General features: G+C 25.3%; 8 protein-coding genes and 2 non-coding genes across 11 annotated transcripts; 3 read left to right on the top strand and 7 right to left on the bottom strand.

The window, feature by feature from the left end:
- Positions 1-1,436: 1,436 nt before the first annotated feature.
- On the bottom strand, positions 1,437-7,656 carry Bm8897 (Uncharacterized protein; the record flags this gene model as incomplete). Its single annotated transcript, XM_043074999.1, has 16 exons — positions 1,437-1,619; positions 1,958-2,074; positions 2,306-2,449; positions 2,794-2,883; positions 3,231-3,432; positions 3,602-3,774; positions 3,992-4,087; positions 4,419-4,526; positions 4,973-5,120; positions 5,661-5,776; positions 5,928-6,056; positions 6,211-6,352; positions 6,590-6,693; positions 7,083-7,173; positions 7,340-7,452; positions 7,564-7,656. 16 exons carry the CDS (start codon positions 7,654-7,656, stop codon positions 1,437-1,439), a joined length of 2,049 nt encoding a protein of 682 aa, XP_042930933.1.
- A 1,172-nt stretch (positions 7,657-8,828) lies between these two features.
- On the bottom strand, positions 8,829-9,641 carry Bm1178 (Uncharacterized protein; the record flags this gene model as incomplete). Its single annotated transcript, XM_043074998.1, has 3 exons — positions 8,829-8,894; positions 9,193-9,268; positions 9,622-9,641. 3 exons carry the CDS (start codon positions 9,639-9,641, stop codon positions 8,829-8,831), a joined length of 162 nt encoding a protein of 53 aa, XP_042930932.1.
- A 2,555-nt stretch (positions 9,642-12,196) lies between these two features.
- On the bottom strand, positions 12,197-12,814 carry Bm1180 (Uncharacterized protein; the record flags this gene model as incomplete). Its single annotated transcript, XM_043074997.1, has 2 exons — positions 12,197-12,274; positions 12,704-12,814. The coding sequence occupies 2 exons, from the start codon at positions 12,812-12,814 to the stop codon at positions 12,197-12,199; spliced, it is 189 nt and encodes a 62-aa protein (XP_042930931.1).
- A 5,129-nt stretch (positions 12,815-17,943) lies between these two features.
- On the top strand, positions 17,944-19,638 carry Bma-tipn-1 (zgc:91928, putative; the record flags this gene model as incomplete). The annotated part of the gene is made up of 5 exons (XM_043074996.1): positions 17,944-18,019; positions 18,174-18,349; positions 18,715-18,837; positions 19,035-19,250; positions 19,360-19,638. 5 exons carry the CDS (start codon positions 17,944-17,946, stop codon positions 19,636-19,638), a joined length of 870 nt encoding a protein of 289 aa, XP_042930930.1.
- Positions 19,639-20,031: 393 nt separating this feature from the next.
- Positions 20,032-20,113, bottom strand: Bm14560. Its single transcript has one exon. It is a non-coding gene; the product is annotated as a tRNA-Ser (tRNA).
- A 163-nt stretch (positions 20,114-20,276) lies between these two features.
- On the bottom strand, positions 20,277-20,358 carry Bm14559. The gene has a single exon. It is a non-coding gene; the product is annotated as a tRNA-Ser (tRNA).
- A 2,975-nt stretch (positions 20,359-23,333) lies between these two features.
- Positions 23,334-26,766, bottom strand: Bma-hmgr-1 (Hydroxymethylglutaryl-coenzyme A reductase family protein; the record flags this gene model as incomplete). 2 transcript variants are annotated; one of them, XM_001902231.2, is made up of 12 exons in its annotated part: positions 23,334-23,508; positions 23,719-23,870; positions 24,005-24,157; positions 24,285-24,489; positions 24,601-24,708; positions 24,858-24,962; positions 25,135-25,206; positions 25,425-25,510; positions 25,603-25,761; positions 25,838-26,003; positions 26,205-26,355; positions 26,565-26,766. In XM_001902231.2, the coding sequence occupies 12 exons, from the start codon at positions 26,764-26,766 to the stop codon at positions 23,334-23,336; spliced, it is 1,734 nt and encodes a 577-aa protein (XP_001902266.2). The 2 variants fall into 2 exon arrangements, with proteins under 2 accessions (XP_001902266.2, XP_042930929.1); XM_043074995.1 differs by lacking the exons at positions 25,603-25,761; positions 25,838-26,003; positions 26,205-26,355; positions 26,565-26,766 and having other exon boundaries at positions 25,425-25,486.
- A 2,247-nt stretch (positions 26,767-29,013) lies between these two features.
- Positions 29,014-31,701, top strand: Bm8898 (Uncharacterized protein; the record flags this gene model as incomplete). The annotated part of the gene is made up of 5 exons (XM_043074994.1): positions 29,014-29,204; positions 29,603-29,730; positions 30,538-30,699; positions 31,259-31,367; positions 31,506-31,701. The coding sequence occupies 5 exons, from the start codon at positions 29,014-29,016 to the stop codon at positions 31,699-31,701; spliced, it is 786 nt and encodes a 261-aa protein (XP_042930928.1).
- An 8,493-nt stretch (positions 31,702-40,194) lies between these two features.
- Bm18018 (Uncharacterized protein) lies at positions 40,195-40,701 on the top strand (the record flags this gene model as incomplete). Its single annotated transcript, XM_043074993.1, has 2 exons — positions 40,195-40,321; positions 40,565-40,701. 2 exons carry the CDS (start codon positions 40,195-40,197, stop codon positions 40,699-40,701), a joined length of 264 nt encoding a protein of 87 aa, XP_042930927.1.
- Positions 40,702-41,587: 886 nt separating this feature from the next.
- Bm2608 (Uncharacterized protein) lies at positions 41,588-51,431 on the bottom strand (the record flags this gene model as incomplete). The annotated part of the gene is made up of 14 exons (XM_043074992.1): positions 41,588-41,944; positions 42,387-42,578; positions 42,817-43,011; positions 44,076-44,220; positions 44,692-44,839; positions 45,073-45,214; positions 45,951-46,133; positions 46,479-46,709; positions 47,045-47,197; positions 48,398-48,514; positions 48,735-48,902; positions 49,172-49,309; positions 50,386-50,795; positions 51,248-51,431. The coding sequence occupies 14 exons, from the start codon at positions 51,429-51,431 to the stop codon at positions 41,588-41,590; spliced, it is 2,763 nt and encodes a 920-aa protein (XP_042930926.1).
- Between the last annotated feature and the right edge of the window lie 4,200 nt (positions 51,432-55,631).

Below are 55,631 nucleotides of genomic sequence, written 5' to 3'. Positions count from 1 at the left end.
TGAAAAAAAGAAGCAAACATAAGAAATACTGAATTGTTGATACGTGATAAATGATACTTATAAATTATGATAATTCAATTAAATGAATTTATTATTCCATTACGATTATTATCATCAGATCATCTTTTTCAGTGAGGTTTTTTTCTCTTTTTTCTGTTGATAGCTTGATATTGAGAAATGAAATATTATATGTAATAATGCATTGATAAGAATATTCTTGAAATATTATATGCATAATAGTATATCAATAATTATGAACTCTGATACTTCCGGATTTGGCGTCCCTTTATCTCAGTAGTTTCCTCCGGTTGAAGAATAAACTTCTGATTTTGCTTTCATCGTAAGTCCGTGTACCACCTATTTGTACCTGGGCCAAAGGTACAAAACAACTTACGCAACTTAGAAAAAAAACTTCTTGTCCTAGTGTCACCAAATGTGGTGCCTCATAACTACCGATTTACTCATGTCAAATCTGGAAAATTAAATCAACGTACAAAAGTGGTGATAAAAATTTGAATAACAATGGGACAAAATTTTTTGAAGGATATTTTTTAATTTCTTAGTAATAAAAAAATTTTTTTTGTGATAAAAAAGAAAAATTAAATGCTATTTTTTTAGCGACAGCATTTAATTTTTTAGAGGTGGTATTACTAAAAGCATCTGCATAATTTATTTTTTTTTAAAATCATAATTTGTATTACACAACCTTTTTAGCTCATGTTTCTTTGCAAATTCATTTGAAGAAAAACTTTGTTTATACATTAATTGGAAAACAAATCTATTTGATAATAATAAAAAAAAAAAAATTAACATGAAAATTAAGTTTTTGAATTTGATTTTATGCATTCATTCCACCCTTCATAGATTTTCAATCGCGTAACAAAAAGAAATGTGCAGTTGAAATGCTCGAATTATCATATTTAACTGGCGTTTTTATATTTAATAAATCTTGCATCCATTTCACTTCTGAAATAAACAAAATTTGCATGTTTTTACCTGAAAAACATAAATTTTCGCCTTATAACAGTTCTAATGTCTACTTATTATATTATATAAAAAGTAAGTAATTGTTAGTTAAAAATTTTTTCGTCAATATTATCTTTACCACACAAAGTTTTATCACACATTTATCAATATTATCGGTTGTACTAGCATCAAAAATCCTTTCAGCTACCAAAGCCTGAGATCAGTGAAAAATTAGAGAATTAACAGTTTACTAATTAAAAATGATTGCAATAACTCAACAATTCATGTATTATTTGCTTACCAAATTCGAGAACTAACAATTAATATCATAAAAATATAAAACAGTTACCTAATTAAAGAAAAATGCTTCGAGCAAACAATTTATCAAAGACTAACACTTGTTGCTTATTAAATTCTTCAGTCTAATTTAATTTGATAATAATTTAATTATTGATTTTTCCATTTTTTTTTTAAATAAATAATTTTTTAAGCATACGATGAGGATTTTCAGGATCAAAGCCTATGACATTTGATGGACAATAACCGGAATCTTCCTTGTTTTGTGCAACAAAAAGAGCTAATGCAAAAAGCATTAGCAGTAAAATAACAAATATCAAAGTTCCTATTGCCAAAATTTTCATTTTGTTGCCTTTCTGAAATAATTTGTGTTAAATAAAATTAGCTTTGTAAATGCTAATTTTCAGTATACAAATAATGCAATAAAACTTTGCAATTAATCTGATATATTAGGAAGTCTATCTGATATTAAAATAATCCTTGTAATCACTTAATCATTTATGAAGTTAATTTAAAATTTTAATGATGGTATTTAATTATTTTTCCATAAGATTTGTTTTTTTAATATGATAAACTTTTTCAAAGTTTATTGCTTACTTATATAAAAATCTCTTTGGTATTAACTTTAATTTTTGCTAATTTCTTTTTTCTTTTAAATTTCAGAATTTAAAAAAAAAAGTGCAACTTTACCTACCAGATGATAACGATGAAAGGATTCGATGACATATGGTATCGAAATATGATCTGCGCGATCAACCAAGGCTAAATTTGAAAAATCTGAATCCAATGGCCATGCATCACGATTAGTTATCTGAAAACTCAAAATACATTTATCCCTGCAAACTTTTCTTTTTTTTTCTTTTTAAGGCAGTCACAAAATCAATTATTATCTCTGTTTAGAGTTTCGAGAAATATTTTTGCAAAATAAATTTAAATAGGAAAAATACTACAATAATCTAAAACCATTAAAACTAATTAAAATTAATCCAACACCTTATACTCATGTTATAATTATATATATGCATATATAAAATTATAGTACCAATAACTTTAAAATTTGCAAAGCATTTGATGGAATTCGATTCGAATGAATAATCTGTCGCCAGCTATCATTGATATATAAATTTGTTGTTGTTGAATGACCACTTTGTAACATACCAAATGATAATGTTTTTTCATTGTCATCCTAGAGTGATATGTTGTGTAAAGTATTTTCAACTTTCAGTTTTCATTTTTAAAAATGCACCATTTACAAATCATTTTTCATAAAAATTTCATGAAATCTATGGAAATTTTATGAAATATTATCAAAATTTCGACTATTTGATTATACATTCAAATAACTGATTTATTATTCAATCACTTCATTTCATTTGATAAATTTATTTTTCCTACCCAAACAATATTATATTATTTGCCAAAAAAAGTAAAGTCTAACTTTAAACATTAATCAATTTTGCTATTAACTGTGAACAAAATAAACCATAATAAATTAATGGTAAATGGTGAAAAAACGAAAATTATTCCAACTTGAGATTTATCAGTTGATTGTGTTAGCTGTTGATAACTGTCATATTTTGATAATGTTTGTTCATAACGTTGTTTGGCATAATATAGAACCTTAATATTGTAATTTATTTTGTTTCATAATATTGGAATAATTATAAAAGAAATAACTAAAAATAATTAACATTTTCGTATTATCAAAACATGTTTAATTAGCCAGCAATTTAATCTGCTAAACATTTTTGAAGAAGGAATAATAAAAATTTATATTAAAAAAAGCAATGAAATGATAGAAATTTAATTCTATGAGTTTTTCTCATTTAATTCCATGCTATAATGTTAGATGTATTTTTTTAAAGAAATTTTTTAATTTCTACTAGTTTTTGATTTTTCTTTTTTTAAAAAATTTTTATATCAAACAGAATTTTTTAGAAATAAAAAATCTTCAGCAATGTAAATACTTTCAAATCTTTCTTTTCATCATCAGTTGGATTATCTTTTGTCAATATGGAATTGATATATGATTCAGCTTTCTTAAGCCATGTCATATCACCATGTCTATCAAGAATATCCGGAAAAAAGTTATTAGTGTTACATGCTGCTATTGTGCGTGGATCCATTTTATGATTTAGCATTGTTTTTGATAACACCGTTTCGATATCACTAAAAATTAACAATTTGATAGCATTACATCGTTTTTCTTGCAAATTGTTTTGAAAATAAAAGAAATAATTCATAACAATTTCTAAAATTGCAAATATTTTTTTTTTTTCTTAATATGACTAAGAGTCCTTTTATTTCTGAATTATAAAAAATTATGCCTAAAAATTACGCAAGTGCGAAATCAATTCGTTTATTGAGTTCTTTATTGAATCGAATAGCAAATTGTTCATCACCACGAACACGTGTATCTCGTACGTCTGGTATCGTCGCTTCAGTTAAACGATGATCGTATTCATCATGACGTGGTTGCATCTTCCAATCATTTTGCCATGAATTTGGTGACTTAAAATAAAATTTACCAATTAATATTAATTAATAATCATACTGTATTTCATACTGGAATGTTTTTGTTTTTCCTTTTTTTTTTTAACTCATTAATGATTATTGACTAAATATGAGACATACATAAGAATTTAATAATTTGATATTAAATCATGCAAATGAATATTGCATTAAACTAAGTTGCATAATTAATAAAAGTAATTAATTAAATACACACTGTAGTGGCAGTTGACATTTTTGTAACTGTAGAATATCCCGAAACTGATTCAATGCTAGGAGGATAGTCACTAAGTGGCCAATGGTCAAGTGGAATCTGAACGAAAAGGTGGAAAATTACTCTCAAATTAGTATCTATAGCTAAGTAATAGAATAAATAAATGAAAGAGTTAAATATATCATAAGTTAATAATAAATTAAACAAAAGAATTATTCAGTAAGTTAATAAAATAATATAATTAATAAAGATTCAATAAATGAACAAAGAAATTGCTGGAAAATAGTGGGAAAAAAGAAATGAATCAAAGAATGGATAAATATAAATGCACAAATGAATAAAATTAATTGTGCCTTTTAATTCCAAGTTCATATGTTTATCAATTAAAAAATTAATAATTTTTATTCCAGCATAAAAAATTAACTCGTACCTGTCCTTTGCTATATACCTTTGTTTCCCCAAAAATTGTTGTCGCTTGTGGTTTATACATATATTTGGAAGGCATAATGCGTAAATGTCTCAATTTGTCACCTTCTTGCTAAAAAAAAAAAAATGAAAAAATTGCTTTTTGAAAAACTTTTTGTAATTTTGGTTTTTTTTTTTTTTCATTTTGAAAATAATTAGCAATTTTTTAAAGCCAAATTTAGATTACAATAATTTTTACAAATAAAATAGGATGATTTATTCAAAAATAATTGCTCATTTTAATGATTTTAACTGAAAATAATTCGAAATTTAGATTTCATAAGTCAAATAATAATGCAAGTTTGAATTATTAATATTATATAAAATAACCGAAGCTACAAATGGAATATGTATTATGTTATTACGCTAAGGCTGAGAAAAATTATTGCAACGTTTAAATTAAATAATCATTTAAATTGGTTATTAGGCCTCTTTTTTAAAGAAATATCAGAAGGATTATTGAATTGCAAAATAATCGTTAAAAAAAATAGTTGGAAATGAAATAATGAAAGAACTCACAACAGCATAATTGATATCATCGTAAATAATATGTAAGCCATTTTTGTTAAGTACTCGCATAGAATAGTAATGAAAACCAACCCAAATTGGATAATCAATTAGTTCGTTGCATAAATCCGATACTGTTACATTTTTGAAAGCTATTAACCTATTTCAAAATTTTTTTTAGAATTATTAAATATTGTTATCAGTGATAAAATTTTTTTGAATAAAAAGTTTTTGATAATATACTGAAAATTCGAATAATATACTTAAAATCTAACTTTAGCGAAGGAACTTCAATCATTTAATATCACAAAATATTATTAGTATCAATTTTAGCAATGATAAATTTTGATTATTTCATAATTTTTAAATAATAAAATAATATAAACAATAACGAAATTCCGATAGAGTAAACTTTTTTTTTTTCCTTTTTCATAAATAATAGAACATTTTTTATTTAAATTAGCATAATTAGGTACATATTGTTGAATAAATGCAATATATTCTCTGAAATCACTATGCTATCTGATAACATTTTTCTTAAAGGCTTTACATTTTCATTTTTTCCTATTTTTTCTCTTTTTTATTCGTTTTTTTGCTCTTTTCCAGAACCTTATATTTTTGGGATTACTAAGCTACTTAAAAAATTTTTGAAGAAACGATCAAATTGAATTTTTTTTTAGCAGAGAAACAAATTAAAAACCTTGTAGCAGAGCATCGTTTAAACGGAACTGTTTTCCGTACCTTGCGCTGCAGTGCAGTATAATTACTCATCTGTTTCCGACCGTGAACCCAGCGCTTATGATTTGATATAAAAGTCTAAAAATGACCAATGACAAAAGTTTTTTGACATAGTACGTTTAATTATTCATACAAAACAATAATTATAATCTTCTTTTTTTTTTCATGAAAGTGCTAAAGAATTATGCAAATTAGTAAGAGTTTAATGAAAATATCATAAAATGTATGCCTTAATTTGTTTAGCAATATTATTCTGCTCCAAAATTTTCTCAATATTTTGAAGTCGTTTCTTCTGATAAGCTCGTATAGCAGCAATATGACGATCGATTAAGATTTTTATCATAGATGGCCCATTTTTCTAAAACTATTATTAAATTTTAAATTAATTTTTTTTGAATTTAATAATCAATCATATCTGTTATGGTAAAAAATTTTTTGACTTATTTCCGATTTGAGATCATAATTTTTTTAATTTTAACAAAAAAAAAAAGAAGGATATAATATCAATTAACTTGTTCTCTTGCGTGCGATGCCAAAAATGTTGGTAACACTTTGCGACCTTTCATTGTTCGTAAATTTGGTCGAAATCCACCACCTGTAATGTGTTGTAGTTCCAATTTACGATTATATTCACCATGCAGTACTGAAACTGTCCTAAAAAAAAAAAAGTTATTATTATTACTTTTATATTTTTTCAAATTTACCAAAATTTTAAATAACTAGTTAAAAAAAACAAACATGAAAGATAAAAATTTAGATTTTCCAACTTTTATTTTTAATAGAATGCATAAAATTTTATTTGATAAAATATTGTTACAATGCAATTAACTCTAAATTTTAATATAACTTTTAATATAAATTTTAATATAAAAATGAAGATAATTTACATACGAAATGAAATCATTAATTTCATAAAAATCACCACGATTCATAATATCATTTGGAATAACACCCATATAATATACTTTTGCATTGAAGTTATCAATTGCAAAGAGCTAAAAAAGAGAAAATATTATATTATCAATTTTTGACACTTTTTTCAAAAATTTTTCATTAATATTAATGCAATGAATATTTTGTAGTAATTTGCTTTATTCTTCCATCGTTTGCATACGAACTTTTAGATAATTAAATAAAATTAACAATTTTATTTCATACTGATAATTTTAGGTTATTAAATAATTTATCACAAAATTTTAAACAATTGTATTTCCTTTATTAATGTACGGCCGTTGAAATTATTGCAAAATTAATGCACGTTTGACTTAAGTTAATTGACTTTCTTTCTTTTCATATTTCCAACCAACAAAACTAATAAACAGGATTAAATTCTTAATTTCTTTCGTTATTCATCAGTGCTTGTCAAATGTTACACGAAACTTACATCACTGATACGTTGGTAACTTTTATAAACATACCACTGATTAGATACTTTATGAAAATAGACGCGATATGGTTCATTTTCCGGATAATAACTGTAATTTTGGCATAATTATTTTATATTTTATTAAAAATTTAAATTTACACATATTTAATTTTAATTCCTCACCGTATATTTTCAATCAAATGTAACTTTTGATTTTTGAAACAAAATGCAATACATACTTAGAAATATTTTTTATTAGCATAAATAGCACTAACTATTCAGCATAGCTATATTGTTCAGGAAGAAGTTTTAATCGAAAAAATTTAATTTTGGTAATATCTTCCGTTTTCATTTCTGTTTCAGCCTGTGATGCAATCCATTTAGAATACTAAAATTACAATTGTGAGCAATTTGGAAATAAAAATCATGCACAAAATTGAAATTGTATAAAATTAAATTTAATATCATTTTAACCTTTGAACTAATAAATAAAAGATACTTCATGCTCTTTAAGCAGGTTAATCGGCTTGTTTCGTAAGATAAGTTCTGCTTGATGATTACCAAGTTTCAGTTTTCCTTCTAATTTTGACATATTTCTGAACTACATCAAATCTATGATTTGGATATTTTATTTGTATCACATTTACCAGTTAATAATCATTTATTAAAGCACATTCATTATTTATGGATAATTGAGCATAATCATACCTTCCACTTTTTATAATATCAGTTTATTTGATATTAACAATTTATTGACTTTATTTTATTGAATTAAATAAAGTAACGCCTTATGATAAGTCCAACAGATATGTTATCTCTTTCTAATAAGTAATAATGTATCAAAAAAGTTAACAAATTGCAGTACAATGAAGTATTATTCTTTGCACAAATAGTTTAAATATAATTTTGTATTTGAAAGATTTTATCATACATAATGTAAATAATAATATCACTAGTAAAATAAAATGATAGCAAAAAACTAGAACATACAACTGCTTAACAGCAATCAAAAGATGAATGTGAAAAAGTTTATCAATAAATTTGTATAAAAATTAGCTGCAGACAAGCACAACCGCAAAGTTATTTCTACATTTGCAAATGATATGGAAATAATTACAAATTTTACATTATTTACAACTGCCATATTTAAACTATCATACTGAATGTTATTTTAAGAGTAATTTCTTGAAATCTTTTTCGTTCAACTAAATTAACTCATTTATTTAATATTGCTTATATAGTTAATTAAGAATTAATGAAATTATATTGGATAGGAAATAGTTATCAAAATGGAGCAACAAGAAATGTATTCAATAAATGTGAACTACTAAAAAAAGCGCAAGCGCAAAGGACGAATGGATGAATGTGAGAGTGATATCATTGAAAAGTTGCTAATGATTATTTATTGGTCGATTATCAAAAAATCATTTAATTTCATCAATGTTTTCAAACATTATTGAATTTAAAAAATTTTCAGATCAGTTGTTGTCAGATCTTTTTAGATATATACAATCAATCGATATTTCTCAAATTGCAAATCCATAATTTTTTTTTCAAATTTCCATCATGATTTACAAAACCGGAATTTGCACTTCATTAGACAGAGTCAGGATGCTTTTTTTTCCGCATCATTTAACCTAGAAGATAACACTACTTCTTTTTAAATTTTTAATTATTAAAAAAATTGTAATTTGAAAAATTAGATTCCTTTTCAAACAATCGACATTTTTCCACTTAATCTATACTGTATTTCAAAAATGAAAATCAGTTTATTTTGTCGAACTCTATTGGATAATTTGTTGCACTGATCTGGTTGGATTTGTCATTGATCTATAATATATTTCTATATTTTCTGTTCAATTCTGAATTTAATTATTTTTTTAAATTTAATTTTAATAGTTTTATTTCTTCTTATAAATACTAGCTTATTCATAATTGAATTTATGAAAGAATTACGGATGATTATCAGTGTTACTGACATATCATCGATTATATCATCAACTGCTTTTATGAGTAGTTGATGTTTTAGTTAAAGATAATATTGATATCGGATTAAAATTAAAATGATATTTTGTTGACTAGAAAGTGCGATTTGATAAACTGATGCAAATTAGAAGTCAATAATTACAATCTTCGTTCCAAGCGAACTGGGAAACCTCTGCTCGGCCTCAGGGAAAATTCCGGCATTGGTGGATTTTGCATCTCTGATAACATTGAAATGACACGATAACGTCTCAAAATGTAGAACTTGAATGTTGCCTAAGCCAAAGTTACTACCAACTCAAACGTAGCAAACTTACTGCCTGCATTAAGTATTAATGAAAAAAATTCAAGATGTGATACTTTTTCATTTCTCCTACTTTTCGAGAGTGGATGAGACAGGTAATGAATTGATGGAAATATGAGCAGAAATTCAAGTTAAATTCAAAATTGGCAAAAGATATTTCATTTTCATCAATTATATATATATATATATATATATTACTTATTTCATATTTAAAGAAATACTGCATTAAGTGCTTGAAATTTCAATTAAATATGGCTAAATTTTTCTTACCTATACAATTTCGAATTCATGCAGGAAATGGCACAAAAGCTAATGGATCACGATTTTTTACCTTATCAGCAGCAAAATGTTCAGGGTCATACTCTTCCGGAATTTCATAATGCTGAAATATTAGAATGCAATGATTGATAAATACAATTTGGCTTTTTTATTTTTTTGGAAAATTTGCAAAAAAATATGGAAATAAACAATAGCGCAGAAATTCAGTCCTATTGAGAATAGTGAAATAATCGAGAATGAAAATAATCATTATAGAATACTAATAATTGTTGCCGTAAAAAACGATACATTTAAATTACATTCAAGTTCTAATACTTTTGCCAGATGTCTGATAAGTCATTCACCAAATAATTTCGCATTTGTAACTAATCATGTCTAGATCATTTAAGCCATTATGCTAATTCCTTTTTCTCACACAATAAAAAACCCTTTGTTAGCAATCTTTGTTTCACATCATTTAAATATCCTCTGCCGGATATCTGGTCAGTTCAGTTCTGCATATAAACCAACCATCCTCCATTACAGTTATTCATTCTACATTTTGGGGTGGTTTTTGATATCATTTTAATGTCTTATAATTATATTATATCTTTCGTTACGCATTGTTATAATATTGATTTGTCGGTTTAATTACCCATGTTTGGGGCAAAATAAAATATCTGGCAGTCAATACATTCCACGACTTCAAGAATTTTCAAATTTAGCAAACCTTTGGATCTCGCATGATGAAGAATGTGATATATAGCAATCAGTACTTACCGGTATTGTATAGCCACCTAAAAGCAATTACATAGCAAACAAATAATTCGATTAAGCATTTAAATAAGTAAATTTCAACATTTAAATAAATAAATAAATTTAAATTGAAAGAATCAATGCAAAACATACAAAGATTAAGCTCGATATGTATTTTTCGTCACATCACAACAGCATTTGATGTTATGCGACCTGTTTCACATATGCACTGATAAAGATATTTCAGCTTTTTGACGTCATTAATCGTAATTCCCCGTTCCGTGTCTCCTGCAAAACAATATACATTTGTGGAAAAAAAAAATAAAATCTATTTCTTCTCCAACAGCAAAAAAAGACTGCTAAAAATTTTAAATGTATTAAAAAAATTTTTTGCTAGATTCATGTTTGATTTCTTTGGGGATATTACCAAGAACATATTTAATTTCTTCGTACACCTTTTCCTGATAATTTTGTCGATGACCCACTGCAAATAAGTTAAAAGAAACTTGATTCGATATTGCATTGCTTCCTATGATAAAAATACAAATTAAGCAGTAAATCAATTAAAATTAAATTGCTAAATTTATGGTCAATCGTATGAGTGATAGAAAAACAAGGAAGAAATCTACCATTCTAATTTTGACTAATCAGTTTATAAAAAAAGCAGATTACACCCCAAATTAAAAATCCTGCGGCAATTGATTTTTTTTTTCTTAAATTTGTTAAATGTAAATCTGTCTGTTACTGGTTATTCACTAGAGATGGACGAGCTTAGCTGATAAAACGAATCAATAATTTTATTTCATATTTCAAAGAGATCAAAGAGCGTGGACAAGGGATCATCAAGAAAACACGAAGAACGGACAAAATGTGTTATCAGAGAACGTAAAGAATTAACAATAAGATCAAAGGATTTATAGAATCCGGAATATTTCAGTCTTGAAATGTTCATGATTACGATAAGAAATATTGAAAAGGCTCAAAATAAATTCATTATACCATTAAACAATTTAAATCAAATCATAAAACATTAAAGTTTAAGAAACGAAAATAACTAAAACAAGCTTAACAAAGGAACAAAAATTATAACTGTCATAAAAATAAGAAAAAAGAAAAAGAAAAAGAATACACATAAAAAATCATAAACTTTATTGACATTCTGTTAATAGAAATAGACAGATTATTTAGTTCAAAAATTTCGAATTTTTTTTGAAAAAATTTTTTGAAATTCATACCTGCTGCCATAAATGTGTTAACTTGATCGCAGATATTTTCATCGGTTAAATTGTACTGATCACAAACGTTAAAAAAGAAATCTAAGAAAGTTAATTGCTTCTTACCTCTAACTGATAAATCATCCTAAATGATTAATTATTGAAATTCTCCCATTCTTTTCTTTTAACTGCCATTAGCTGAAAAGGCGGACAATAAATAATAAATTTTTCAATTTGCACAGTATTTTTCAAAATTTCAACAAAGTATTGTTTAAATTGAGTGCTACTTAGTTTCAATTTCATATTTTAATTAAGAAATAATTTATTCAACAGACAACTTCCCATCATACCTTAATTTATCTGAATTATTTAGAATGTTACAGTTTATGACAAAAAATATGTGCGTTTTAATATGTTCAGAATTTTTCCCAATTTCATTATTCAAATTCTCCGATCTTCCAATCTGACAGCTAGACTTGTATTGAATTGTCGAAAGGTCAAAAGGTTACCAGATTTTTGTCAATTAATTACCACTGTTCTAAACCAGCAATGTATCAATAAATATCAATATGACATTTATGCTTATGAGCAATTGTTAGAATCCATCTCTTACTATATCAAGAGTAAAGATCATCCGTTAGTGACAGCTCCTCACCCACCGTAATCATACGCTTTTGTCGCGAGCCAGTGCTCATCTGAATAAGAATTAGAGACTTAAAATTTTTGTCTGAGTCAGTTTTTTCGTACCGATAAATTTCAGTTCGGTTGATCTCACTCTCACTGAGTCAACTCCCTTCATTAAATCCTTAATTTATTTTTCATATTTCTTTATTTCTTTCGCTTCATTCTATATTCATAGATAATGCATCTACGAAATTATCAGTAAATGAAATAAACAATATATAGATTATTAGTTTATTTAATGTAATTGTTAGCTAATAAAATTCATTACAACAGATTCCATTACATAATACATTTTGCTTCTGTACAAAATTCAAATCACAATCTTTTTCAGTGAAAGCTAATTCAATTTTGAAATAAACCAATCAAATTCAAATAGTTTTATTATATAATAAAAAGAATCTATCCGTAATTTATTCAAAAATAAAGCGATAAGATCATACTTCTCTAGTGAGCTTTTTACACAGATTGCAATGATATTCAGTTTTCCGATTGTAGCCGGAAAGAAACGAGTGAGAGCAAACCAATACCACAGCCATTGGATTCTTACCCATGCTAGCTCCTCCACTACATGTAATCCTTTGATGTATGAGTATTTAACATAGTGATTTTGTGCAGCTATTCCTACACCCATAACCGTTTCTGAAATGATTTTCCTTCATCATCCGGAATATGAAACGGAGAAACGGCAACTACTTCATGTAATATACTATAAATTGTTGTTTAATATTTATTACCAATTATTTTAGTATTTTTAAATCACATGTTAATGTTAATTATTATTAATGTTGATTAATTCTTCTCTAAAATTTTAATGCAAAAGCAAACCTGCGATGACATTCAAATCATAGCGTCGTAAATAAGGTAATAAATCAAAAGTTTGATTAGTGTCACTGTACTTATGTTTCAAAGTTTCTAACAAAATCTGAGACTTTTGTTTAAAAAAAATTTTTCTTTCAATTAAAATTTTTGCATAAAAATTACAACTTTTAGTTGGGAGCAGATGAGTGAAATATTGTAAATGTGACAATAAGAGAATTCATGATGAATTCATGATCAATTTAAAGCGCTAAATGCATGAAAACAATCACATCTTTGAAAGATTTAAAACTTTTATTGACTAAATTTTGAAAACTAGTAAACATCATTTAGACTCTCTTTCATAATTATTTAGCATTATTTTAGTAACAAAATTTTGATTGCTCATCAAATATTTCCACGTAATTCCGTAAAATATTGAAATGAAATGTTGTGTTAACACTCGTCTTTTTTTAAACCACATATTGCCAGACCTGTAAAGTGAATTGAATTTTTTTTAAATTGTATTGAATTTATCAATTTTTATTCAAATGCTAGTCAGATGATAGATGATATTGAAATAACAGAAATCATTCAGTAGAATTTCGATTTTTTTTTCTATTTAATCGTAAAGCCATAAAATTGAAATGAACTTACGCGGCTAACAGCCCTTCACCTATCAATTATTTTACAAAATCGTAACCATTCGTTTCATATGTTAATGTCCTATTTTCAAATATAACCTTCAATGAAGAAACGAAAAATTATTAAAAAACGTTTCTATATCACAAACAGATATATTACAATAAATAGCTTAACTTTTTTGCATTGAGCATTTTAAAATCTTTTTTGTAATTTCAAAAAAACTCTTGGGAACTTTTGAAACTTGAAAAATTTGTCCAATAAATTATAAACTTTAGCAGTCGATGATCTCATCAATAATAACATTGGTTTGAAACTAACCAAAGACACACTATTCCACGATCATATTTATAAGCATGTTTCCGAAAGATAACTTCCAATTGATAAGTAAATTCTGAATTAATAAAAAGTATAGTTAATGAATTTTCACCAATATTTTTTAGAAATTTTATAAAACAAAAAAGTCTGAAGATTATTTTTATTGCATTTAAGTTGAAAAACACGACAGATTTTTTGTATCTTATATGAAATAACCTTGCTATCGCCATTTTGAGGGTTTAGCCAGATGATTCTTTTATTCTTATCATTATCATTATTATTATCATTATTACTATCACTATTATTATCATTATTATTAATATTATTATTATTTTTATTATTCTAATGAGCTCAAACTTAACTTGAACTTGTAAGCTTGTCAAAGTATAAAATGAAAAAATAATTTTTATCGCTACACAATTGAACATACGTTCACGATCTATCTTCAGTCGTAGTAATTCTACAAATATTTCCAATAAACTTGGCCCAGGAAATTTATTAATTAGTCTGATCATACGTCATTTTTCTCGTATCTTCTGCTTAGTTTGTTTTACATATTTTGTAATTAATACAAGAATAAATATCAGGAATAATAATAAAACGGTTAACATTCCTGAAAAGTATGCAAAAAACATGTAAAAGGAAATCAAATTCAAAACATCAATTCATTAGCAATGACGATTTGACGAAGTGTTAATAACAACGAAATGTTGAAGTATTAATTAGTTTTACAACTTCTAGGCCAATTATCATCAGGTTTTTCGGATGCAGCCAATAAGTGTCCTTCAGACAATGTTGAAAAATAATAATAAACAAGAACTTTTTGACGAATAAAAACAAGATTTTCTTTATCATAAACTTCTCTTTTCTTACCAAACCAATAAAATGGCAATGTTTCTCTTCAAACTTTCAATTACTAAAATAATTTATTGTTTGAAAACTAAATTGTTTTCCAGTTAATCGTCATCTTTTCTCTTAATTAGTAGCATTCCCTTTTTTAAATGTAATCGAAAATAATATGGTTGAATTGTTCCAATATTGATGTAAGCGAGCGCAATTTCTGGGTATCACAAAAGTAACTATATTAAAAAATGAATTTAAAATAATGACAATTCAGTGGCATTTCTAAAGAGAACTTTCTCTGACTTTCGGCGCAGATAATTTTACTGTTAAACAAATACGAAGTAATATTAAAATGATAATATCGATAAAAAAAACAACTGATACAGTAATGAGAAGTAGGAATGAAAAGATATGAGAAAACCTGATCAAAGAAAGTAATTATTTGGGTGTGTCCGATAAGGAAAACAAGTTTAAAGGTTAAAAACAAATGTATTTCTGTAGAACTTAACTAGTCCAGATATCTAATAATTGTTGATCTGAATTTTTAAAACTGAACATTAGCAGAAGTTATATTGTCAAAAATATTAGTAGAAGTTATTCATACATGATATCAGTGAACTGATATCAAGAATAGCTTCCTAACCTTACTGCAGCATGTATCCAATGATTAACTTTTGATTACTTTAATGAATTAGTGGAAATAGAATTTTTCCAAACAAGGAGTTAAATATAAAAAAATATAGTAACAAACGAACAATTTGCTGAAAAAAAACAATCATAAAATCATGAATGATTTCATCGGCCAATAATAAATGTCTCATATGTATTGTAAGCTGATTGACAACCAACAAAATTCAATGTTTTGACGTGCCACCATCTCCTCCATGTAATTATAATAAACTGTATACCGATAAATTTATAGTATTTAACAGGAAATGATTTTCATCGACAAAAATTAATAATATATCAACAAACAAGAAGTTCAAAATCATTTCTTATAATTATAATCGTACAGTTGCAAAATTAAAGAAAAAAAAAAATCATGAATTTGTAATAGTTCACTATCACTATCACAACTTCTGAATTTCGGAAAATCATCGCAATTTTATTGGTGTGTTCAGAAGATTGATGAAATGTGACTTTAAACTGCCACGTCATCACTTGATCAATAGAAAAGCCATTTTCCACAATAATGTCTGATAATCAGTGCTTCATTTTAAACTTTAGGCTAAAAAGTTTGATCCCATCCATTATAATCATTTCGCTACCTGGTAACTTTAATAAATCACTCAAAATATTAATCGGAAGGACAAGTTGAGCTGCTCAAATGATGTATTGCAATTAAGATTACAAAAAACTAATCAGCAAAAATTTCTATGAAATGTTTCTATGAAAAATTAAGAATATGCGCCAGTAGAAGAAAAAAAACTTACTATTGTCATTCCATAACTTTTTGCATAACAGTTCACAACTACAGCAAATGGTACGTTCTTACGTATTAGTCGAAAGAAGTTACAAGTTTATTTAATCATCGAATTTATTATTCTTATCGCTTCGTTTCGCCCTTTCTTAGCAAAAAAATTTATTTCAAATTGAAAATTCAAATTTCCGATATAATTTGCGATAAGAACAAGAAAAAAAAAAACAAATATCAAATATTACATGATGTTAATGACGCTCATAGAAACAAAGTTACTCCTACTCAAGGAAAGAAAAAAAATTAAAAAGAAATTGATTTCTAAACATTTAATTCCTTAGCAGTTATTATTCAAATTAGTTGTATGGCATATTAATATATTCCCAAATTCTTCTAATGGTTAGCATATAAGGTGTATCAGGTTAAATATCATCATATATATAAAGAATATTTGACGCAGCACGTAGAATTACGTAATTAGCGGTAGAATTATGTATACATATGTGTACATAAATATCTTATTCTATTTTTTCAAGCGCAACAATTAGAGTGCTAGAAACAATTGTTTAATTATTATTTTTAGATTTTTAAGCATTTACTTCCTTAGCATAGATTACAATTGTTTCATCATTCCTTTAAATAAAATACCGATATTGAAATGAGAAAGAAAGTGAAAAGTGAGCATATTTTGCATGTAAATGTGAAACTTTTACCATTCATCTTACTCAAAATTTTCGATCTTCAGTTTCTTTTTTTCTTTATTTTAAAGGAAGAAAGAAGAAGAAACAGTTAAAAATGAAATGCAAATGTGTTAAAAAAGATGGAAACAATTTGTAAAACCTCTAAATTTAAATTTGAGCCTTTTATTGCTAGGTAGATAGGAAAAAAGGTATAAAATTTAGAGCAAAATTACAATTATTTCTGGCATAATTTATAATTTTTTAAATTGTAGAAATTATCCACAATTAACACTGTAAATTAAAAAGAATAAAAAATGAACAAAAACTTTTGAGCATTTTTAAATAGAAAAAAAATATTGGCCGATACACAATGAAGACTATGCATGTGATAAAAGTAATAATAAGAAAACATTGGCACATATAAAAAGAGATTTTTTAAAACGAAAGAAATAACGAAAAGGAATATAAGAAGAAAATAAAATGTCAATTTAAACAACCAAAAAAAGAAAAAGGGAAAAAAATTAAAATGAAAACGAAAAAAATTTAATTTGCACATGTTCGCGTTACTATGTGACACGTTAAAACGTGTATTCACTAACTCTGATTCACGTTGCTACATGAAACGTAAAAATTTATCACCCATCAGTTCCGAATAAGGTGTTTGTTATAAAGACACGGTGTTTGTCTTTTATGTTTTTGGTTGTTATAAAAAGTTTTCATTTTTTATTTTTACTTTTATTTTCTTTTGGTAGTGATTGGAATATGCTTAATGTCGCTACTTCACAAATTTCTTAGACTTCATTTGTACATAAATTATATTTCATATTTATGTAAAAAAACTTTCATTTGTATATAAAACACCTGTCAAAGTGTTTTATAAAAATGGCTTTGAAAAATCTTAACTTTGCTTTTTCAGAGTGTGAATTTGCTTTTTCATTGCTGATATTCTGAGGTGCGTTATTTTGCTAATGTGTATACAAGATTGATGGATATTGAATACGATTTCAAAGCATTCTTTGCGGAAGATGATATAAACGAACGCGAAGAGATTGAAAAAAATGGTCGATTATAATAATATATTTGTTTTCTCGTTTTTTTATGGATTTATTTGATGTAGAAATGGAAGTTTTAGTATGAATAGACTTTTGAAGATTACTTTGCTAAAAACAAATAATGAGCATTCCATTTAGTTTTTTTTTTCTTTTTTTTTTTCAGCAGCGCCTTCGGAAGAACAAATTTTGAACGACCTACTGAAAAAAGATGAAAGGAAGATCCCCAAGCAACGTCTCCTAAGAAATCCAAAATTACGAGATATTGAACTTTGTGGGCCAAATGGCTTCTTTGAATTGAAGCGAAGTTTCGACAGTTTTACTCCAAAAAATAAAAATCCAGTTGGTCTTTTCCAGTTCCATCCTGTAATTGTTTTCACACAATTTTCTCATTTTATGCTTTCACGAACATCCTATGAGAGATTTTGGTAATATTCTAGAGGTTAAGAAACTAACTTAAGATCAGTTTAGTAATAGCTCATATTAAATAAGTTACTTGTTTTGATTGCAACGTTAGAAATAATGTTTTTGTCACTTGAATAATCTATTATTAAAGTATTGAATGGTATGCAAAGTTTTGTATGGTTTTTGTATTTCCTATTAACTAAAATTGATAAATTTTTAATTTGGATTAGGTGTCGTGTATGTCAAACAGAAGCAAAATATTCGTAGTGGTTGTTTTAAAAACTTTTGTTTTTCTTTTTCAGTACGATGATTTGCTTGTAATGATGAGTCGAATAGAACACTGGAGCCATTTACTGTGTCCTAAAATGACATTTGAAGATTTTGTGTCTCGTGTGGAATCCCTAAGCGACAAAAGAATGGTAAAAGTGAGTTGTTTATAGGAAAATTCATTTGGGTTTTTAATGCTGTCTTGGTTATTATTTGCTATTTTTAAAGTTCGTTTTCAAGTATTGTTTCCTACTTTTCAACCATTAAAGAGAAAACTACTATCTACCATAATCTATACAAAAATTTACTTTAGATGAGTGGATAGTTTTTACCTGTTTCGATTTATTTATTTTAGACAATGTTGACAAAAATGAGACTCGACATGCCTTTGACTGATGAAGATTTTCTTGGAAACAAAGAAAATGAACAGGATAAAGAAATAGCTGATAAGGGAGGAAATAAGGAGTTCACTGATACGCTAGTGAATGATACAGATTTGTTTGAAAATTTCGATGATGCGCCATCCGTGCCTATTACATCGCATCGAACAGCAACGTTACTTGAGTCCTCCGTACGTGAGAAATATATTTTTAATATATGTTCATATATTTTTAACATTAAAATTTGATTTATAACATGGAATTGAGGAAATTACTAGGATTATATATATATATTTTAAGATATCGAAATTGTCATGGGAGCAACTACAACGTATTGAAAAAAATAAGCATCGTGCTCAAGAACTTCGTATGCAACGTGAGAAACGAATGAGTCAGTTGGATGGTTTCAATTCAGTTTTGAAAAATGACGACTCACCCGTTTTTGAGGAAACAGCAAGCAGTATAACGTTAAACTCGAAATCGTTTACTCAGGATGAGAAATCAAAAAAGCCCCAAGGACACGTCGATATTATGATGGACGATAGCGAAGCATTAGATTTTATATTTTCATCAACTTGATACTTTTTTTGTTCACTTATCTTCATTTCCAGTGTGATTGCTTGTACTTCCGTCTACTTACCAAGCTTTTTCATCTTTCATCAACTTATAGGAACTTTTTAATTTCGATGATTATTTTTGCACATCTCTTGTGTTTTTCGCTTCTCAATTTTTCTTTTGACATATAAGCTAATCACGAAAACAAATGTTCTAATTTTGATAGTTTTGAATTTTGATCGACAAAAAAGCTCTAGCATTATTGACCCGACTTTGAGTTTCACTTTAACTATTGGGAATTAAAATCTCGAGATAAGAATCACAGCACAGTTTTAAGACTCATTACAGAAGAATATAGAGAAAACATGGAAGCTTAGGTGTGGAATAGATGCATATCAACGATGCAAAACACCCACTCGCAGCGAGCAGGGTTCGAACCTGCGCGGGCAAAGCCCATTGGATTTCAAGTCCAACTCCTTAACCACTCGGACATCGCTGCACACATCTGTACAAACCACAAGCATTCATAATACATTTTCTTGAAATCATTGCATTCTGTAAATTATTGTCATTGATATCATCGCTGTGAATTCCTGGTAAATTTATCAGGAGGTACTGTACAAATCAACCGTTTACTTCAAATTTGGAAAAGGTACAGTGTACGCAGCGAGCAGGGTTCGAACCTGCGCGGGCAAAGCCCATTGGATTTCAAGTCCAACTCCTTAACCACTCGGACATCGCTGCACGGCAAACAATTCTGACGTAAACGAGACTTCATTCATAGATTCACATCAAAGAAACTAAATTTTTATATTGCCTTGAAGTAAATTTAAAGCCATATTGAATGATTGCAACAAATTGGCGAATTCATGAAACTATTCCTGGTCAAATCTATGGAGCTATTCCATATTAATTTTATCAAATTTTGATTTTTTAATCTGTCGAGAAAAATCAATTATAATATGTCGACGTGAAACTGTGTTAATTTATTGAATATTCTTTAGACAGATGTTTCAGTCTCATGCAGGAAATCATTTATCCATTTACACACTGTCTCAGTTAACAAAAAATATGTGTTGAAATTTGATTCCAATTAGATTGTTTACAAAGTTACCAACTGTTTGTGGGCTTTTCACTAATGGTGAATTATATTTGAATATTTGAATTTGAAAAGATTAGCAGTTCTTCGTTCACTGATCACTTTTGCAAATGATACATAAGTACTAATCTATACAACAACATACTGATAATTTCATAAAGTTTATCTACGAAAATAAACGAAAATAAAGAAAATTAGATTTAAAATGAATGAATTTGAATGAGAACGTAGTAGCACTAAATTAGAGTTTGTTGATCCTCAAGAATGGAGGATGCTATTATTTATATAATAAGCATTCGGTGCCACGAAGAGGAAAAATTGCTAACCTTGTCAATATTTGAATATAGTTTACAGTTAGTAAGAAACCGACAAACAACAATAAAACAGGACAACTAAATAAGAACCAATAATTTATATTAAACAATGATAACAACGTAAAAGTTGAATTTTTCAAAACTTAAAATTTCGTTCAAATCTATGCTACAATAGCCACATGAAGTATGATTTCATATTTGAAATGATTGCAAACAAATCAGCCTTTTCTTGTTATATTTGTTTAAAATCTTAGATACTTCTAATTTTTTTTAATACTTAACATTTTCGTTTGCTTTTTTTTTGAATATAAAACTTTTATTTTCTATTCTTTTTTTTCCTTTTCACACAATTATGAGAAAAAAAATTTTTTTTCCTTTTTTTAGACAATTGAAATTTTCATCTATATGCCACATAATTTCATTCATATGGCATGTAAGAATGAGTGATTGTGATTTCTTCAAATCTGATCTTTCCCAAACAAAAATGTACTTTTCCATTTTTTCAAATTATCAATTATATCTGTGACATACATATACAATATACACTTGCATTGATCATACGGCCAATTGCACAAATCGCTCCCACAAATTTATTATTTTATGGCTTAAAAACTATTAATTGGATGTTATTTATATCACATATTATTTTTAGGTCTGTTTAAACTATTTTTCTTTTTTTTATTTCATATGCTAGCTTTCATTTGAATATTTTAATATATAAATTAAGTCCATAAATTTTCTTAGAAATTAATTCCATATGCATGAAAGCGCATTTTTTATGTGCTATAATACATCATACATACATCACCATATCCAGAAGTGGTGACTCATATTGAAATTACAGACGGTTAATGATCTTTGCAGAATAATGAAAAAAAAAAAAAAAAACAATGAGTTAACAAATGAAAGAATTCCAGGTCTCATGCTTGATAACATTTATATCTTTGTTAGCAATACTTATCCCTTCAATATTTTATCTGCAACAGGAAAGGAAGGAGTACCATGCCATTTCACTTATTTTGCTTGTCATTTTAATCACCCTATTTGTTATTGCATGGTTTCACGTTCTAGTATGTTCACATTTTATCAATTATTTAATGACTACGATGCAGGAATGTTAAGTCTTATATAATACATTTTACGAATTACTTCTTAAATTTACAAACTTTACAGAAATGCCCTCTATAGTATATATGAAAATTGTGACATAATCGTAAATATGACGAATCCAGTGAATTGGCGGTCTCTAATGTCATAGGAATGGTATTGCAAAATTATTACAGTCTTATATACAAAATAAGATAAAAACACACCCCTCTGTCCAAAAAAGAGGGATGTGTTTTTCTTACAACACTTTCAAAACCGAAAACTCAAAATTATCCTCGAATGAACCTTCAAATAACTGCAGATTTGTCAATTGAAATGTTACGATTTTATCAGACTATACACAAAAACCGGCTTCTCACTTTCAACAACCCGCGAATTCCATCCTCCATTAATAGAGAAGCGAACGGAAGCTATACAACAAAATCACAAGAACCAGTAAGTGCAATCAGTGCTGCAGGACATTTACAATTCTTGGAACATTAACCAAAACTGATATTGTTTGAGTTCGGAAATTTTCCAAACACCCGTTAACATTACGAATAAATCAACTATATCTAAATTATAATGGCCAGCAAAGAACAGATAAAGGAAGCAATACAAAAAGTTATAGTATATTGTTATTCAAGATTGTACTTTTAATGCAAATAATAAATGAATTACACATAAATTTGTAAACAATAAAATTGCTGAAAACAGTACTCATATTCCAGCTCAAAAATTAATAAAATATATCATATGCTGCACATGCCTAATTGTTCGGTAAATATGTTCTGCGTATTCGATGACCTTTTACGGTCACACTAGTTCTTTCTTTTTCTTCTACATATCGTCCGTTTCCTTTTTCTGTATTTTAAATATTTTAAACCACATTTTGATTTTCAATATACCGAACAAGTACATCATGCGGATCACAAAAACAACTGAAATTTATAAATTCGTTACCCTAACAAAGTTGACTTAAACATAATACTGTTAACCACATGCTAACCCAAAGTGTTCCTGAAGGCATACAAATTCCTCAAACGTTTTATAACTATTTTCTAATACTAGAAATTTGGGATTAAAATTCCTGACTAACTCATTTACCTGATCAACTTTTTGGTGTAATAGCTCCTCAGTTTTGTAACAAATGTAAGAGAGAGATTTATACCAAAAATCTCTACACATCAAAAAAGACGAATCTATTTCAAAATAATGCATCACAAAATATTGGAGCACTGCATTTCAAATTTAACGGGCTTCTCTGCGGGATGATCCCGAAATGAGATTTCTACCCTTACTTTCTTCTGTTGATCGTTGTCATGGGTTACTGAGCTTGATTCATGTCGAGAATCACATACAGAATCCGCAGACGTCATCAAACATCTGGTAGACCTTAAACATTCAAAATAACAATTGCTTCCAAATACCATTTCGGTTCGTAATTGGTGAAAATGATAGACCGTATGCAATGTAAATACTATATAATATCTTAAAGCGTTATAATACAACATTTTTTCTAGTGAACTGAGTCAGAACTATATTTAAGGCAAAGTAATGAAAAATCGAATTTATAAAACTAAATCAGCAAAACGAAATCATTACCTGTTAAGCCTTATGTGACTTTTAACGAGATCATTCGAACACTGCGCAGCCAAAAGCGATAATTCACCCGCTAGCACTGTTGAACAGATAATTTCTGCCAAATGTTTCGCACATTCACCGGGGACTGAAGTTGCTGTTACGCAACCCATCATCTCAATAATATACACTTATCACACAAATACAAGCATCACAATTCAGAGGCTTTCAAATGTTGCACTATTTCAGGATACCAAACAAAACATCTCTCAAGTGCTTCAAAAAAAATTTATGGAAAATTTCAAGAAACCTGCAAACATGCATTTTGAGCTGGTAATATTGTACCACCTCCAACAGTTCCAACTTCTAGGCAACGCATGCTACAGGAAATATACAAATCATCAAGCTCAGTTTTTTCCATTGTAGTTAAACACATACTACTAGATACAACCTGAGCAACATCCTGTAATGCGAAAATGGAGAAATTAATAAGGTACCACACTACTAAAATCTTCTGGATAAATAACAGGAAGAAAACTTAAGGATACTGGAAAAAAGCATACTGATTTATACACATATATAGATCAAACCTGTCCAGTCGCAATAAATATGGCTGCAACAATGTTAGCTGCATGCGCATTCCAACCACCAATAGTGCCAGCCATGGAGGAACCAATCAATAGTTTTGCCTGTCCTAATCGTACCAGTGCATCAACCGTAGTTTTAAGGACAGTTTGTACCACTGCAGCTGAAATTACTGCCTCAGCAACCACCGATTTCCCACGTCCTTTAATCCTGCAAAACCCACGAATTGACAAATGCGTTAAAACGGAAAGAAAAAAGTATAACATGAAACTATAGAAAATTAATGGCATAAAATAATTACAAGTAAAAAAAAAAAGTAACCAATTAATCGCGCTAGCTTTTTTGTCTACACAGTAATTTCCAGATAACGACAATACCTCCATTTCGGGACATTTCTGCTTTAGATATGATAATGCTGCATTTGTACCTCTATAACACTGAATACGTTGCAATGTTAAGCAGAAGTATTGGAAAGTAACAGATCACATGAAATAAAAAATTTTTTTTTACTTACTATTTTCATTCATTTATCAGTAAAAAAGCAAAAAAAGAGATGCACGAAAGTACAGAAAACTTACTTTGAAACCATATTCATACCCATCGCATCACCTGTTTTAGCTTCAAATCTTATAAATAACAGACGACCAGTGATATCTGTCTCAAGCCTTTGTAGTCTCGCAAAACTGCAAAACAATAAGAAATCCTTTCGCTTGTCTTCGAAACAAAATAAGCGTTATGCCAATTTTCTAGTTGATCAGTCATATGTTCAAATATCAAACAGCAAAACAGCAAACAACCATGTATTTTATCTATCATTCGCGCAAGTCACCACAGATATAATATTTCAGATTATACCTGCTTGTTGAATCAAAAACAGCTTTGATTTCCTCGAAACCGGTTGATGAATCTAGAAAATCCTTCATCTCGCTAAAAAGATAGTTTGCAAATGTTGCTAAAAAGATATACTTAAGCAATAGATTTAACAAAGAACCACGCTTTAATTTAAATATACATTTAAACATAAAAGACAAGCTTTTCTACCTCAAGACTTATTATCATTACTCCTAAATATAGAGAAGTGCAAAGCTGAAACTACGATAGAAACAAATGAAGTGACTCAGATCACTAAGATCTCATGAGCTTACAGCGTCCTAGCGACATTTGCAAACTGAACGACTGGCGCACGCGTCATTCCATCCCTATACATCCGAACAGTTACACCGCCAGATTCCTGTAATGAATCATATGTTCTACTTAAAGTCAATTTAAAGAAAAATGCAACATATCTTCTACATTTTCAGAATTTTTTTCTAATTAACTCACAAAGACTGCACGACAACCACGGTTGGTACTAGCGACAAGAGCACCTTCCGTTGTAGACATTGGTACGAAACATTTACGCCCATTCACTAATAATGGGCCAACAATTCCCGTCGGTACCGGAACATAACCAATAACATTTTCGCAGCATGATCCGTTCACCTATAACATAACAATTCAATTAAACTATATCAACAAAGATAAAAAGTCGTAAATAAAACAATAAAAGAACACTTACGTAACTGTAGTCATACTGCTGGAATGGTAGATTTTGGAATGATATATTGGCCGTCTCATAAAAATGTGACCTTCGCAATGAAACAGCACGGAGAAAATCATAACTTAATTTTTGTTCTAAATCTCGCTGTTTTAAATGTCCAAAATTTAACAGCTGAATTATTTCTCTGTAAAAAAAAAAAGGAAATCTTCCAACCAATAACGTAATAGTGAACAAATTAATAGTTTAAACATTAACGGCTGCTATCATTAGATCATTAGTCCTTATTAGGTTGAACATATCTAATCGACATATAAAAGCACGTTATCACTTATCACGTGACTCTGCCACATTTGTAGTTAGCAAAAGAAAATACTTAGTGACATACTTGTCATTCAATGACGCGCAATTATCCGTCGTTTTACCTAACTTCAAATTTCGGATTAATGCTGATGTCGTTTCATTAGTCTTCGAATTTTCTGAGACTGTTAATTCGTTATTTGAATCACTATTGTATGTTATCGTCTGATCATTCACATCTAAAGTGGAATAAACTATAGGTTAAAATTATAGGTTACAGCTAAAAAAAAAACTTCGTTACATACAATAAATATTTAATCGCTTAAATGTTTCAAAATAGCTTCTACATACTTAGTCTATCGGAAATAACATTTTCGTTATATCACATGAAACAATACCAAGTGATCCTACATTATTCTTTCAGTGTCTTAGAAATAATGAAATATACCTTCCGTATCTGCTCCATTCCCGAAAACTGTTTTACATGGGGTACTTTTGTATTTAAAATTTTCGCCTATTTCTGATATGATGTCATTGAATAACTTGATTCTCCACTGGTCATCTTTATCAACGATAACGTCATTTATCTTTTTCGAAAGCCATACTTCATCAATCATGAAATTTCCTACCCATTTCAGACATTCTGCCATTCTTATACCCTGCAAAATTTTTGGTGAAACCTCATTGATTTGAACGTTGCTAAGATAAAGTGGAAAAAATTAGAGAAATAAGTAAAAAAAAAAAAAAAAAAAAAAAAAACTAACAAAGAAATAAAAAACATATACATAACATACAAATTGAATAATACACCGCAGAATTCTAACATACACAAGTAGATGGAGTGAATTTTCCACCATCTAAGAGAAACTGTGATCTTCACCATATTATTAAGAAAAAAACCATTTTCAACATTATTTAGTATTCCTTACATTACGCAAGAAATATTTTGATTTAAAAGATGAAAAGAACACCGACGAAAAATTTGTTATGCTACGTACGCGACTGTTTAACTCGAAACATCGAAAATAGCATCAATTATCAATACATTAATTTAAAATAATCTAAGTGATAAAAAAATTATCAAATCTTTAAGATATTCCATGGATTTCGGACATATCATAATGACGTAACTGAGAATGGAAAAAGCCAAATTAACGAGATATCTCGGGGACGCCACTGAGAACTGGCAGAGACGACTGAAAGAGCTGTGAATCTTACGGTAGCACATACCTTAGCCTAACCAAAAAGAAGTATTGACCGCATTCCGAAAATCATTACAAGACCATACCTGCATTGTTGCAACTTTCTACTTGATTAGAATGTTATAGTTGTTAGTAAAATGATATAATATATTTCATCTAATGCAGTAATTTGAAGTTCTCAAAAAAAAAAAAATCAATGAATTTAAAAATTTAAAAATATTAGCGTGTTTATTTCAATATTAAACTTGAAATACTTACTGAAAATTCAACATTAAAAGTACTAATTTGGTATTATAATTAGAAATATTAATAAAATAAGTTATTTTATAATAAAATATTAATTCTATTGTTAAAATTGTCAAATTAAATATGCTAACAAAAATTTTTGTTAATATATTTAATTTCTAAGCATTAAAACATCGAACTTCCATTTTAATGCATATTTATGCATTATATGTAAATGTTCTCATATCATTCTTGTAGGATTATATATAAGAAATTAATTGAAAATTTTTAATTTTATTTTATTTGAACGTCATATGAATAAATATGTTGGAATTATCGGTGATTTTCATTCTTTTCACAATTTGTCAGTCGTTTGATGAAAACATTTTTGGTTTGCTTTACTTTAGTAGTTCAAAAATATTTTTTTTTAAAAAAAAATGGACACTTTTGCAAAATTTAAAACAAAACTCTATATTTGATAAAAAATTTCCGGTAATTATATTATGAATTCAAGCAGACTTTTTAAAATTATGTATTATTTGCTAACTTATAATACTTCTTCTCCTGCTTGAATATTTTTTAATAAACTCTTCAATTTAATATATTGATATAATTAATACAAAACACTCCATTAACTTTATATTATTTTAAAAAATTATCCATTAGCAAATATTTGCCTAAAATTACTGATCAAAAAATAATTGATGATTTTCAATTTATTTCTAATTAAATAAAGCTTTGCAGATATTAATGATTGCAAAGCGGTGAAATATATTATAATAGTTTATACTTTTTATTAAATAGCAAATATTTGTGTGGGATGAAGATTTTCAAAATTTTGCTTTTCTGATTCGTTTCTAATTCATTAAATGCCGTTGGAAATATAATGCTCGAATAATATAGTACAACAGAATGCAATTATTTCCTTATGAAATATTATAATATCTTATATATATATTAAGGAATTGTTTATATATTATGAAGAATTTTTGAAGGAATTGTGTTTACAGTCAAGAGTAATCTAAAAATAAAAATTAAAAGGTAATAGAAAAAAAAATTCAAACGAATAAGAAAAACACGTCTTGCTCATTTTTTTTTCGAAAGATTACAAAAATCTTCGTTAAGCATGAAAAATAAAATTAGTAAAACCAATTTTTTAATACTAGTTAATCTAATCTTTACTTTCTAACAATCATCATAATATCGCTGTTTATTCATAATAATTTTATAATTTCAAAGTAGAATAGCATAAAATGCCAGTGGCAAAACGATCAATATTGATTATATTATTTGATCAATCAAAAATATTTCATTATAATTCCTACAGTCATTTCTTTAAGTATATTATACTTGTAGCAATTGAAAAAATAATATTAGTTCCTTAATTAATATATTATAAGTTCATATGATATCCAGATGTTATTGTATTAATTTTGCATTATAGAACCGCAATATATATTTGTGAAAAATATGGACAACTCGATGCCAATCGTAAAAACTAACGTAACAACACGTTACGTACCAATGGGACGTCATATTATACTTAACTGTGTGGCTTGGAGTTCAGCTCGCAATAGTTATTACAATGGAAATAAAAAAATGAAATGGATATTTCGTGATATTCAAGAATACCGCAGCATTCCTATTGATAATGAAAATAGGTAACGTAAAAGCATAATATTTCCTTAAAGAACAGAAAATTAATTTTAAAGAATTGTTTTATATTTTTATTTCGTCTAATCATTGCCTTAGGTATATTGCAGTTATAATAACTTAAGAATTTTTATAAGTTTAAAACTCCTCATATTTATTTCTTGATTTATTAAGTATAATTAATGACTATATTTTGTATTTGCCACCTTCTAAGATTAATTTATTAAATTTTTTTTTTAAAAATTTATGATTCGGAATTTTATGTATTGTATAGTTGTACATGTTCATTGACTAATTATTTCTCTATATTATTATATTTTTTGAAAAATATTTTTCTTATCTTATATATATATATATATATATATATATATATATATATTAACTTAAATTTATTTAATATTTTAAGTCGATTCTCATTAAATGAAACAGATGGCCGTCTTATTCTTTATGCAGCACAAAAAGAAAACGAAGGCATCTATGATTGTCATGTCGGTTTGACCCAAAACATTGAATGGATTTCACGAATTAATCTTTGTAAGTGTTACAAAATTACAATTGATATTAAAATTGGAATTTCGATTTAATTCATCAAAAATTTTTCGTTCCGAAAATCTCTATTTTTTTTTTTTTTTTGTTTTTTATAACAAAAAATTAAATGAAGAAATAATTGAAATAATGTAATGTGATTTGTTGTTGACAATTCAGTTAGTATTTTTAGAAAGCTAATATTTATTAATAGATATATGATGCATGAACAATTAGTTTAATATTTCATGCATAGAAAATACTTTTAAAAAAATAAGAAAAAAATTAGTTTGGTATATGGGAGATAAATAAGCACGCGTGCGTATTATATGCATCAACGAATTAGTTTTAATTAGATATACTGAAATGAATTCAAAAAAAAAAATTACGAATTATAATGTATGTCGCTTGCTTCTAATAATTGGTAAAATGTTAAGATGACACCATATTAATTTTTACATTAATTATAATTAACCATTATTGTTTAATACAATAAAAGTATTATTATAGTGTGCAAAATATAATATAGGAAAGGATAATTTGGGAAATTTAATTTGTAATTATTTAAAAATGTAATGTTTACTAAAATTCATTTGAAATAGTATTTTGATAATAGCTGTTTCTATTTAAATTAATTAAAAATTTGATAACTGATTTGCTTGACAAATTCGCATATCAAAATTTCCAATTAAACTCTCATTTTTAATTCTCAATCAACAATTTAAGTTGCTTTAATTTTTCAATTTACTGTAAATTTAAAACAGTACTATTTATACAATATATTACTTACCAATCTGTAAAATTAATTTGCTTCAGATGTGCAAGACTGTAATGAAAAAAATGATATGACATCATACCATAATGTCATGAATCCATGCCTTTACGGTGGTTGCGTTATTGATACTTTTCCAAATGCACCACTTTTAAAATATTTGAAATGTAATTGTGTATTACAGTATACAGGAGAATTCTGTACTGGTAATTATTTGTTTGAATAACAAACATTATAGTACCGTTTTAATTTTTGTTTTGATGATAAGAAATGAAATTTTGTAAAATTTTCGATCAAAAGTAAAAAAAGAAATAACAGAAAAAAAATCATGTATATATATACAAATGATTAATTTAAGCAAACATGAAAATTTTTATGCAATTACCACAAGCAGCACGTAAAGAAAACTTAGTAAGAAACAGTAAAGAATAATACTGTATAAAAATTTTAGCATTAAGTTTGCGTATTCTTCAAAAAAAAAGGTAAAAAAAAATAAAAACAAAGGAAATAGGTAACTGAAACATTTCACTTTTTTTTCATTTAACACACAGTTTAATTAAATAATTCTTTTATTGAAATGATTTTAAAATTTGATTACATTATTTTTGAAATGACACATAAGTCTATTTGTTCAAAAAGGAATATGAATAAGCAGTATTAATTTCATAATATAACAATTTATCCATTCCGTTAAATTAGTGCAATTTTGACTAATTCAATTATTTATTAATTAGTACAATCATATTAATTTTATGCTTCTAACAGAACTTGTTGATGGAGCTATTGGACGTGAAATTTTACGTTTCTCACCATTTATAGCACATATTTGCTCAACATTATGCATAATTATTACATTCTTTTGTTGCAAGAAAACGTTTGCATTTTTGACATATTTTTAATTATTCGATTTCCAATTAATTTTCATAACCATTTTTAGTGCGAAATATCTGATTGTCATACTGATTTCCTATTTTTATTCGTATATATTTTGCGAAAAAAAAATTTTTTTTAGCGAAGTTCGGAAACGAATTGTTTCATTGGAAGATCTTGCACCAAAGCCACCAGACGTATCCGACGATCCGAGAATGCTCTATCCTTCAGCTATGTTACCAGTTGTGGAAAATGCAGAACCGATTGAGGAAACGGAATTGAATGCACAAACAATTGCAATTTGTCTTAAACAATTACAACATTCTAAAACTCTATGAAATTATTGAATTCTGTAATATAACAATGACCAGCTATTCGAAAAAAAAATATTTCTTCTCTTGCTTTTGATTAATTAAATTGAATTTCATTTTTCCATTTTAATTTGTTATTTTAAAGGATTTTTTTTATAGCATTTTTTTTTTTTTCATATCAAAATAATATATGATAAAAATATCTTTTGCTTTCCTTTTATCAGTATGGTGAAAATCAGTTTTTTAATGATAAATCTTTTTTTTTTTTATTTCATTAGATTAAATACTTCAAAGGAAGAAAAATGAAGCAAAGCAATTTTTACATTAATTTATATCTTTTATCCCTTGTTACTTCAATTTGTAAACATCTTGAAGTGATAAAAAAAACCTTCAAAAAAAATTTTTTTTTTAAAAAACGAAAAAGGAAATAGCTTAAGTTATTATAATGCATGAATTATTTCGCTATTTGAATTATATAAATAAGAAGAAAAAAATGCGAGAAAAATGACGCGCAAAAAAGACAGAATAGCTTATGATATCATAAATTATTGAAATTTTAGTGCAAATTTTATTGAAATAAATGATCCACTAAAGATTTGACAAATTTAAAGTAATTCGAAAAATAGCTAGACATAGTAGTTATCTCATTAAAAAATTAGATATTACACCCTTTTTAATTTATCTTTTAAAATTCATTTTGAACTTGAAGCAATATTTAAATCTATTCTTTTATACAAACCATTGTCAAACGTTTTTTGGCATAATGTATGTTTTTAGCATCAAATATATTCTTAATTTCATTTTATGCAAAAATTTTTTTAAATAGCACAGAAAGTGCTCTTATTATAATTATATTTTGTTGTAATTTATTTTTTGTTTAATTTAAAAAGTCTAATGTATGAAATTAAAAATAAAATTTAGAAGTTTACTTTTTATCAAACTAAACTTAATTTAGATATATCTATTCAACATTTTTTTTGGCTCTCATTTTCAATGAATAATACTATGTTAACCTATCCAAGTTTCTAGTTGTACAATGTAGTTATTTTTATAGTAACGACCGTATGATGACCACATTATCAACTGTTATCAACGTTTTAACAATCACATTATTTTTGAAATAAATTTATAAAACAATTTCAATAACTGCAAGGGATATTTAAAACAGAGGAAAAGTAATGTATAAATCTGAGATATTATTCACACTGTGCGATAAGTCGATGCTTTAAATTATTTAATTGTTTATTTGGAATTTGCAATTTCAAATTTGATAACAGGATTATTGCTCTCATAAACACTTATTACCAATGAAGTTGAAAATATCTTTTTTAAATGAAATGATTCAAATCACAAAAGCTTACTTATAATAATAATTTTATGTGCTGATTAAATTTCGTATGAAATAATCATATGCGGTACATAATTTATAATTTATAGCATCATGTATGTATATTGTTGTAAATTATATATTAATTACAACATTTTTAATATTTGGAAGATATTTTTGAATATTATATTGTAACCTATTTATTCGGTTCTAGTAAGTAATCAAAAATATGCCATTGACTTTTCGTCTTGTTTAATTTTAGAAGCAAAAACAAAAACGAAAACAATGTTATTACTAAATAAGTTAATTTTGTTTGAAAGAAAGAAGAAATTTGTTAATTTTAGTCATTTATATTTTTTTAATTTTTTTTTTTGCTTGTTGACAATTTTTCAATTTTACGCTTGTTGAATATTTATTGGAATTTTTTATAAATCGCAAGTACAGCGCTACGGTTGATTAAATTAGTTACAATGTTGTCAGTCTAAGTGCCAATGGTTTTTTTTTTTTCCTTATTTTCTAGAAATACTACAGATTTATATTGCTGATTAACATAAGACAAGATAAGCTGATTGGTAAGATAAGATTATTACAATTTGAAGAATTTTAACTTTAATAGTTTTTCTTGAACTGAAATCCCTTAAAAGAAGCAAAATTATTAATGCTGATTAAAAAAGATTTATTTGTATAAACAAATGAAGCAATTTTATTAGCTGGTATATCCTAACATTATCATTTTTAAGTACTATAACTTTATTAAATAAGATAGCAAAGATTCCTATTTATATTTTTAAACATTATTACTTTCAATTATTATCACTTCATTATCTAATCCATCAATATTATATTCATACCTTTCTTCAAATATTACTTTATTTTTTTTTTTTTAGAAGAAAATGGGAGAAATTAATTATACGATTCATGCGATGTGATGTAAATTTAGTAATGAATAGAAGCTTTTTAATTAATTCAATTTGAAAAAAAGAAAAATAAAAAGCTTCGTGCTGTCTTCACTTTGAATTGAGTTAATTAGTTCGTACTTTTAGCTAACATTTTGACATCCTAATATCAAACCTTGTTTACGGTAAATTTTGAGTGTATTCATTAAATTCAATTTATGATGTCACTCTAATTGATATCCTTCAATTTCGAAATGAAGACTAGGCAATTCAAAACAATTGTTAGTCACAATTTTTACTTAAAGAAAAATTATTGCAAATGTAAAAAAATTTAGCACTGATGCAACAAATTTAATTACTTTTAAACTTTTTAACTCAGTTCATTTCATGCTTATGAGATTTTTGAAATTCTGCACAATTCTTCTGCAGAATTTTTTTATTTCCTAATTATTCTCTACGGTAAAATAGAAGAATAAAATATAAATTAAGCGAAAGAAAAATGTGATGTAAACAAGATTTGCAAGATATATTCAATATAATGCAAATGAAATATAATTTCAATGTAATATAAATTTAATAAAATTAAAAAAAATTTTCGGAGAGAGAGAGCAAAAGGAAGAGAAGCAAAGAAAGAAAAAAAATTTTTTAAGAAATATAATAGAATCTAATTATGCGAAAGGACGGAACAAATAACGAAAAATGCAATAGTGAATCGAAATTAAAGAAAATCGGAAAAAACTGTTTAAAATCCTAAAACTATTAGAAGATGAAGTAAAGTTTCAAAAGTTTTTGTTTACTGCTTCTCAACCGTATGTAACGATACATTTTTCATTATTATTTTCTCTTTATTAGAATTTTCTTTCCTTTTATCTTTATTTTCCTTTTTTTAAAAGTTTTTATGTATTAAGAAAAGAGAATTTCTCACTTTTTTTAAAAGAATTTTAGATATATATATTTTTTTCCTTTTGAATTCCTACAAAATAAATGGAGTTGAAATGATGATTGGTAAATTAATAACATAATCAACTAGATTGAAAAGTAATTTCTTTTTTTCATTGTCAATCATCAACAAATTTTAATTTTCTTTTATCAACAAAATTTCATAAAATAATAGGAAAGAAAAGCAGGTTGAAAGAAAAAAAAGTTATTGCTAAATCTGCAAATAGTTTTTTTTTTTTTTTTTAGCAAAGTGTATTTGCTTTCGGTTAGTCAAATTTCGTTTTTCTATTTTAAAGATTTTAACCAAATTTTTTTAATTAATATAAAATTAAAGGTAATAAGTGACTGTTTTACTTTTTGTTCTGATTATTTATGCAATTAAAGTTTGCTGTATAAATTGAAAACTTGTTACTAAAATATTTAGTAATCCTTATGTAATAATTTTTTTTTGATTCAAATTCAGAAAATGGTTAATTTGAATTCTGGTGTCTCAATTGTTTAACTTTGGAAATATTTGTCAGATTATAGCATATTTAAATACATCATCTCTATCATCATTACTTTTGATATGAAAATTTCATTTGTCGCCAATTTATAGCGTTCACATTTTAAATTATTTTTACATCAGAGCATTTGTTGAATCCACTTTAATTTTTACAAATAAATTACAAATTTCTTGTTAGTTTTATTTCCCTTATTGATTTTCAATTTAACTTATTTTTAATTAAAAAATTATTTTTTTAAAATATACTTTTATAGGTTACAGGCATTATTGTTGCTAAATTCATAATCATATTAAAAAAAAACTTAGTTCCAAATTAATTATAGTCATGAAACAAGCGGATCAAATTGATTTTAAATTCTAGAAATTCTTAATCTATTAAATTATAGAAATACTAAAAAAATTCCAAGACATCTGTTTATGTTTTATTAATTAAGTGGAGGTAAGTAGAACAAAGTTTTAACTAAAACATTGTATTATAAATGCTAATGCTAAGTAATCATTTTATTTTGTCAACTAATGAAGATTAATTAATTTAAATCCAGTTTAACACCTTGAAGGATATAACTTTCGTTTTCCCTTTTCTTTCTCCATCTCTCTCTTTCTTTATCTTCTCCTCACTTTTCCACATATGGATTAATAAATATGAATTTTCTCCTTGCATATATCATACCATATCATGCTATATCCACCATGTAGCATATCATACCATCATGTATCACATAATCATATCATATCATATGTCACCCATCATGCCACATCATATCATAATCATATCTTATACCATATCATGCATACAAGTTATGCACCATATCATATACCCATATTATATAACATTTTTCATGCATCTTCTAAATAAATTGTCGCATATGAATTAGGTCAAAAAGGTCTCTTTTAATTATATATTTGATCCATAAATTCAAATTTTATATACCTATATTTTAAGTTAATTGATAAATAGTGATGAAATGAATAAATAATAAATAACATTAAATTAAAAGCGATTATCCGAGGAAGAAAAAGAATAATGATTTTATAGTTTCGGTGAATTTGGCTGAATAATTGCTTAAATTGAAAAAAAAAAAAAAAAAAATGAAACAAAATTTGCAAAAATAAAAAAATGCAATCTTAAAGTTTTATTTTGCATATTCTAATTTTGCTTCCCTCTTTTCCATCCTATCTTATTAATTTTGAATATAACTACGAAAACATTTTGATATACAAATTTATTTTTTAAGCACTTAAAAAGTGAATAAAATAAGAAATATGAAAACGGTCAATCAGTTGACCGATAGTTTTGAGATAAATTCTGCTAAATATATTAATCAATTTTTTCTAGATTTCACTTTTTCTTTTCTGTCATTTTCATTTTTTAAAAATAGTAAAAGAGGAGAAAGTATATATGTTGCAATGGAAGAGTTTAAAAGTCAATAAATAATTAAGTATGGTTGAAAAAGCTTTAAAAATGCAAAGAGTTACATTGTTAATATTTAATACAGAATAGGTTATAATGAAATGGATAAGTTGGTTAATTACATCAATACAACGATAATTTTAAGTTTTTAGAATACAAAAGAAAGACAAATTAAAGCAAAAGTAAAGCTAACTTTCAGCTTATAAATATAATTTCTATTTTTTTTTTTTTTTTTGAACAAGATTTTTGTACATTTATTCCAGTGCAATCTGCCATAAAAAACTTATAAAAATTTTGATAATTTAATTTAAATTGATTAAAATTGCCTGTTATATCATTTTCAATAATATTTTAGAGAAACTTAAAGGTACAGATTTAACAAAAATAGTTGAGAAAGCAATATCGAAAAATCAAATTAGTGTAAATTAAAAAAATACATGTTTTTTTTTCCTAGGAAAAAAGTTATTATACAATTTAAATGCTAACTAATTTTTTTTATCCTTGGCAAAACAATGACAGTTAACTTGATTTAAAAAGAAATGCTATTAATTGTACTTCATATTAAGTTGTAAATTTAATTTAAGATATAAGTTATAAATTTAATTGTACCTCTATTATATCGGAATTAAAAGGAAATGAAAAATTCATTAAATGAAAATTCTTATGAAATATTATATATTTATATAAAGAAAATTTATATAAATTCTTTTAAAACTTACTTTATAAAGATGTCAAATAATATTGAATACATACGTTTATTTGGTTTATATATTCATTCATTGCTAAAATTGTTACCATCAGTTGAATTTCATTATTTCAAAATAAAATAAAAATTTTTAGCATTCCATCAAGTGCTAAATTCATTGATAGCTAATGGTATGTAAAGTTTTAAGATATTAAGTTTTATCAATCTTAGCTAAATGATGTGTGCTAAAACGAACAGTTCTTTTTTTTTTGATTTAAAAAAAATTCGATGGGAGAAAAAAGGGGAATGCATTTATATTTGGTATTCATACTTTTTCATCACATTGTTTTTATTAATAGTTTGTTTCTACATTTTAAATCGTTAATCAGATATAAATATTTTATCAAATTAACTCCATCTTATTTTATACATAATCCATTACTTAACCTTTTTAACTTCTATAACTTTTGTTATGTAATGTTTTAATAATCAATTTTTTTTTGACATATATATGTGTATTTCGTCATTTGAATATTATATCAAAATTTAGAATTGATAATAATTTGTTGAGAAAACAAAATTTTATTTAAAAAATAAAAATGTTTCAGATAGTTTCAAAATGCATCGTTTATTTTTTATTCATTATAAAAAAATTTTTTCCAATTTTCTTTAAAAAATGTTATTAGACCCATACTATATGCAATTATTAAACTATAAATTAAATTATATGTCACAAAATTTCATAACAGATTATATTAAATGAATGATTTTAGAATGTGTGAAAAAATGTAAATATCGGAAATAATTTAATTTTTCAGTTTTCTTGTGCTTTTTTCCTAACAAAAAAAGAAATAATATAGAAATGCACTGATGATAGATTTCATCGCATTTCTGATACATTAAATTAAGAATGTATTTGATAGAATAAGATTGGGTACATATGTGTAAGCTTGAGATATAGAATATAAGCTTGAGAAAATAAGGTTGAGAAAATTAATTAAATTTTAACCTGTCAATATATTTGTTCACGTTTTTTCTTCAAATTTAAGAAGAACGAATCCAAATGAAACGCAGAAGTTTAACTTACTTACAATTTCACTTTTTTTCCCAAAAATTCTGAAAAGATTCTCATCATTAATTTTATACACTTATCAATTTTTTTTTTTGTCTTTTTGTTTTGTTTTATTTTGTCTTTTTTAATTTTTTTTTCATTTTTTTTTCTTTTTTTTGCTCATATAAATGATAATAAATTGCTGAATTCATTATGGCTATTCTTTTTCATTTTTTCATTTCAAAATATTTTATCAAAGTAACTTTAAAATTGTAAAAAAAATTTATTTGAAAAAATGACCAAATTAATTTAATATTGGTATTTTTTCTTTTCTATTTTAAGAAAAAACAAAGCAACAATCTGGTGTGTGAGCAACAATTTAAAAGAAATAAGGATAGATAAAAATTAAATAAGAAATTAAGGAAAGATTATTTTGATATAGTAGTATTATTGGCATATAATTATTCAATGATATAATGGAAATATCATCAAAGGGTAAAATTATTTTAGTAACTATGTAATACTTGTTGAAGTAATTTAGCCTAGCAATTTATTGCATAAATTATTAGACTTACTGTTCTTTTTTTCATCAATTTCAAAAATTTTAAAGTAAGCATTGCTGTTTATCGATTAACCTAATAATCAATAACAACATTTTATGTTTCTAATGAGATCAAAATATAGGACAAATATTTTACTAATAGAATGAATATTTTGATCTGTAAACCTAATGCATCCATTTCTACGAGAGTATACTGGTAAGTAGATAGTAAAGAATTATTATTTTATTAGTTCATTAACATTTCAAAATGATTTCTTTTCATTATTTAAATTATAAAAATGGTCTTAATTATATGATTTAAGCTATTTTTATGAATAAATTATCGAGCTCTTTAATTGAAAGAGTGAAACTTTAAATTTAATGCTTTTGTGTTTTTTTTTTTATTTGAAATAACTCATTTATCCCGAAATTTGACATTTCCAAATGATCGCATTTTATCTTTTCCAAAAAATGCATCAGCAGATAATTAGATAAAAACCGAAAAAACAAATCAGTAAAAAATCTGATATAAGGATTTAAGAATTTAGGTACGACTATCACAATGTAAGAGAAAGTGAGTGACAGGGAATCAGCAAATTATTATTATTTGTAGAAATTTTTGTAAGGCACTACAAAATTAAGAAATTATGCGATAGGAAAGAACGTTTGGGGAATGATGCAAGAAAAGTAAACAAGGATAATTTTCGAATGCGAAAAAAGGAAAGCGGAAAAGGAATTGATTAACTTTTATCAACAAACTATGATAAATAACCATTATTACTCTCTTGTTAACATTTAATTGATTGAAGATTGGTAATATTAAATTAATGATAATTATGCTAAATGTTGCAATAATAAACATATTTCGAATTTTTTCATAATTTATTAATAGATTAAATGTTCACAGATTATACTCATTTAATACAATTGGACAATAATTGCATTTAAATAATTTTAAATTTCACAACTTCATTTTACATCTTTTTTCTTATTCTCTAAAATATTCTCGCAGTTTGTAAATAAAATATTAATTAATTTCAAATTTATGATAATACATTTTAAATAGTTTCATGTGACTTATTGATCATATTTTACAAATAATATATTTATAATTTTTAGAACATATTTCTTTTCTTTTTTTTTTCTAATTTAATTTTAGGTAAAAATGATTTCACTGATATTATTTCTTGGAATATCCTGCATTGCTCCCATTTCATCACAACTATTTCAATCACGTCCACATTTTTATGCTATCAAGAAGTTTTCATTGCGTGATTTGAAAAGATTATCAGGTTTGGTTAAAATTTAAATTTAAAAATTTTTTTTAGCAAAAGAAAAGTTGTATAAAAAATTTAGTATTATCAATGTCGCACGAATGACAATGCAAATTGAAAAATTTATCATTTTTAAACTAGAAGAATTATTAAGCTTAAATAGCATGTAGTTTATGATAAATTACAATCTATTAATTTCATATTTTGCTTTTCTTTTTTTTTTTTTTGATTATTTGAAAAATATTTCATGAATAAATTTAGGTGAAAATATTGATGATACAGCAATGAATTCAAAAGATGGACAAATGTTGATTGAGGAACGAACACAATTGACACGGCTTAATAGGCTTCTCAAAAAACCGGTTTTCAATTTTGCTAATCTATTTCGGCGCAATTGACCAAAAATAATCACTCATCCTTTTTTTGTTTATTATTTTCATATATTCACATTTGTAATATCGCAAGAATGAAAATATGATATATAAAAAGCAAATATCATTATAATCGTAATCATAACCTTAATTATAATCATAATCATCCAACACTCATAATACTCACTGTTAATTATAATCAGTCAGAAAATGATCTCACCAATGTGATAGTGCATAATACATATGTATTATTGCTTAATTGATAATAATCACTTCTTGTCTTTTTTTCTATATATTTAGAGAATTTTAAAGAATTTTTTAAAAAAAGAAAAAGAAATCATTTTATAATGCAATAAAGATGATGAAAAGCAATCATTGATGCAGTAAACTGTTAAAAAATTTTTGCGTTAAATAACAATAAACATTAAAGAAAAAGTATGTAAAAATTAAACTTTTCATTAAGAAAGTGGCAAGTTAATTAAAAAAAATCATATAATTAACAAGAATTACTTATAATATTGATAAAAAAGTTAATTACAATAGTTGCCTTCTTTTTTATGTGAAGAAGAAAAAAATTAAGTATTAAATTATTAAGTATATTATTGAAGGACAAAATTATAAAATGAGAAATACAATACAAAGTACTTAATAGTATATAATGGCACTTAAAAATTCTTAATAATTGTTTAATTCTAAAATTTGATGCTAAAATTTTTAACATTTCTTAGAAATGATTAGTTGCATTACTTGTTAATCACAGAAAAAGAGAAAAATATTTATGAAATATCAATAACTAAGGCAAATATTTAATTAATATATTATTAAAGACGAATTATTGATAAGTATGATATATATATATATATATATATATATTAATTATTTCTTTATAGGATGCAATCTTTTTCGATTTTTTTTAATCATAATATCCATTTATATCTAATATTAGAATAGCTGATTCAATGCCATAATGTAATTTAGCAAATCCAATTTTCAACATTTTCAACCAATATTTTGCTTTATTTAAATTACCCATACTTAAAGCATTATGCCATTGTAATGCTGGCTCTAAAATTCCACCAAATAATAAAATACCATAATCATTATCAATGATACTATTACTACTGCTACTGGTAAAGATTAAATGACGAAATTCAGTTCGTTCCGGATAAATACCCTGTTCCGTTATAAATGCTCGTTCAATAGTTTGCATCCGTTTATTTAACATTTCTGCTTGTTTGATACTGATCGATTCATGACCCGTATTAACTGACTAAAAGAGAGAGAGAAAAAATAATAATAATATACTTCCTTTAATATTTCAATTGTTAATTTTCATTTTTTTTTACTATTAAAACTATATATGTAATGAATTTTAATAAATAAATTCTCTGAGATTCATATTAATTATGTAATTTAATTTACTTTCTAATTTCAATCATTCTGTTCAAAGATAACCACTTTTATATAATATTTTAGACTGTTAAAATCTATTTTTTCCATCTTCTCTTATTTTATCCATCATCAATAATGATGAAATTATGGTGAAATTATAAATCATTGCATCAGTGTTATACAATAAAGTGCGTAATCTATTAGTTATTTAAATTTGAAAAAATTATTAAATTTTTTTTTTTTTTTTAAAAAGAGAAAATCTGAAATGTGCATTAAAATAATATGAAAATAAATATATCAAATGGATATTAGATAAATACCTGAGTAATTTGCTGTATTATATTTGCAACAACCTGAAATCGTGTTAATGCTTCTCGTAAATTATCCATTACAATATGATATGTTTTTGTACCAATAGCATTTGGAATTCCAATATGTTCCAATTGTTGATCCATTCGATCAACAAAATCAAACAATACCAAACCATAATCGTGTAAATTAAATGGAATTATCTAAATTATAAAAAAAGAAAAGGAATATGTTTTTCTTTTCATATCTTCTTTTAATTTTAAATAATTTATCAATTTATTTTTACTTTTCATTAATTTATCAAGTTCAAATTAAACACGAACACAACGACACGCATACACACTAGAATGAAACAACAAAAAAAATGAATAAATAAATAAACAAAAGAAAAGAAAAAAAAGGAAAAAGATATTAGCAAAGAATAATTTTTAATTAACTAACTAAACTATCCGCGATGTCACGTCCAATTTCAAGCCATAACTGTCCTACTGCCATTAAAGCGGTATAATTTTGATCAACAAAATTATCCAATAACCAAGGAATTTCATACATTGTATGATAAAGCATATAAGTATATAATGGTGCACTTTCCAATTTCATATCAATCACAGGGATACCCAAATAAGTTATAAATCGCTAAAATTATTGAAACAATAATTATTGAATTAAACTAATATAATTTTTTCAGTAAATCTATCTATCTATCTATCTATCTATCTATCTATCTATCTATCTATCTATCTATCTATCTATCTATCTATCTATCTATCTATCTATCTATCTATCTATCTATCTATCTATCTATCTATCTATCTATCTATCTATCTATCTATCTATCTATCTATCTATCTATCTATCTATCTATCTATCTATCTATCTATCTATCTATCTATCTATCTATCTATCTATCTATCTATCTATCTATCTATCTATCTATCTATCTATCTATCTATCTATCTATCTATCTATCTATCTATCTATCTATCTATCTATCTATCTATCTATCTATCTATCTATCTATCTATCTATCTATCTATCTATCTATCTATCTATCTATCTATCTATCTATCTATCTATCTATCTATCTATCTATCTATCTATCTATCTATCTATCTATCTATCTATCTATCTATCTATCTATCTATCTATCTATCTATCTATCTATCTATCTATCTATCTATCTATCTATCTATCTATCTATCTATCTATCTATCTATCTATCTATCTATCTATCTATCTATCTATCTATCTATCTATCTATCTATCTATCTATCTATCTATCTATCTATCTATCTATCTATCTATCTATCTATCTATCTATCTATCTATCTATCTATCTATCTATCTATCTATCTATCTATCTATCTATCTATCTATCTATCTATCTATCTATCTATCTGTCTATCTATCTATCTATCTATCTATCTATCTATCTATCTATCTATCTATCTATCTATCTATCTATCTATCTATCTATCTATCTATCTATCTATCTATCTATCTATCTGTCTATCTATCTATCTATCTATCTATCTATCTATCTATCTATCTATCTATCTATCTATCTATCTATCTATCTATCTATCTATCTATCTATCTATCTATCTATCTATCTATATAATTAATTTTCGAAATAAATTTTATCACCTATTGTAAGAGATTGATAAAGTGTAAAAAGGAATGGAAAATAATTAAGTAACCTGAAAATCAGAACCAGTTCCCGGTATACTAATACCGGGAATTGATCGATCACCGGTAATTGGTCCTTTTGGATCATAAAATTTCCACGAATCTAATAATGTCATCCGTTCTGCCTCTCGCTCTAACATATTCGGACTTTTCACTCTGGTTTTTGAAAATAATTTAAAAAAACAACATTTGAGTCAATTTGAATTAATTGTAATTCTGACTTTAAAATTTGAATGAAATGATTAATGATACAAAATATTTGATGATATTACTGATGCAACATAATCAAAAACGAAATTTATTATATATATAAATTAAATCAATTAAATTAAATTTCCTTCTCGAATTAAACCCTAAAAATATTCGTAAATTTGATTATAATCATAACTTTATACGTGAACTTCAATTTATACACTAATTTATAAATTTATACGTATAGATGTTATCTGTACATTATTTAAACGTTTTTGTTTTTCATTTTCTTGTTTTTTCTTATCCATATCACATATGATATTTTTAAAGTAATTTTCATTTTAATAATTCCAATTGCAAATTTACGGGGAAAGAACCTTAAAATGGGAAATCTATTCTTTGTTAAATGAATTTGAAATGTCATAGAATAATTACTTAGCAGCTGCGCTGACAACAACACGATAAAGCAATGGGACGGCTTTAACAGAAAGTGACGTGTCACCGTTGATATTGTCAACATTAATTACTGCAATAGCACGTTGCTGAAGTGGTTTCATGAATTCTTCCACCCATTCTGTGCTTCCTTTAATTCAAATATTTATTTTTTACTTTTTCATGAAAAAATGTTTTTTGTTTTAATGTATTATATTTGACTTAATTCTTTTTGGAAAAAAAGAAAAATTTTTTTTCATAATAAAATACATAATATTTGAAGTAATTCATCGTGAAAAAATATTTTCACAATTGAATATACCTCTCCGATGCTTTGTCAATAATATTTGACGTAATTTTCCGTGAAAAAAAAAATGCAATCACCGATTAATCCAAATTCTTCCGCATCCCATAAGCAAAACATTATTGTGCGTCGTGGGCGCCATTTGATTGACTTTTTCAGTGTTGACAAAACCCGTGCCATCTCTAGCATTGTACCCGTGGCGGAAATTGGATCAATTGAACCCTTCAAAAAAGAAAAGAATAAACAATTATTTTCTTTTTTTAAGTTATCAATTATTTAATCAAATAAATAAGTTAATAAATAAAATTTATAATATCTTATATTGAGATAAAAAATATAATCACTTCATTAATTTCATCTTTATTTATTTATTTATTTATTTTTATTTTTGTCATTTGGACGATAATGTTTTTACGTGAAATAATTATCGCTTATGTTACACAGTGATATTAAAGGTATTAATGGTTTTTTATTTCTACGTGTAATTGCCACGTAATTGAGAGGAAAAAAAAGAGAACAAAACATATTCAACAATAATTTGCTTAAATAATAAATAGTTAGATTATTTTTAGAAAAAGGAAGTACTAATTAATGCTTAACAAAAAGATAACAAAAATGAATAAAAAATAGATCCATGACTTTTTTTTGAAGATACATATTTTTCTCATTGATAGAGAAAAATTTTACACTGCAAAGTTTTTATTTACTGATATCACATCAATCAAGAGAAATAAATAATAAATATAAACATAATTAAATAGATATACTAACATAATTAAGTGTAAATATAAATAGTATATAATAGATACGACAAAATCAAAATGATGAAAATTACAGTTGCACTTTTTTTGATAGCTTATATATTCATGATATTATAAATATCTTAATGATTAATTATCAGTAGTTTTAGTACTTTAAATGAAATAATTGACAATAATTAATAATAATATAATAATACCTTAACCCAGGCATCATAATGATTACTGAAGAGTACGTAACGATCCGGTTCTTCACGTCCAAACATTGTTGCTACAATATTGGTGACAATACGACGTGTGCAAGCAGAATGTACGATAAGACGAAATATTGCTGAACCAGTGATACGATATGTCACATTCATAGATCCGACCCAACCATGCAACTAAAATTTCATCCTTTAATCACTTTATAAATTTTTTTTTTTCGGTCATTTGAAAATATTAAAAATTTGTTAGCCTTAATTATTATTAGTAAACCATAAAGAAGTATGCATTCGTATAATTAGAAATGAGCAAATAATTAAATAAGGTTCGGCTGAAAGGCTAAATATTTATTACATTTTAAAATCAAATATTTTAAATAAAATATAGGTAGTTAAAAATTAGATAGATACAAATAGTTAAACAATGAAATACAGATAGTTAGTTAATGAAATATCGATAGTTAAAAATTAAATAAATATTGTTAATTAATGAAAATGATTAAGGAAGTACATTGAAAATTTAACCTTAACTTGTGGTCCATTAAGATTTTCCATTATTTTTCGGGCATCACGATAACCAATAGGCATTACCGGAATTGATGGCATTATTTGTTTTTCACGTAAATTTTCTTCCGTTTCCATACGATAAGTGTAGTATTTCGATGGTAATAATGGTGTTTCCGGATCACCATCCGTTTTTAACAACGTTCCACGTTGTGCACCTGATTCTGGTAACCAAATTTCATCTGGAAATACCTGAAATACCATATATGAGGGAAACAAATCTCTTTCCATTATTGTGGAAGATTTGAAAAAAATAATAATTACGAAATTTTTATGTGCAAATTCAGATTAAGTCATTAAAATTGCTTTTTATTATGAGTGAAAAAAAAGAAAACATTTTATAATTGATTAACCTAAAATTTAAGAAACTGAAAAAAAAAAGAAAGAAAAACGGAATACGTTAAGCACTAAGTATCAATTAATTCCTTCCTTTTATTTTTTTGCTAAAAATTTTGGAATTCGTTTTATTGAAATTTATAGCATTCAAGTAATTTAATTAAAAACTTTTTTTCTCCCCTTAAAATTACCTTTGCATTATTTCGTCGATTTGTATAATCAAATGGATCACTGTATAAAATCATTCCAATAGCGCCATGTTTAACAGCAAGTTGCACCTTATCACCACGAAATATTGCACCATAACGACACAATGCTATTTTACCTTTCAATGATATTCCATACTGAAATTACCTTACTTCCATCACAATAAATAATTTTTGCATGTAATTTTCAAAATTTCCTTTTATTTTGTGCAAATATTCCACTGACATTATTTCTAATGAGCAAAAAATTTCAGTAATTCATGTTAAATTACAATCTGAGCGCAATGTCGCTCAGATTGTAATTCTCAGTTTCTGATTTTCTAGAAGCAGAAAATTATGTATTTTGAATAATTTCTTCATTTTTTATAATTAATTTCTAAAATACTTGAATCAAAACAAAATGTAGTTATTATTAAATTGGAAATAATTTTAATATTTAATATGAATATAATTAATATTTAATGAGAATGATTTTTCGTATTTAATATACGTATAGTTGGTAATTAATCATAAATAGTTTTTTTAATTTAATATAATTATAATTAGCATATAATTAGGAATGATCTCTTTACTTTTTAATATAAACGTAGTATTTAGTTAGAGGTGTTTTTCACATTTAATGAAAATACAATTAATATTTATTGAGAAATAGTTTTGTTTTTTTTCTTGCGATATTCGGTATGAATAATATGTACTGAATGAAACAGAAAACTAATGTTTCATTAATTTGGAAAAAGAACCAGCATTTATCATATGTTCATCAAAAAGAGTTTTGCGTTTGATTTTATATTAAGAGGTATTATATTACAGATATTAAATTAATCCAATAAAAGTTCTAATTTTAAGAGTATGAATTTTAATATTAAAACACATTATAAAACATATAAAAAAGTTTACAATAATATTTAATATAGAATAGCTAATAAATTAATCAAACGAAAATTCTAATGTTAATTGAACATAATAATACTATTTAACTTTTATATTCATAATTCAATCCAAATTCATAACTATATTCAAATTTAATCTTGTAATGATTTAGTTTTTATTTAGCTTGAAAATTTTTCTTTTTATCATTTCCAAAATGAATAGGAAAAAATGAAAATTTTTAAAGAATTGAAGTGTTTTAATTCTCAATACATAAATATTTTCTTTTCTTTTTTGTTTGTTCAAAAGATCGAGCAACATATAAATAAGTATAAAATGTATGAAGTGAATTAGTGATAATTATTGATTGAAATTAATGAATCAAAAAGGCGAATAATTTTCAATTGTTATACCTTATAATATTAACTGAAATTAATGAATTAAGAAAAGAATGATTACTACTTGTTATACCTTATATAATCGTTTGTAATCATTGATTGTTCCATAATTAACATAAACTATTGGCCCAATTACTGTACCATTCGCTGAATAAGCAGCCCAGTAAACTAATGCACGCGGATCATTTTGCTAAATAATCTAACTTTATTTCTTTTTCTTTCTTTTTTTCCTTAAATTATTTTATACGATAATTTTATTAAAATAAGATATGTTCGATTTAGCTTTTCATAATTTGAGTAATCTAATAAAACATTATAATTGTGAGGTACATATACATATATATGGAATTTAAAATATTATCAAAGAGAATATAAATAAAATTTTAAATATTTAATCAAATTTTTTTTACTTGTTCTTGTGCTTCTTTTGGACCAACTCGTTTAGCAAGGCCATTACTAAGCTCTTTCCATTTTTTATCGGCCATTTGTAATTCAATTCGATTTGGCTTTTCATAATTTGGATAATTTAATAAAACATTATAACTGTAAGTTTTTACATCATATCCATATGTGTTATACTAAAAATATTACAAATAAAATAAGAAATTTGTTCTAATCTTAGTTAAATTCCTTCAAAATTTTTTTTTTAAACCATCTTATAAATTAAATCTTAATAAAATATGTCGCTCTAAATTTTCGATGAAATTTCTTATTTAGCAGCAATTTCAATTAAATATTCACGCTATAATTTAAACAATAAATTTTTATAAACAATTTTTAGCATTTCAAATTTACACTGACTGCTTAAATGAAGAACAAAATAATTTAAAATAATTAATCATTTTACCTTATCAGCAATTTTCCTCATAAGTTCGGCATTTTCTTTGGTACCTGCAACATGCATTTTTTCGGAGAGCCATTTGATATTCTTTTTGATATTGGAAGCATTAAATTCATCCATCAATTGTTGACTAATTTGAGTTTGCTGTAATATTTATCCTCGAAATATAATTTAATTCATTTAAAAAAAAATTTCAATTGGAAAATAAAACAAAAGTGAGCAGAATTGCAAGATGAAAAATTAAATGTAAACGAAATACTATTTTTACAGTTTTAAAAAAAATGTGAAGTTATTATTTTTTTTTAATCTTTTATTTCTTTCATTTAATTATTTATATTAATCTGCTTGCTAATTGCATAACATTGTTTTGATAATCGATAAGCATATATCAAATGTGAATGATTAATTTGACAGGAGGAAAAGGAAAAGAAAAGAAATGAAAGCATACAAATGAAAAAATTATAGTGAATATTTATGAATATGAATAAAATAAAATTTAAGTATTTTTTATGAAAAAATGATAATTATGTTTGAATTTTGCTATTTACTTCATTCTCTTACAAATTTTTCATCAATGATTTTTATTTATTTATTATTTTGCAAATGAAAAATTTAGTGATTAGTAAATATACATAAAAATATTACAAGTTATAAGTGTCAAATATTGTAATTAATTTGAATACTTATCAATGTTTTATTATTATTTGATCTATTATAACTAACTACCGGAAGTAACACTTATCTATCATGAAGGGTAACAATAAAGTTATATCTTCGAAGGGTAACAATAAAGTTATATCTTCGCTCAAATGGAAGAACAATTTAAACAACATTTAAAGAGAGAAAAAGAAGAAGGAAAAACAATAAAAGAAAAGCTTTACATTATTCATTGAAAAATTAAAAAAAGTGTTTAATGTTCATTTATCAAATGATTACTCAGAATTATTGATATTTGAGTAAGTATTGCATTTCCAATAATAAAGAACATTAAAATAAGAACATTAAAAAATATTTTCTACTTATTAATTGATAATAACCATTGATTGATTAATTAATAAAAGTGATCGATTTATGATTTTCATTAATTAAGCAATCATTTGTGCTCCAAAAAAAAATTTTTTTTTTTCTAGAAATCTTGATTAAATAATCAATATAAAAAACAAATGCTGAAAAAACAAGAAAACAAACAAAAAAGGGAAAAGAAAAAAAAATTGATTAACCTGATCCGATATTTGACGTATTCGATGAGTAAAGGTAAAATTAGTTACGGTTTTACTAAATCGACTGTTGTTAGTACGTTGTGTACTCAAATATATCACCACTATCAGTAATATTGTTATCACCATAAAAAATATCAGTACAATAAATAATAATAATGGTATTAATGTTGTATTTTGTGTCATTGAAATTTTCGTTTTTGATTTTTTCGTTGAAATTTGCATATTTGATTTTTGATTAAATAATTGATATAGTGTAATATTATCATTATTATGATATAATTCATCTTGTTTGTTAATATTTTCATCCATTTGTCCAATATCATTCCAATCATAATTACATTCCATTGTTATGCAACTCCCAAAACTTCCGCGATTTTTTCGATTTAATAGTAACCAGTGAATTTCATCATCTATAAATTTTAATTTATTATTAATTCTTCATTGTATTCAATAAATTTTAATTAATTTCAAATAATATTTTTGAATAAAAAAAAAAGAATTTTCTTTTCTTCATTGCAAAAGATCATATGTTCTGTTTTATTTTATAATACTTCATTCTTGAAAAAAAAAAAGTTTTCACCATCAAATTCCTTTTTTGCATGTTTTTTTTTTTTTTTTTTTTTTTTTTTTTTTTAAGAAAAAGAATGAAAAATAAAAATATGGCAAGAAAAAAATGACATAAATTAAGAAAGTAGAAAGAGGTTTTAGCAAAAAAAGGATAAAATTAAAATTATACAAAAAAAAAAAAAAAAAAAAACAACAGATTAATTAATTTTGCTTACTTTATCGTTTGTTTTGTAAAATTGTAAATTTTTTTTTTTGTCAAGAAAGAAAAAAATTTCGCATTAAAATCTAATTTTACCATTTTGTGTATGATATGACGTGAATTGTAAAGCAGAAGCGGTACTAAGTGATGTGGAAGCAGTAGCCGTATTATGGCAATATTCTATTTTCGGCACCTTTTCATCACTTAACGATAACGAACGTTGTAAAATGTTGTTTGTTGATAATTCATAATTCATCAAATCTAATATTCCCTCTTTCATTGATTCGTCTATTTACTATTGCAAATTTAAAAAATTCACTTCAAAATCTGAAAATAAGTAGTAAACATTTTTAGTTTAATTACATGTTTTAATTTCATCTGATAGTTTATTAAAAGGAGAAATCAAAAAAATTAAAAAAAATTTGTAAATCATGAAAAAAAAAATCAAATTTATAGGAAAATCATAAAATTTATAGAAAAAAGCGTACAATTTCTTCAACGATTTATTGAAATATTAAAAACTTCTATTTCATTTCATTTAAAACAATTTCAAACAAAAAAAAAAAGATAACTTTAATTTGATTTTAAAAACACTAAAATTAATTTCTGTTGGTAAGTTTACAGAGTATCAACATAATTTTGTTGAATAACTAACATACTTTTTTATATAAATGCACATTGAAACGTCCATTTTAATGCTTTGAAATTTTCTTGTCCAATTATTTAATTGCGTAGTGTTTGATCTAAACTTTATTTTACCATAAGTCCCAAAAAAAGTGAAGGAAGAAATGTAAATATATTAAAGAAGCAGTTAAATAATTAGTTTCTTCTATCTGTCATAATAATAATAGTAAATAAAAATAATAATAATGGTAATACTAATAAGAATAAAATAAAAATAATAATGGAATAATAACACATGAATAATAACAAGCATTCCCGAAGGAATTTAAACAGAAGCATAGTTTATCAACAACTTATTTAAATCGTAAAAAATCAATTTGAAGAATAGTTTCACTTCTTTAGCTGAATGGAAAAGAATAAAAGAAAGGCGTAAAGTTTGCTTTACTATTTTACACATTCAAATAACTATGTCTATCTGTTGTTCAAGCTCTTTTTTTAAAAAAAAAAAATCATTATTACTTCAAATGAATTCTTTTTCTTTTTTTTTCGTTTTTTTTTACAATATTCTTTATTGGTTAGTTTGGTTTTTTTTTTGTTTCATCCTCTTACAATTTCTTTTTTTTTTTTTTTCTATTGATAAGAACTTTTGCTAACAACGGAAAAAAAGAGGAAAATTTTTCTAGCAATAAATGAAATAATTAATATTTTTGAAGTCATTTTAAAAACAAATCTTTTCAAATTTGAACATAACTTTGATTTTATAATCATTCGATTGAAAAAAAAAGAACAAATTATTTGACAATATTAATCTTTAAATTACAAATAATTATTTGACAACGATCAATCTTTAAATCACAAATACTGATTCATGCATTATAATTTGTAAGTTTGGATTGTTCCTTTTTTATGTTGTTTCCTTTACTTTTAAATTTAAAAAATTTTCCTTTACTTTTCTTTCTTATTTTTTCTTAACCAAAAAAAAAGAAAAAATTAGATAACGTTTAAATATTGAAATATTTCTAACTTATAACAAATATACATTATACAAACTATTCATATAAATATAAATAAATTACTTTGTACAAAACTTATATTCAAAAATTGGAGCAAAAAAAAAGTTGAAAAGGAACTTTAACCTTTCAGATAACATTTTGATAATCATTGTTAAATTTCCCTCATAATATAATTCATTGCTTACATCACTACATCTATTTAAAATACTAAAGGGAGGAAGGTAGAAGAGAAAGGGAGGAAGAGAGAGAGAGAGAGAGAGAGAGAGAGAAGGAAAAATAGAACGGGAAGAAAGTTTAATCATACTATTTTTAAAAGGAGTGTAAAATTATTTTCATCATATTTCCACTTCAACTGCTACTCAACCATTCATCATTTTTACATAGATCAAATTACAAATTCTAAATTTTAGTAACCTGAAATATGATATATATAATTGAAATAATTAGTAAATGATAAATTAGTATAATGTAGAATAAGATAGAATAAAAAAGAGAGGGAGAGAGAGAGGGTGAGAGGGAGAATAGAAAAGTGTTAAAGAATAGTTTTAGAAAATGAATTAGAATGATGGGAATAAAAGGGAAAAAAAAAAGAAAAAAAGATAAAAAGCAAATGTGTTTTGTTTGTCAAATTGTGAATATTTTTTTGTTTGCCACTTTAACTCAGTGCATCAAATCTTTCCATTTTGCTTTTTGTTTATTTCATTCTTTATGACAACAAACAGTTTGTTAAAATGAAAAGCCTTTCAAATATTTTTTTCTTTTCTTTTTTCGCTTTTTTTTTTGCTTTTTTTGCTCTTTTTTCTTTTTGTTTTGTTTTTTTTTTTTTTTTTGTCCTTTTTTTTTTATTGTTTTTGAAGCTGATATCTATCATTCATTTCCAAAATTTGAATCTTCTTTTTTTCAAGTTGATCCTTTAAAAAGAAAAAGAAGTGGAGTAGTAAATGATTATATTATCGTTTAAAAATTGAAATTTTAATTTTAATCTTATCCAAAAATTTTTATCTTGGATTTTGGAGAAAACTTTTTTTTCTTAAATTTTTAGGAATAGATTTCTTTCTTTTTTTTTTCTAAAATTATTAGCAAATATATGTTTGTACTAATACTTTTAATCAGATTAAGATTGAAATTTAAGTTTAATTTATGCCAGGAATTTTTATAAAATAAACAAGAAATGAGGGAAAGAAATTAAAATTTGTTTTTAGAAAGATTAAAAAGTGCTATGAGTTAATTTAAATGAATGAAAAATCGGATCAGTGATGCTATTCTATTTATATTATTGATTTAAAACAATTAAAAATTCATTCAGAACTAATTTCAAATTCAAAACCGCATCATATAATATAACAGTTATACAAGAAAAGTTAATTATGCAAATTATTGATCAGATATGCATCTAAAACGATTGAAATTCATTCATATTCAATTTTATCTTTAACTGAAGAAGACATAATTCATAAAGTTAAATTGTACGTTTTTTTTTTTCTCTTCGAATTTATGGTCATTTCCTTCTCATTTGTTTCGAATACAGAAGAAATTCATCAATCTAAACTATGTAGTATTCTTGATCAAAACCAAATAATTTTTGTTAAAAAGAAAAATAGTTTTGCGGAATTATATTTCACAGTTTTCTTTTTTTCTTCGTTTTGTCCGTCTTTTAAAAGAATAATAAATTTAAAACAAATTTGAGCAAACCAATTTTAATAATTTCAATTCTGTATAGCAGTAACAATGGAAAAAATAATCAAAATAGCAAAAATTTTTTCAATTTAATTTTTTCAAAAATTTAATTAATTTCAAATTTTTCATATTAAAAATAAAAAGAAATATTTGAAAATTATAATTAAAGAAAATAATTAATGTAAAAATGAAATAATAGTAAGTTTTCAAATTAAATATTAATGAAAGGAGAAAATGAAATATAAGTGGATCGTAGCAGAAATAACTAACATTACTATCAGAATATTTGGTACAAACATCTGGAAACGATGAAGATAAGTACTGAATAATACCAAAGCGATGAGTTCTACTGGCACAGTTACTACTACAAAAAAAAAGAAATACTAATTTTGAACTGATAAAAAAGAAATCTCATATGGTTTCAAGTTAAGAATTCCTGGGCAAAAAAGAACCATTTAATTCGATGAATTTTAATTGTAAGAATAGTATTATTAACAATATGACTTATAACTAATAGTAAACACAAAATAGAAATGGAAATAGATAAGTAATATTGCTTCATTAAATTTTTAAGGAATAATTTGAGTAAATTAGAGGCTAAAATATCTAAGCCTAGGAGATTTTTTTCTAAGCATTAGCTAGAAAATAATATACTGGGATTTTGTGGCAATAATTCAACTGACCTGTTTTCATTTCTCGCCCTCTTTCTTTCCCTATCTCTCTCTCTCCCTCCCATTCCTTACCTTATCCTTTGTCCACACCTTTTTTTTTGTTCCAATCCTTTTTGTCATCATTTTATTGTTAGAGTAATGAATGCCTCATCAAATTTTCACTATATATTGATGGGAAAAAAATTGTTCAGCCATGCGGACAATGTCCGTTATTGTAACTACCACAATAAAATAAAAACAACAAAAATAACCATTAAAATAACAACAATTTTATTTGTTTATTAATGACATACCATTTGTAAGATCGATTTAATATCAAAAATGATTCGTTTTAATCATAAATCATTTCAAACATACCATTGACACATGTGATACATGAAATCTTTGACAAGGTTGACAAGTGACGACATGTGACATAGGTGGAAGAGAGTAGCCAAATCAGAAAAAAGATAATAAGTTATTAACTTTCTACCTCATTTATAGTTTAACAAATCT

Source organism: Brugia malayi (genome assembly GCF_000002995.4).
Source record: "Brugia malayi strain FR3 genome assembly, contig: Bm_v4_ChrX_scaffold_001, whole genome shotgun sequence".
Lineage (NCBI taxonomy): Eukaryota > Metazoa > Nematoda > Chromadorea > Rhabditida > Onchocercidae > Brugia > Brugia malayi.
The sequence above is the reverse complement of the archived record's forward strand: the minus strand, read 5'-3'. Positions and strand labels throughout refer to the sequence as shown.